The sequence below is a fragment of the Mauremys mutica genome, unplaced genomic scaffold, assembly GCF_020497125.1.
Source record: "Mauremys mutica isolate MM-2020 ecotype Southern unplaced genomic scaffold, ASM2049712v1 000598F_np12_subseq_112121:266766_obj, whole genome shotgun sequence".
NCBI classification, from domain to species: domain Eukaryota; kingdom Metazoa; phylum Chordata; order Testudines; family Geoemydidae; genus Mauremys; species Mauremys mutica.
The window spans coordinates 26,735-98,047 of NW_025423015.1; the positions used below are offsets into that span (position 1 = coordinate 26,735).

General features: G+C 52.1%; 1 non-coding gene across 1 annotated transcript; it reads left to right on the top strand.

The window, feature by feature from the left end:
• The first annotated feature begins 27,914 nt into the window (after positions 1 to 27,914).
• TRNAF-GAA lies at positions 27,915 to 27,987 on the top strand. The gene has a single exon. It is a non-coding gene; the product is annotated as a tRNA-Phe (tRNA).
• Positions 27,988 to 71,313: the final 43,326 nt, after the last annotated feature.

The following is a 71,313-nucleotide window of genomic DNA, read 5'->3' on the forward strand; positions in this document are numbered from 1 at the left end:
GGCTCTAGGTTTTTTGCCGCCCTAAGCAAAAAAAAATTTGACTGCCCCAATCCCAGCCCTGGGCTCCCCCTCACACCCTCCTGCTGCCCGAGCCCTGGGCTCCCCCCAACCTGCACCCGCTGCCGCTGCAGCTCTGGGCCTCCCCACACCTGCATCCCCCTGCCACCCCACCCCTGGGCTCTTCCCCCCCCCCCGCAACCCACACCCCCTGCCATTCCAGCCCTGGGCTCCCCCCCTACATCCTGTGCTGCCCCAGATCTGGGCTCTCCTCTTCCCCCCCACCAATGCTCCCCAACCCACACACCCCCTGCCGCCCCAGGCCTGGGTGCTCCCCCCGAACTGCACCCTCCTTCCACCCCAGCCCTGGGTCACTGGTAACTCGCTCCCAGGGTGGGTCATTCAGCAGGAATTTTGGATGTGCACAGAGCACAGACAGGATTGGTTCCCATATGGTTACAGAACTGCAGTAAAATGGAACAATTTTCAGCTTGTGTGATTGGAGGATACCTGGATGCATATTATAAGACTGTCCTCCATAAATGAGGAAAAGTTGAGGTGCCTTTATTATTCTTTGTTTCTATGGGGAATTTGCCAGTGCAATATCACTGTTTTCCTTTCAAACAAACAAAACTAGAATAAAATGGCAATGGCTGTTGAAAATAGCAATTCCAGTCCTAATAACCCCTGGGAAGCATTTCTTGCTCAATTTTATCCTACTTTTTCTACAGCAAATGACAGTGGATCAGTATTTTTGATTTGGGAGAAATGAAGTAACAGCTGCCCAAATTGAGCTCCAGCACTCCTGAATTTTGAGGTGTTCAAGTCTGGAAGGCAGGTGCTAGATTCTCTTTCTGAACATTAGCTAAATCTGGAAAGGAAAAGTCAATTTCTGCTTCCATGACTCAGAAGGGGAAATCCTCCTACGTGCCTGGTACTGTATCTAGATGTAAGTGGGGGAATGGTCCTGCTATTGTGGGGAACTTTCCTGGCTTCTGCACTACCCCGGTGAAGTGGACTGGCAAAAGGAACTGAGTCCTCGCTCCCACTTCCTTTACCCAGAGGCCTCCCTGCCCTTGAGGACTCCCCTTCCACTCTCCTGTCTGGCAGAGTCCTCGTAACCCCAACAAGGCTGGGCCCAGGATTCCTGGGGGACTCGACCCCCCCCAACCCTGCTGTGGTCACCCAGGACAGGGGCTAGGGTGTCCCCCTCTTTGCACTGCGCACCTCCCTGACCCACTGATCACATCATACAAAAAAAATGGGAAAGGTTAAAGGAAAACACATCACCCCGCTCTGTGGCAGGGACCATCACAAAAAGTGTCTCTGGACATCAGGGCACTTCACAGTCTGTTCCTTGTAGGTCCCAGGCCGCCTCCTCAGGCCCTGGCTGTGCTGCAGGGACGCTGCAAGTTGGACACTTGCTCTGGCGGTGGCCACACACTCTCAGGCTCTGGGTGGCAGGACCCTTCTCCCCAGCATCACCCCTGCCCTGTCAGGGTTACGATCCCCCTCCAAGTCTGGCCTGCAGGGCCTCTTAGCTGAGGCATCTCCCTGTGCTGGGCCCACTGCCCAGGGTCCCCCTTGCTCTCCCCAGCTGCTCACCGCACCCAGCTCTGGACTGCTCCAGCTCCGCTCTGCCTCAGCACGGCTGCTGCTGCTGCTCTGCCTTCAGCTCCCTGGGCTGCTTGTCTGGCCTCTCTGGCTCCAGTTGTTACAGCTCTGCTTCCAGGGCAGGGCTGCTCTCTCTGGGCTGTGCTCTGGCTTTGGGGCTGCCGCTCTGCTACCATCAGCTCAGCTTGGGTCCCCTGCTCTCTCCTTAGCTCGGCCCCACTCCATGTGACTCAGACAATTCCAGCTCACAGGGAGGACAGGACCCCCCTGGCCTCCTGACTCCTTGAATAGCATGCCCGCCCTGTCAATCAGGCTGATCTGGAGCACTGGCCTCTCCACATTGTTCCTGGGGACTGTCAGTCTCAGGCTCCTGATTTCCCATCGACCCCTCCCTTTTTAGTGCTGGGAGCTAGCAACCAAACCCCCCACTGAATGTTAGTAAGGGGGCAACAGTCCCCTTACATAAAGCATATAAATCCCCTGGGCACAGCTCGCCAGGGCACAGCTTGGGAGCTGCACTGGGAATAGATCCTGCAGGAAATCCCTTCCCCCACCTCTGCTAGCTTGTGTTTTGTTACAGCCCTGGAAATAATCCCGCTGCCTGCACATGTTCCGCAGAGAACAGAGGAGCAAATTCTCTCCCTGTTCCCCCTTCCACAGCCATTAAAGGATGGAATAAACCCCCAGCAGTGCCCTGCCCCACGGAGTACCCCCTGTAAGGAGAGAGATGTGCAGTGACTAGGGCTCCAGCTCAGCGTCACCAGGTTTATATAACTTTTGGTGATGCCCAGAACTGGTCCAAGTCCTGCCCGTCCTTCCTCGCCCCCCCCCAAAGCTGTGGGAGGGAGTTTGGGTACATGAGGTGCAGGCTCTGGGATGGGCAGGGTGTTGGGGTGCAGGGGAGGCGGGGGGTAGACTCTGGGAGGGAGTTTGGATGTGGGATCTGGGCTGGGTCAGGGAGTTGTGGGGCAGTGATGGGCTCTGGGAGGGAGTTTGGGTGTGGGCTCTGGGCTGGGGCAGGGAGTTGGGGGGCAGCAGGGCAGTGGTGGGCTCTGGGAGGGAGTTTGGGTGTGGGTGGGGTGTGGGATCTGGGCTGTGGCAGAGGGTTGGGGTGTGGCACCTATCTTGGGCAGCTCCCGAAAGTGCCCCACACCCCCATCTGGCAGCAACTCCTACATGGAGGAGGCGTGGGTCTCCTGGCATCACTGCCCGCTGGCACCACTCCTGCAGCTCCCATTGCCGCAGTTCCAATGGCAGAGTTGGCACTTGGGGTGGGGGCAGCATGCGAGAGACACACCCCACAGGGGCTGCAGGGATGTGCCAGATGCTTCTGGGAGTGGTGTGCCATGCGGAGCAAGGGTGGGCAGGAATCCACTTTAGTCCCGCTGTGCTGCCGGTAGTGGTGGCAGGAGCCCACAGGCCCTTTCAAATCGCCCGGGACCAGCTGCTCAGGCTTTCTGAATTCCTGATGGGGAAGCAAAGGGAAGGCACATGTGCCCCTCATGAACAGTTCTGGGGAGTCTTTTTGGGGCTCCTGAAGTAGGCAGCAGAGAGGTGCAGCCCCACCACCAAGTCTGTTTCACTGGAGGAGAGTGGGGGCTGCAGGGTGATCTCCCACCTCCATGCATCCAGCAGCCTGTGCTCCCCCCTGCAATGCTGGAGCCTCCACATTTATTTATTGACAAATAAAATTTGCAGAATTTTAAAATATTGTGCACAGAATTTTTTTGGTGCAGAATCTCCTCAGGAGTGAGACTGACTCAGGGAACCTCCTTGGATTGTCACTGCTTGGTGAACCACTCAGCCACCACACCAATGCACAGAGAGTGCCAAGCCCCACTCCTATGTGGGGCTGGGGGCTGGGGTCGGGTCATACACATTCAGACTGTGCGCTCCCCCCGCTACAAACCGCTGCTGATTTCCCAGTTAGGACATTAGCTGTTACCGATAAGGTTTGTCTGTGTTGTTGTTTTTTTTTAATCTCATTGTTAGGTGTAAGAAGTATAAATTGTATAATAGGTTCAATTAGTTGGTTAATAAGATGTTTATGAAGTAAATCACTGGCTTTAAAATAAGATCCAATATGGAGCATATGAACTATTGACCCCTGGACTCCATCTCTGAGAGGGGACTTGTTTACCATCAGGACACAGGCTCAAACTAGTCCAAACCGGTTTTTCCCGCCAAAACCAGCCCTCAGCGTTCCATCTCCGCAGCACTTTTCCCACCACAGAAGTGATATAAGGACGTGCTCAGCGCCTGCGCGGGGCCGTCCCCCCCCAGCGACGGCCCCTCCACGGTCGGGTCTTCCCAGTGCTCCCGAGCCGGAGAGTGACGAGCCCCCTCGGTCCCGCCGTGAGACTGAGGCACAGGAGGCCTGTCACCCCCATTCCTGCCGTCCTGCATCCCTGGTGTCCAGCCTCCCACGGAGCCCCCGGGGAGTGAGAGACCCCGGGGGGGGGGCACTGGGGCTGGTCAGGAAAGTGACTCTGCCCCGGGGAACCTGGGAGAAGCCTCAGAGCTGCCTCAGCCCCAGTGGGATTTGGGGGGCAGAGACTGGGGCCTGGTGGGGGGATCCCCTGTGGTGTGGGGGGAGATGGGGGGTGTCAGGCAGGGAGGGGAGAAGCTGGAGTTGTAGGGGGGGAAGGTCAGTGGGACGGGGGGGGGTTGAACTGTCTCTGTGCAGCCAGGAAATTCCCGGGGGGGGGCGGGCGGGCGAAGGGGGGAGGGGGGTTAATTGGATCCTGTCCCTGTTTGTGCCACTTGCCTCTCGCCCCTGATACAAATTCTCTCTAGTTCTGCCCCTTTTCTCTCTCAGTGTCTCACACGGGGCTATAAAATCTGGGGTGATTCCCCCCCATCCCCTCCAATGATCAGCTCTCCCGTCCCCCCCGATTTCCCCCATTCTCCCCATGAGTCTCAAACGTCAGTTTAAAATCTTCTCTAGTGAGGGGCATTTTCCCACCCGTTTGATCTGCAGCGATTTGTCCTTGTGCAGGTGGGAAATTGTTGCCCTGAGTCATTCCCCAGCCCATGGCTGCCCCTGGAGTGGGGGTGGGATGGCTCAGTGGTTTGAGCACTGGCCTGCTAACCCCAGGGCTGGGAGCTGACTCCTTGCGGGGGCCATTTGGGGATTTAGTTGGGGATTGGCCCTGCTTTGAGCAGGGGGTTGGACTAGACACCTCCTGAGGTCCCTTCCAGCCCTGATATTCTATGAGATGCCGGGTCTCTGCCAGGGCAGGGCAGGGGGCAGGGGAAGCTGGAGCCGGGTCGCTTGGATGGGCTCTGGCTGGGAAGGTGTAATTCCTCCTCCCGGTCACCGGGGGGCGCTGCGCTGCGGGAGCCACGTGAGCTGCCTCCTGGCCCTGTTGCTGCTCCTGCTCTTTGGAGCTCTGGCCCTGGGGCTCCTGCTGCTGCCTGGTGGGTGCCCGGCTGCCTCCTGCCGCTCCCAGCTCCCCCCATGTGAGTGTCTGCGCCCCTCCCCCGCCCAGAGCCCCCTGCCTGCACCCCCCGCCGCAGCCAGCCCCTGCCACCCTCCCCCAGCCCCTGTCTGCCCCCCCTGCCCCCCATTGCACCCCCTGCCCTGCCCCCAGCCCCTGTCTGCACCCCCTGCCCTGCCACCCCCCATTGCACCCCCTGCCATCCGTCCGGCCATAGCCCCTGCCACAGCCCCTGCCCCCTGCTATCCCCCGACCCCTGCCACAGCCCCTTTTCCCGCCACAGCCTGTCTGCACCACCTGACCACAGCCAGCTCCTGTTGCAGCCAGCCCGTGTCACACTCCCTGCCTCCAGCAAGCCCTGCCCCACGCCCCTGTCTGCAGCCAGCCCCATGTCCACTGGTGCCCTGCAGTTCCCAGGGCACTAACCCTGCACACCTGCTTCAATGGGGGGGCAGGGAGCAGCTGGGACCCACACCTGTGCCCACCCAAGGGTGACCAGACAGCGAGTGTGAAAAATCAGGGCAGGGGGTGAGGGGTAATAGGATCCTATATAAGAAAAAGACCCCAAAATTGAGACTGTCCCAATAAAATTGGGACATCTGCTCACCCTAGCACACCCCAGGGAATGGCGGGGACCCACATATGGGAAATGGAGCTCAGTTCTAGTTCAGGCCCAGCTTTGTAAAAAAGAACTTTAGGTTGGATTAACATACATCTGTATTTTCCCAGAGATGTCAGGCTTTTAGGTTCTTAAATCGCTGTCTGGGTGGTAAATTTTAAAAATTCCTCCCGGGAAAATACGGATGTATGGTAACCCTATTGGTACAAAAAATCCATACTGTGGCACATCTCTTAAATCAGAACTTTTTATAGGGAACCGGTTGTTAAGATTTTCGCACCTCATCACTGGAAGGGAGGCGCACGTGTCCCCCGTGGGGACTGCCCAGTCCCCCGTTTCCCCATCCCAGTTGTTGCGCCCTGACTACCAACACAGTTACCCCCAACCATCGGTTGCCAGTCACCCGCCCATCCCCCACTGCTGCCCCCTTCCTTTATCCAGGGACCTTTCAGCTCCCCCTCCCGCTCCCTTTTAATCAGCTCCTCACAGGGCTCCCTGCTGCCCATGGGAATGGTGGGGGTGGGGGAACCATCACTTTGTGTTTATGTATTGGACAGTCGTATAAAATCCAGTTCAACAGTCCCCCTTTGCCACTAGTTCGTTAACAGCAATATAAAATCCCCATAGGTCTTGGTGTTTTTCTCTCATGTTATCAAATACGCAGTTTGTGGCACATTTTCTGTGCAAATCTCAAAGATTCATATAAAATAACCTAAACATTTGCCTCACTTGTCTCTAGTTGTCTGTTTCTAATTGAATATGCCCTGAGATTTCCCCCGTCTCGCTAGTTATAAAATACCAAGAAAATCTCAGATTTACACCTTTTCTCAAATTCTTGAACCTGGATATAAAACGTTTGCAAATGTTGCCCATTTCCTCTTTATTCATTTATCAAATATCGATGTGAAACACTCAGATTTTACCTCCTATCAACAACTGATATAAAATCCCTCTGATTTTCCACTTTCCTCTCTATAATTTGCAAAATGGATCCAAAATCTCTCAGATTTCCACCCTTTCTCTTTCATTTCTGAACATTACTCTCAAAGCTCAGGTTTTGCCTCTTTCTATGTCATTATCAAATGTCAGTTAAAAATCCTCTCGGGTTTGGGGCTGTTCCCCGTGTTTCTAAATCCCAGCAACTTCTTCCTTCAAGGGAACCTGTTACCCTGAATTCTTCTCCATCCTGGAGGTCGCAGGGGGTTAAATTGCCCAGAGATCATCTTTCCCGTCTACTTTGCGAATCATTTGTTTCCTCCTTTATCTCTGTTAAAATGTTTGCCAATGAAAGAGACCAGACAGATATTTAATACACATCAAAGCCGGAGGCCTACCCTGTTTGGGGATCAGTGGTTCCCAGCTGGTAATGGGAGAGTTGGCTGGACCCTTTTCTTTTCTCCAGCTGTCACGGGATGAGGAGGTCACTGTGAGTGCAGTGTGAGTTGAGAAGTATCCCAAACCCCATGGCAAATGGCCTCGGTGAGGGGTTGCTTCCTGCAGTGCTAAGATGTAGCCACCTCTGGGGTGGATCCAGGGTGGCCATTATTTGCTAGTGACAGGCATGGACATTTCTTACCTATTTTGTCCCTCCAGGCCTTCCATATTCCAGTTCCAGAGACATCCCCCAGGGCTCCCTCTGCCTGTGTGACTGGCCAGCAGGGGGCGGTGATAACTCTCTATCCACTTCTCAGGCGCTGTGAGGTAACAGTGTTACTGGGTGGGGGTGGGGCTGTGTGGGGAGATAGCAGCTGAAGGGGGATTGTGGTGGGGGAGGCCTCTGGGTGGCTGGGCAGGGGGTACCCTAGTGAGGTTGGTGGGTTCTGGAGATTTGGGGTTTCAGGGGGTGGGTGTGATGTGCCCAGCCCTGAGGCTGTGGGTCCTGGAGGTGGGTATCGCTGGGGGCTGCAGAACAGCCGGGGTGGGCGTCTCTTGGGGAGGCGGGACAGGGGGTGAGAGGGAGCCTGGTGCTGTGCCAGGGGCTCTGTCTGGGCTTCCCCGGCTGGCTCCTGGGATCGCTGCCATGCCCAGTGCACAGAGCTGGGGGAGGGGATCCCTGGCACTAGGTCAGGGGATGCCAGGGAAGCAGAGTGAGGGGTCCTGCTGGGTGGAGGAGGAGGTCCCAGGCAAAGGGCAGGGCAGATCCTGCTGGTGGGGGGGGAGTCCTAGGCAGGCAGTGAGGGACTGAGTTCCCAGTGGGGGTCCCTTTTGGGGGGTCTCTGGCTGTTGGGGTCTCTTGGTGGGGGGAACCCTTTGGGATTCCCAACCTGGCAATGAAGGTCTGGTGGGGGTTCTCTGGCAGGTGAGGCTCTGAGGGGTATCTGAGGTCCCTGGCCAGGGACTCTGGGGGCTGGGTCCCAGGGAATATCTGGGGGTGGGGGCTGGCTGGGGCTCTGGGGGCAGCTCCTGACCTCGATTCTTCTCCCTGATTAGCTTATGCCAGAATCCTGGCTCCAAGCACTGCCCGACATTCCCCGGCCAGGCCCAGTCACTGTGATAACTTTCTAGCCACTTTTCAGACACTGTGAGGTGAAATCACAGATTTTTGCTCTTCTCCCCTCTTGAAAACTGCAGGAACTTCCAGTTCCATTGTCCTAGATTGTCCAGTCCATTGTCCAGTCCTTGTCCTGGATCTGGGGGATGAGGGAGGTGGGAAGGGGGTCAGCACTGCCACACAATGGTCCCTTCCACAGCGTTCTGGACTCATTCTTTCTGAACTCTGGTTTCACTGAGACAATTGTTAATCCAGAGTCACTGTATGGAAAGACAAGGAGTGACTCCGGATTGACAGTGGGGCTAATGAGATCAGCAATTCTCTCTGTGAGGAGGGGCTCTCATTAGCTGCTCTCCCCAGAGAGCTAAAGGAGGGAAGCTGCTCAAACGCTCTGTCCCTCTCTGCTCAGGATACTGGGGTTCAGCTTCCTGGGTCAGATGCTGCAGCCTCCATTGTGATCTGAGAGACCAGGCTTAGCAGCTGCTGCTCCCCCAGCAGGGTTCTGTGCTGGGAAGTGACCTGAATTAAAGCTGCTTCTCTGCCTGGCCCAGGGGATGACTTTCTCCAGCTGGTCCTAGCCCCCTAGGGCAGCCCTGGGCCCTGTTAATACAAAATTCTGAGCCAGAGTCTCCAGGTAACTGAAAGTCCTGGGGACTGGCAAGAAAGTGACTCTGCACAAACAGCCCCTCCTCATTTCTCCTCCCAGTAGCAATTGCCAGGAGAAAATCCAGCCCTGGGAGAGCAAAGCCCCCAGGAATGGGACTGTCCCAGCCAGAGGGGCAGGGAGAGAGGACAGGGGAAGGAGAGACTGAAAGGGGCAGTGGTAGAAATGAGGGGGGAGAGATTTCCAGCTCTCTAGTCCACCCAGACACATGTATTGCTGCATCCCTGTGCAGAACCACTTTCCAGTGAACAAAACAAGGATCAGAGAGAGGAAAAGCCAGTTCCTGACTCCATATTCCCCCTGCTGGGGTGTGGCTGCCGTGGGGTCAGTGTCTGAGGGAATCCCCCACAGTGACTCCTTTGGTTCTGCTCTTTTCTAGCCTTGTGTTCAGAGACTTTGTTAGGGGGTGAGGGGAGGGAGAAGGGAGGTTAAAAATGTGTCTGGGCTTAGCATGGCAGGAGGGGCCAGGTCTACATTGTAATAAACAGACTGAGCATTTCCCAGCATGGCAGGATCTAGGGTGTCTGTGTGCAGGGAAAGGGACTGGGGGAATTCTGATGTGAAATGAATTAAAACCAGTTCTGAAACACCCACAACTGCCCTTCTCCCCCAGACAGGCTGCAGAATGGCGTCCATGTTTTGCTCCAGCTCATCCCAGCCTGACGTGGGACAGGGAAGAGAAATGGCTGCAGTGGAGCCAACTCAGGTAGAGATTATCAGGGGGTTGCTGGTGGGTTCCTGCTGGAGGAGAGGGACAGCAAATACACCGGAGATGGGAAGGTTTGCACAGTCTGGTCTGGAGGTTGGAGCGGGGCAGGAAATTCACAGGGTGGGGAAAGGAGGAGGCCAGGGTGTAGCAAACCTGCTGGGAGTTATTTAATAAGTGGCCTAGATTCTAGGAACAGACCCAGGAGGTTGGGAGGTGGAAATGCCCTAATTTGTGAAGAAAGAAAATAGCCCACCTACATGGAGCTAGTCAAACTGACCAGACTCCCAGTGCTGGAGCCTGACCTCACTAACCAGCGGCTGCTGTGAGATATGAAGGGGGCACCCATGAGTCAGGCTTATTGGAGCTGCCTCTCCCTTCACATCCTGCTCCTCACAATGAGGAGGTTATTGGGCTTCCTACCAGAGAGCTCTCCCTGGACCCTGCTAGGGGCTCCATCTCCTGTATCAGTCGGTGGCCAGTAGGTGTGTGATGGATCTGCTGGGAGAGACAAGGGGCTCTTTCTTCGTCTCCTCACCCTGGGTATTTGCTGGATACGCTGAGCGGGGTCGGGGTGGGACTCTGTTGACTGTGATCCACCCAGAGCTTCCATTTGATTCGCTCCTCTCTGCCACAAATAGTGGGGCTGTGAGTGGGGAAAGAGGTCCTGAGTGTTGAACTCTTGCTCTTTCAGGGGCCGGTGACCTTCGAGGAGGTGGCTGTGCATTTCACCAGGGAAGAGTGGGCTCTGCTGGACTCCACTCAGAGAGCCCTCTACTGGGATGTCATGCAGCAGAACTATGAGACTGTGACCTCGCTGGGTAAGGGTTCCTGTCCCCTCTGTTCTTGGAAGGGGAAATTAAGAGATAAAGTTCACACCAGCCCCACAATGCCACCTCTACTCTCTCCTGTTTCAGCATCACCCCAATATGCCAGTGACACACACACACTGCCACAGACCCTCCCCTGCTGCAGAACACTTTGGGAACAGAGCACAGGAGCCGTATCGCACAGTGTCAAATAGCTCCTGTTTGCTCAAGTGAAACTGGGGGTTAGGTCTGGCATAACTGTTCCATACCCCTAATCATTTTTGTTGCCCTTTTCCGAACTTTTTCCAATTCCAATATATCTTTTTTTGAGATGGGGCGACAACATCTGCATGCAGTATTCAAGATCATGGATTCATTTGCTGTTTTTACAAATATGATATATGATATCTTCTGTCGTATCTATCCCTTTCTTAATTATTTCCAGCATTGTTCACTTTTTTTCACTGCTGCTGCACATTGAGTGGATGTTTTCAGAGAACTATCCACAGTGACTCCAAGATCCATCTCTTGAGTGGAAACAGCTAATTTAGACCCCATCATTCTGTATGTATAGTTGGGATTATTTTTTCCAATGGGCTGCACTATGTGCTATCCTGACATCTAGCACTGCTGATATCCTGCATTCAGTGTTATCCCTGCCCTTCCTGTTCCCTTTCTCCACTGAACCCCACCGGCCCATGCTTCCTGTTCCCAGCTTCCCCAGGACACTCTCTCTGTCTCTGAACCTCTCGGTGCGTCCTTGAATGCTGGCTGGGAGTATCCATACAGGGGATCTCCAGCAGCAGAACACTGAATCTCACCCAGGATTACAGATGACACAACTCCGCACTGCTCTGGTTTGCACCCCAGCATGTGAAAATGGCCTAGGTTGGTAGTGACATTTCTTGAGACATGCAGAGTCTTGTTCCCATATCACCAGGTGTGATAACGATAACAGGAAAGGCCGAATATGGGAAACTGATTGTTCAGCTCGCTTTTGACCTGCATCATATTTTGCAATATATTCCAAATAAGGAAATTAACGTGCAACGTGTGTGTCATTGTTTGGGGTTTTAAGCTTTAAAAGGCTTGTGTGATTTTTAGCTCAGAGGGACAGTATTCCAATAGCTGTCGCCCCTGCGCACTTTTAACCAAGAAAAGAGCCTCAGGCTGAGCTGATTCAAAATCAATCATGTGGTCATTTTCAAAAACAGCTTCAAGAGGTCCCTGTGATGGAATGTAAATGTCTTCTTCACACCTTCACCCTGCAGGAGAATGGCTCTTTGACCAGCTGTTTGCCTTGCTGTCTCTGAGGAACTGCTCTGTGGGTGTTTCCCAGAATTGTAACTTTTTCAGTAATATCATACAGTAAAATCTCATAACTTTACATACAGTGTTACTACACATTTTAACAGGAGGATAATATTCAGTAGATTATGCATTTTCAAATGATACCTCACAAGCCATACTGTGTACAAAATTGATCATAATTTTCTAGAAGAGTGAACATAGGGGTGTAGACTGACACAGTGTCTGAGTGTGTGTTCCCAGCAGATATGTGGGTATTTCAATCCCTCATAAGCACAGTGTTCGGCATCTTCAAGGACCTGGGGAACTAGTCCTGGAGATTCACTGGTTTACCAAGTGTGACACTGAATGGAATTGTGAGACACTTTGGTATTAATAATAAAATAATATTATAATCTGATAAAATTGCAATGAATCATGCTAGATATGCCATGCCAGGTGTCAGTGAAAATGTTATGATTTTCCACGTATGATAATTTTGTTTCTATGTTTGTATCACCTTTGTATTGTGAGTTATAGATATGCAGGGTATATCTGTATTTCCAGACTTGTGCAGTGTTTCTGGGTTACACCCCCAGACATATTAGCATCAACACTGCCTAGCCTGTTTGATGGCCCATTGAGGGTCATCAGCTGTACAATGAGCTCATGGAAAGGACCAAGAGGATACACCTATTGAGTCAGTAAGACATGCCCGGGTATGCCTGTGTAATGAGAACTTCAAGGCTTTTCCATGCCACGTGCTGTGAAGCTTGTGTTTGGGACTCAGGAAGTACAGGCCACATGGCAAAAGGAATATAAAGGGCAGCTGCATCATCTCCATTTTGTCTTCAATCCACCTTCCTACCTCTGGAGCACCTTCTCTACAAACTGAACCCTGGAACAAAGGACTGAATGACCCATCCAATCTGTGGATGTTTTCCAGACAGACTTTCAAGCCAGCAACTCACCAACACTGCTAAGAACCTGATATATCCATTTTGTAATGTATCTGACTGCTTTCCCATTTAACTTCTTTCTGTCTTTCTTTCCTTTAAACCTTTAGTTTAGATGCTAAAGGATTGTCTGGAAGGATGGAATTTTGGGTAATATCCAAACCTATACTGACCTGGTGATGTGGCTGACCCTTTGGGGTCAGAGGAACACTTTATTTATGTGAGCAGAGTTTTGAAATAACCTCTCACTGTACTGGACCTAGCTGCTGATTAGGAGCCAGAGAACTGGGATGCAATAAAGGGGGCTGCGTGATTTCTTTTTTCAGCTTCTCGATAACCCGTGTTTGTGACTGGTCGGTGAGTTTAACTGCAGTGTTAACCACCATTTTTGGGAGCATCTGCTCTCCCTTTTTCAGCCTGCCCTAACTTTGACATTTTCAGTGAGAACTGCCCCTGGCCCACCAGGTCACACTAAGCACTGAAGTTAAAGTAATAGAATGTTTTTTTATGCCCAAGTCTTATGAAATCAACTGAACTCCTTTGTTTTCTTTCATCTGAGCAGGGTTTCTAGTTTTCCAGCGTGATGTGATCTCCCAGCTGGAACAAGGGGAAGAGCCATGCGTCCCAGACCTCCAAGGTTCAGAGGAAAGAGAGATCCTGAGATATCCCTGCACAGGTGAGGAAACATTAAACCACCCAGAATCTGTAAGTGCCTGAAGGAAACATCTGGGATGCCTAACAAAGCCCTTGGGAGGTCTCTCAGTTCATTATTGTCCCTAGCAGGGGTCATATCCTCAGGGCAAATATAGATCTTCTTTGAGTGCTTGCTCATATCAATTCCAGTAAGTGTGCGCGCGCCGCGTGCACGCTTGTCAGAAGATTTTTACCCTAGCAACACTCGGTGGGTCAGCGCCGCTATAGCACTGGATATATACCCCTGCCGACCCATCCGCCCCTCAGTTCCTTCTTACCGCCCATGACGGTCGTAGGAACAGTGGAGAGTGGCTTTGCTGACCTCCACATCCCTAGCTTCTCGTAGTTATTTACTCTTTATTGTGTATATAGTTCAAGTTCTTGTAGTTATAGTTAATTTTAGTACGTATTTTCAGAGTTACTGTATATAGTTAAGCGGGGGATTGGGGGAGTAGCCCCCTTTCCTCCGACCCGGTGCGGGCTCATGCCCAAGGCACCGGGATTTAAACCCTGCTCGGCGTGCCAGAAGCCGATGCCGGTGGGGGATCCTCATGACTGCTGCCTAAAATGCTTAGGAGAATCCCACCTGACAGACAAGTGTCAAATTTGCAAGTCGTTCAAGCCAAGAACGAAGAAGGAGCGGGACTTCCGACTAAAGCAGCTCCTTATGGAATCGACCCTTAGTCCTGCGGTGCCGGCACCGTCCACCCAACCCGCATCGGTGAGGAGCGCACCTTCGGCACCGGATCGCTCCAGTACCAAAAAGGACTCCCGGCACCGGCATCTGCCGGCACCGGCTCCCCGGCACTGCTCCCTTTCCCCGACTGGGAAATGACGTACTGCTCTGACCCCATCCTCGCAGAAGGAGCACACATCAAAGTCCATCCGTCAGACCCCGGTAACTGCTGCGGCACCGCCAACACCGGCACTGCAGTTGGCAGCTCCTCCTAGCGCGGCACCATCAATTCTGGTACCACATTGAGTCTGGTGCCACATAGCTCCCCGGCTCATGCTGTGGTCGAGCTCACTCTCCCTTGTACGCCGGAGACCTTCTCAACGGCAAGAGAGCTCATTGCGCTGACGGAGTCGATGCAGCCTCAACCCCCGGCACCACCGGTGCGGGTTATCCAATCCATCGGCAAGCTGGCCCTGATAAGGCCTCCTTCCGTCGGTCCACCGGAGAGACGTCTTTCCAGGTCGCGGTCTCGGAGACATTCCCGCTCCTGCCATTCCCGATTCCGGCACCGCTCGCAGTCCCGGCACCGCTCTCCATCGCAGTACCGGTCGTACTTGCGGAGACTTTCAAGATCTCTGTCACCGGACAGATACTCCTGATACCGATCCGGCTCTCGGTACCGATCTTAGTACCGTGCGTCCCGCAGTCACTCCCGGCACAGGGACTCAAGATCCTGGTCGACCTCCCGTCACCGGCACGGTAGAAGGTCCCGGTCTCATTCATGGCACTGACAAGACCGGTACCGCTCACCGGGTACCGCTCACCGCTCACCGGGACCGAACGTCAGGAACAGCAGTACCCTACCAGGGTCTCTCGGCCCCGCCGTGGCCTTCGAGACACATGTCAATGTCGTCCCAGGCTGGGAGTGCTTCTTACCACCAGGACTGGGCATCTGATATTCCGTGCCACCATCCAGAGGCACAAAGCCAGGAGCAAGGTCCTCATCAATGGGCCTTTTGGACTCCGTGGGCATATCACGAGGCCCAAGGTGCCCCACTTGTGGCTCAATGCTCCGGCCCCTCAGAGCACAGGGTTCCTGAAGCGACTATAAGCCATCCTCCTCCCGCGGGCACGGACAAGGATCCACTTCAATCTGCAGACCCTGAGATTCCACCGGATGCAGATGGTGCTCCGCCGGTCCATGACCCACCTCAGGACCCGTTGGTACCGGGCCTCTCCTCCCCCTCCTCTCCTGATGAGGCAGTGGCAGGAACATCCTCCTCTGGTCCTCTGCCTATTGATCTCAGGGCCCATCAAGACCTCTTGCGGAGAGTAGCACAAAACATGAATTTGCCAGTGGAGGAGGTTGCTGAAATAGAGGACCCTGTTGTAGTCATATTATCGGCGGATGCGCCTCTTCGAGTGGCTCTCCCGTTCATCCGCACTATTCAAGCCAGTGCAGACACAATTTGCCAATCCCCAGCTTCTATTACACCTACAGCTAGGGGAGTAGAGAGAAAATATATGGTCCCCTCCAAGGGGTATGAATATCTCTACACCCACCCACCTCCCTGCTCCCTGGTTGTCCAATCCGTGAATGAACGTGGGTGTCTGTGGGGAAGTTTGCAGAACTCCTTCCCCAGGAGTCCTGCGCAGAGTTTACGGCCCTACTAGAGGAGGGTAAAAAAGTGGCGAGAACTTTTCTCCAGGCCTCTCTGGATGCAGCAGACTCGGCAGCCAGAACGCTTGCATCCGGGGTAACGATGAGACGCATCTCCTGGCTACAAGCTTCAGGCCTTCCCCCAGAATAGCAGCAGACAATTCAGGATTTGCCTTTTGAGGGCCAGGGCCTTTTCTCGGACAAAACCGACCCCAGGTTGCAGAGCCTGAAGGACAATCGAGTCATAATGCACTCGTTGGGTATGCACACGCCGGTGACCCAATGTAGGTCCTTCAGGCCCCAACCATACCGCCCTTATAACCAGCCTAGGCCGCGTCAGGATACGACCAGACGGCGCGGCAGGGGGAATCGGCGGAGACAGTCTGGCCCTCAGGGAAACCAAAGTCAAGCACCCCCTAAACCACCTACGGGGCCAAAACAAAACTTTTGATGGGATGTCCGAGGATGGCCCACCAGTTTCCCTGCTGGATCCTTCTCCCTCCTTCTTCAACCGCCTCTCCCATTTCCTCCCTGCCTGGTCCCAGCTGACCTCCAACCGTTGGGTCCTCCGCACAGTGGAAATGGGATACCACCTCCAATTTGTTTCTCCACCCCCATCCCACCCTCCCTACCCGTCCCTCTTCAGGGTCCCCTCTCACGAGCAATTTCTCTTACAAGAGGTCCATGCGCTCCTAAATCTGGGAGCCATAGAGGAGGTGCCAGAGGGCATGAGGGGTAAGGGGTTCTATTCCCGCTACTTTTTAATCCCCAAGGCAAAGGGGGGTCTCCGACTGATCCTGGACCTGTGAGAACTCAACAAATTCATGATAAAGCTCAAGTTCCGCATGGTATCCCTGGGGACCATCATCCCATCCCTGGATCCGGGAGACTGGTATGCTGCCCTCGATATGAAGGATGCATATTTCCACATTGCCATTTACTCACCTCACAGACGGTATCTCCGTTTTGTGGTCAACCAACAGCACTTCCAGTTCACGGTGCTTCCCTTCGGTCTTTCTACGGCCCCAAGAGTCTTCACCAAATGTATGGCCGTAGTAGCTGCCTCCCTCCGCCGTCATCGTATACACGTCTACCCGTACCTTGACAATTGGCTCATTCGAGGGACTTCCCAGTTGCAAGTATCACAGCACCTGTGTGTCGTCAAAGACCTCTTCGGGAGGCTCGGCCTCATGATCCATGTAGAAAAGTCTACCCTGACTCCAACGCAGAGAATAGACTTTATTGGAGCAGTTCTGGACTCCAATCTGGCCAGGGCCTGCCTTCCTCTGCCACGGTTTCAGGCAATGTCTTCGATCATTTGAAGTTTTCAATCCTTCCCGACAATGTTGGTGCGCACCTGCCTCGGTCTATTAGGTCACATGGCGTCCTGCACCTTTGTGACCAAGTACGCGAGGCTGCGACTTTGGTGCTTCCAAACCTGGCTTGCTTCTCTATACCGTCCACACAGAGACAATATAGACTCGGTGATCACTATCCCCAGGACGGTTCTCGACTCCCTCACCTGGTGGCTGGACCCCACTGTAGTTTGCGCAGGGATGCCGTTCCACCCTCCTCAACCCTCGGTGGCACTAACCACAGACGCATCATCTCTGGGTTGGGGTGCCCACCTCGGGAACCTTCACACTCAAGGCCTCTGGTTGCCCCAGGAGCTGGCCTTGCATATCAATGTCAGGGAGCTGAGGGCAGTCTGTCTAGCATGCCAGGTGTTTCGGGTCCATCTCCAAGGCCGCTGTGTATCTGTGTTCAGAGACAACACGACGACCATGTTTTACATAAACAAGCAGGGTGGGGCTCGCTCCTCCCTACTTTGCCAAGAAGCCACTCACTTTTGCATAGCCCACTCTATCGATTTGGTAGCGTCTTTTCTCCCAGGAGTCCAGAACACTCTGGCAGATCGCCTCAGCAAATCCTTCCTGTCTCACAAATGGTCGATTCGTCCTGACGTCATTCATTCCGTTTTCCGGAGGTGGGGCTTTCGAGAACAGGAAATGCCAGGTGTTCTGCTGCTACCAAGGATGCTCCCCGGGCTCCCTCTCAGATGCATTCCTCCTCCCGTGGACAAGGCACCTATTTTATGCCTTTTCCCCATTTCCCCTTGTTCACAGAGTCCTACTCATGCTCCGCAGGGACAGAGCCAACCTGATCCTCATTGCTCCAGCATGGCTGAGGCAGCACTGGTACACCCTGTTGTTCGACCTCTCAGTGGCGGATCCGATTCCCCTGCCACTGTGGCCGGACCTCATAACAGGACTTCGGCAGGCTTCACCACCCAGACCTGCAGTCCCTTCATCTCACTGCATGGCTCCTGCGTGGTTGAACCAATCGGAGTTGTGCTGCTCTGCTTCCGTACAACAGGTCCTCTTGGGAAGTAGGAAGCCTTCCACTAGGACGACTTATCTCGCCAAGTGGAAGCGTTTCTCGTTCCGGTGCGATCAGAATAACTTGGTCCCAGGACAGGTTTCCATCCCTACTATCCTGGATTACCTCTGGTCCCTCAAAGAGCAGGTCCTGGCGGTCTCTTCTATAAAGGTTCATCTGGCAGCTGTTTCCACCTTCCACCCAGGCAAAAGTGGCCGTTCAATTTTTTCTCACCCCATGGTTTCCAGGTTCCTTAAGGGACTGGAACGGTTGTACCCCCAAGTCCGTCACCCAGCCCCCACCTGGGATCTAAACCTGGTGTTGACCAAGCTTATGTGGGCCCCCTTCGAGCCTCTGGTCACCTGTTCCCTGCTGTACCTTTCCTGGAAGACGGCCTTCCTCGTCGCTATCACCTCGGCGAGGCGAGTCTCAGAGCTTCGTGCCTTGATGGCTGATCCCCCTTATACGGTCTTCCATAAGGACAAGGTACACCTGCGGCCACACCCCTCTTTCCTCCCTAAGGTGGTGTCTGCTTTTCATGTCAATCAAGACATTTTCCTCCCAGTTTTTTTCTTGAAGCCGCACTCATCGCGCTGGGAACAACAACTACATACTTTGGATGTCCGTAGGGCTCTCGCCTTTTATATAGAGAGAACAAAACCCTTCCGGCATTCACCTCAGCTCTTTGTAGCGGTGGCAGACCGCATGAAGGGCATGCCGGTCTCTTCCCAACGGATCTCATCTTGGGTGACATCCTGCATCCGAACATGCTACGAACTGGCTCACGTTCCCGCTAGCCATCTCACTGCCCATTCTACGCGGGCGCAGGCCTCTTCTGCCGCCTTCCTGGCTCATGTCCCCATCCAGGAAATATGTAGGGTGGCTACCTGGTCATCGATTCACACCTTTGCCTCACACTATGCATTGGTCCAACAATCCAGAGACGATGCAGCCTTTGGCTCAGCAGTTTTGCATTCTGCGATGTCTCACTCCGACCCCACCGCCTAGGTAAGGCTTGGGAATCACCTAACTGGAATGGATATGAGCAAGCACTCGAAGAAGAAAAGACGGTTACTCACCGTTGTAACTGTTGTTCTTCGAGATGTGTTGCTCATATCCATTCCACACCCGCCCTCCTTCCCCACTGTCGGAGTAGCTGGCAAGAAGGAACTCAGGAGCGGATGGGTCGGCAGGGGTATATATCCGGCGCTATAGCGGCGCCACTCCAGGGGGCGCCCAGCCGACCCACCGAGTGTTGCTAGGGTAAAAATCTTCCGACGAACGTGCACGCGGCACGCGCACACCTAACTGGAATGGATATGAGCAACACACCTCGAAGAACAACAGTTACAACGGTGAGTAACCGTCCTTTTTTGGGAGCAGGAAGAACTGGGCTCGCAGGCGCAGGGAGCTCTACTGGAGTGAGGGCTAATGGACAGGCACAGGGAAAGGAAACCAAAGCGTTTTCTACAGCAGCATGGCTCAAGGGCATTCGCCAGTATGGACTATATTGTCTTCTTCGCTTCCCTGTGCTAATCTAAGGACTTTCCAATGCTGCGTTTCAGTTGACTAATAAACCCTGCTATGTTTTAAAGTCTGCCCAGTGTCACAGCAAAAACTTGCTCTGTGCATTGACTGAGGAACCGTCACTGAACAGAATTCAGTTCTTAGACTGACGTAGATGCTTTCGTTCCCCACCCAGACGCACCGACACCTTGCAAACTCTGCTGGGTCTCGATCCAAGATCCGCAGGAAAAACCCCACCCCAGGCCACATCCGTTGACCAGAGCAAGCACTGCCCTGAAACTCCCCCCTTTGGTTCAGCTTTCATCTCCCCCTCCACTTCGGGTTCTGGGTCCCTCATCTGCCACTGCGGCACTTGCCACCTCGCTGACAGCACATTCCTATGCCACGTGACCAAGCTCACCGCCAAGTTAAGGACTCGGAAGCATTTTAATAGCGGTTTTGGACCGTCAGTATTGCAGCAGCATCCACAAGAATTTTCAAACTGAACAGGAGTGTCGTTCAGCTGGACCTGCTGGCAGAGCTCACAGGTTGAAGTAGGATTGTTGAAGCCAGAGGCTCAGTTTCAGGTGTTGAAGCTACATGGTCTGTCCTTGTGGAAGAGTGGGACCCCTTAGGGGTCTAGTGCACTCAAAGGGCACCTCCCAAGGACGGTTTAAAAGCCAGGGCATTGCAGAGATCCTATGGATCCATGACAGTGCCAGAGGTTCAGCCTTTTGGGGAAAAGATATCAAACAAGAAAAGGATCTAAATGCATATTTACCATTGCTTCCTGTCAGTCCTCAGGGGAATCCCTGATCAGTTCCAGTGTGTATTAAAACCATCCTCTAAGGCTCACCTCTTGGTTATCAGGTCATGTCAGTTTTGTTACAGGGCTTTCCCTTCACCCTCCCACTTCCCTGGTTCTTGTCACGCAGACAGGAAGCAGCAACAGACCAGAAGTCCGAAGCGCAGACAATGCCATGTTTATTGGGGTTAATTTCCAAGCAATCATATTCCGAAGCCCTTCACACCAGTCGGGCTTATCTCTTAGTCTGTTCCCCAGTGCTCTGTTCCCAGCTTTGATGGTGCAAAGCGTTTACCCCGTGTCCCCCTTACCCGCTCTGACACCGCAGAGTGTTTACCCCGTGTCCCCCTTACCCGCTCTGACACCGTAGAGCGTTTACCCCGTGTCCCCCTTACCCGCTCTGACACCGCAGAGCATTTTCCCCGTGTCCCCATTACCAGTTCTGACACCGCAGAGCCTTGCCTGTGTCCCTGTTCCCTGTTCCTGTTCACCCTCCTGTTTGACTCAGTTTATATAGTAATATGCTCAGCTACACCTTTGCTTAACCAATCATTGTACTGAAATGTAACTAACCAATCCTAACACACTGAAACATAATTCTCTAACCAATTGTATCCCACTACCCTAATTAACTTACATCTAGCAAAATTAATTATACAGCAGATAGAAACAATTAGAGAATCAGACTGATTAACAATGTAAAAGTGGTGGCCATAAAGTTGAATAATACGGAAATGAGGGTTTCACAACCACAAGCATAAGTAAGTGATTTCTTGCCAGACAGGCTGCTGTCAAACTAAGTTTTCTTTAACCATCTTAAGATCTGTATCTTTATCTGGTGGTGATGGGTGCTGTCCAAACAGGATCATCTTCCTAACAGCCCAATAGCACCTTATTTCAGTGTGACTGGTTTGGGATGTGAGGATGTGACCCTGCGCTTCCCAGCTTATGGCTGCCCCTGCTGCTTAGCCAAAGGCCTTAGCCTAAGAACAAGGCCTCAGACGGTCACAGTAAGAGAAGGCCCTTACAAATACACACAGTGATTTTGATTCTTTGTTTTCATACTCCTGTAAGTAGCTAAGAGATAAAAATATACCTAAGTTCTTAAACTATAGGCTTTACAGGCAGGCCTGAATATCTCTATTCTAACAGTGGGGTCTACCCCTTCCTCCATTCTGTGTCTGTCTTGTCTATTCAGATTGTAAATTCTTCAGGGCATGGGCCATCTACTGTTCTCTGTTTGTACTTTGCCTAGCACAATGGGGACCCACTGTTAGTTGGTCCTTAGGCACTAAGGTAATGAATATGATTTATTATAATAACTCTCCTGCCACTTTGAGCCAAGGAAGCTAGCCTTGGGATGTTACTTCTTTAAAATGAGCGGGGGGTTAAAACCATGGACTATTCTTTGTGACAAGTATCCCACAAATTCCACTGACCTCCCTCGTTTTCTTTGCCTGCAGTAGGGTTTCCAAATTCCAAACCTGATGTGATCTCCCAGCTGGAACGAGGGGAAGAGCCGTGGGTCCCAGACCTCCAGGGCTCTGAGAAAGAAGTGCTTCCAAGAGCTGCCTTCACAGGTGAGGACTTGGTTAAACCAACTCAACAACTGTGTGGGAATGCAGGAAACATTTGGGATGCCCTACAAAGACCCTGTGAGCTCTCCAAGTTCAGGATTGTTCCCTACAGATGTGGAATCATTATGGCTTCCCTCCTATTCTGACTGACAACTAGCAGCAGATCCCTCCCCGATCTCGCTTTCCCCCAAGTGTTCTCGTGAGATGCAGACCAAAACTGATCCCTTCCTCTCTCCTCTGGGGAAGGGTTTGGGGAAAATCAGCACCTGATAGGTTTGATCTCTCCCACACATATTTTGGATTGTTCATCCCTTTTACCATTCCTCTCTCTGAGATTTTCTTTCTTTCCAGCACAGGGAGTGACCTGTGTCTGGATTCTCTCTGTCTCCCATCAGGTGATGGGATGGTGAGTGAGAATGAGGAGGAGAAACCCCAGCAGGAAGATGCTGAGCAAGGAGAACCACATGGAACTTTATCAGGAAGATCCAAAGGGAATGTTTCTGGGAGTTGTGCAGTCCCAGAAAAAACAAAAGCCTGTGAGACCCAGCAGAGGCCAGAGGAAAACTTTAGTAGCCACTCAGACCTTATAACAAGCGACAGAATCAACTTGGAAGAGACACGCTACATGTGCCATGAGTGCGGGAAAAGCTTCAATTGGAGCTCTGCCCTTATCAGACATCAGAGAATCCACACAGGGGAGACGCCCTACACGTGCTCTGAGTGCGGGAGAAGCTTCAATTGGAGCTCAAACCTTATCACACATCAGAGAATCCACACAGGGGAGACGCCCTACACGTGCGCTGAGTGCGGGAAAAGCTTCAATCAGCGCTCAACCCTTATTAGACATCAGAAAATTCACACGAGAGAGAACTGTAATAAATCCCTTGACTAGGGCTGGGCAACATTTTAAAAAAAATCACATTTCCTAATTCCCACATAGTGATTTTTGCACCATCTTCACCGTGGTCTCTCAGCTCCCCCAGATCAGTTACCTGCTTCTGCCTTTTGCAGCTCACCCTTTTTTGGGGTCAGTCCTGTGATCTTTTCTATCAACTCCTTTCCTTTTGGGCCAGGAATGTTCATCAGCTCCTGGAGGTTTGATCTCAACAAGGTACACTGAGGCAAAAAGTATCTGTGCCTTCCATCCACTAGGGCTGTACATGGCGTCGGCTGCTCAAGTTAATGATCTTGATGTAAAAAGACAATTATAGTTGTAGAACAGATGCCCAGGTGCAGGGGTTGGCATTAGCTTTCCCCTTGACCTGACCTAAACTCCATCACTTTTCCTAGTCTAAACAAACCCTGAGCATCAGTTATACTGTTCCCCCATTTCAAAGCCATTGTTAGTCATCGAGTTCCCCTTTTGGAAATAAATTGTTTCATTCCCAGTTGCTCTGATGTTGCTTCAAGTTGTGCTGGAGAGCAGATATTTTTGCTACCATTTTTCTCACTTAAAATATATTGAACTATAACAAAGAGCAGGAACAGGGCAGGGATAGGAAAAATTGTCATTTCACCCTCTGTAAAAACGGTAAATCAGAGGGATTCCCAATGAGAGGTGTACAGCTTTCTGCCCCGGGGCTACAGTGCCATGGTACCAGTGTAGACACCCTAGTCGATGACAGTGCTGTGATTGGCCTCCGGGAGGTGTCCCACAATCCCTGTTCTCGCCTCTCTGGTCTTTGGTTTGAACTCTACTGCACTCCCTCAGGTGACCAACCGTGAACCCCACCCCTTAAATTCCTTGGGAATTTTGAAAGTCCCACTTCTACAGAGACTAATTATGGTTATAGACCCATCCTGAAATTAGAGCAGGATATTGTAAACCCTTATCTCACAGTAAAGTAACACAATTCAAACCTGTCGGCACAGAGGAGAAAGCACTCCTTCAGTTCACATTTATTGCTACTGATCTCACTGACAAACTTCCTTTTCTCAGTGCTGCTCCAGGTGTTTTCCCTCTGTTCCCTCCCAGCTGTGGTTACGGGACTGCAGCAGCTCCCCAGGGCCAGCTTTGCTCTTTCACTTACATCCTTCACTTGTTTGGACAGAGCTGTGTCTGCCCCCAGTTTAATTCACATCTGAGAGCTCAGGTACCAGCAGATCGTTACAAAGGCTAAATTCCCATCACCATCAGTGGGAGGTTATCCTGGGCTGCCAGGGCTGCAGGATTTAGCCCGTGGTCAGTCAAGGTGCTACAGCAGCTGCACTCTTACATTGTGAGTCCTGCAGCCTATTACCAAACTGCTCTGCCATAGCCTGCAGGGGGCCTGACTTGCTGAGAATCTGGCAGAAGAGAGACCCTGGAGTAGAGAAGGGAAATGTCCTCAGCAGTCACAGCCGGCAGGAGCAGGGAAGTTTCGGTTTGTTTTTAAACTTCTCTGCCTGCTCAAGCCTTTAATCATTCCTGTGGTTCTTCTGTGAACCCTCTGCAATTTATCAGGGAAAACAACCAACCAAACAAACCAGGCTGTTCTGCCCAATGTAACAGTCTATTGCCTTTCAAGGTTGACTATAAATCAGCTCATTCTATTCACCCAAGAGTTCCACTTTAAGGGCTTTTTGTTTTCTAATTCCAATCAAACCCTGTGCAACAGCATCATTGTTAACTCATCATCTGCTCACTTCACATTCACAGGGTCACAAAGTTGGCAGGTCTAAGTCTTTCCTCCCACACCAACATGAAAAAAATCAGTGACAGAAAATGCCCTAAAGCGCCTCTGCTGCCTTGCACAACAGCCTGGGGAAATACACGAGGGAAAGTGCTTTCCTCTCTCCTCCTGACACCGGGTACCATTTCTGTCTGTCCTTGAGATCCTGCCACAGGGACAAGGCTTGAGGATGCAAATGACATGTTAAGGCTGCATTGGTTTGCACGTTCCTTTACTCCTTCAATAGTGATAAGGGTGCGTGAGCGTGAAATAATCCCGCTCTGACTTTCACACCGGAGGCAATTTTCAGGCTCACAAAAAAAAAATCTTTCTTTCTAACCTGAGCAAGTTGAATCGAGTCGGTACGAGATGATAAATCCGGAGCCCCAGGCTGACTTTCCTTCATCACATGTGTTTAGAGTAGATCACATTCACGGGGTGGGGCTCCTGCTGGGAAGTGTCTGTCCAGTGGCAGCACCCAGTCCACATTCCCCACTTACAAACTCATCTTCAGTATATCGGCCACTGAACCTAGCGAGGGGGGAGGGTCCCAGTGGTCGGGCTCCAGCCCCTGGATCCCGAGCCTGGCAAGCCCGAGTCAGCCGGCCTGGGGTTTAATTGCGCTGCAGACATACACGGGTGTCACAATCCCAGCTTTCTCCTCAGGGAATCAAGCCCTCGCCCCCCCCCGTGACAGGCAGGGAGAGTCACCACTGTACTCGTGAGGTCGGAACTGACACTTCCCCTGCACAGGGACCCAGGGGAACGGCTCGGGCAGCTCCTTGGCCAGCTGTGGCTGGCAGGAGACCCAGCGAGGCAGGAGCTGCTCTGGGTTCTCTGCAGGGGAGAGTAACTGGGAGAAGGGGGGAGTTTGTCTCTGATTTACAGGGAGCTTTGCCAGAGTGGAGCCTGTAGGTCACATGCTGGGGGGCTGTGACGGGCACACAGGCTCCGTGCTCTGGAACAGCTCGGAGTCAAACCCAGGCAGGAGCCTCCTCAGTGTGACCCCCCCCCCAGGGGACGCCCTCACTGGGGGAAGCCTCCCTGGCTTCAGCCCCTCCTGGGACTGACCTTGGACCTTTCAGCCCCCCTGTTCCACACCGGGAGCTTCCTGCAGTGAGTCCACCTGAGTCGGACACCTCGGAAAGCCTCACCCCCCCCCCGAAGGGGAGTCCTGCACCCCAACTTCCACAGTCCCCAGTGACTCTCAGCCAGCGCTGTACAACAGAAGGTTTGTTAGGGGTCTGGGATCCAGCCTGGGAAAGTTCTGTGTTCGCACAGGAAGCAGGAAGATTCAGCAACGTCCATCTTGGGCAGACCCCGAACTCAGAGCCTGGGCTCTCCCATCGAATCCCAACCCAGCAGACTCCTTGCTCCCAACAGCCCGACTCAGCCAGGCCCTTTGCCCCTCTTCTGTCCTTTGTTCTGTTTCCCTGGCAACCTGCTCCCCCCGAGTCGTGGCTGGGAGTGGGGCCGCAGCTAAGGGGGAAGGGACACAGACAAGGGTAAGGGGGCTGAGGCAGGGGCCAGAGCTGGGGCTGGAGCCAAGAGTGGAGCTGGGTGGCTCCTCCTCCCCACCCCCATGGGGGCTGGCCCGGGCCCAGTTGCATCCCCCTGAATGTTACTCCATTCCCCCTGGCAGGGGGCACCCCACATTTTGGACCTTTAACCTAGATAATCGTGCAACAAATAGGGGAAACTGAGGTACACACAAGCTGCAAACAAAACATCCAGAAAATTCCCACTTCGTCACAGGGGTGTCAGTGGGGTCGGAGCTGGGCAGCAGCACAGGAAAGTGGGGAGGTTAAACTGCAAAACATCCCCCTGTGTTCCCGCAAAAGCCTCTCGTTTATCCCCTAACCCACTCCCCATGAAAATCTCCACCCCTGCCCTGGCCCACACAGACCCCCTCACTCCAACGCAGATTTTTAACTTTTCTTACTTGTCCTTGGCCTTCCACAAACATTGTTCCCATCAAAATCATCAAAGGCTTTTACAATGAGAATGAGAAAACAAACTAAACCAAACCCAAAGAAACCGCTATCGACCTCCCCACCACACACAGTTTGGGTCTGAATTTTTCTACTGAAATGTTGAGGCAATAAAACTCTCACTGCTCTTGTCCAGAAACAAACCTAAGCCCCCCATGCAGTACCTGGGGCAGCTATGTCTGACCCACCAAGGCTTCAGCTCCTTTGGGGAGATTTCCAGCTGCCCAGTCCTGCTGCTATTCCAGGGGAGCAATTCCTGGCTCCTGTCAGCATTTATCTCAGCCCCATTCTGGGCATCACAGGTTTCTCCGGGAAAGGGCAGCGAGTGGTTCTAGGGTCCAGTGATCCTCCTCCAAACCGAGCTAGAACCTGAGGCTCCTTCCCCTTCCCCAGGCTGTGGGCGGGGAGGCATTTCACAGAGCTCTCGGAGCTATAGCCCGTGGCTAAGAAGAGAGAAAAAGCCTCCTATCCCCCTCTGCTCTGGGGGCTGGGTTTCCTCCTGAAGCCTCTGCCCCCCACTTTGTGCCCATGGCTCATCCCTGACCCTTGCTGCTGCTCCTTGCTATAGACTATGAAAGGAGCGGAGGCAGCGCAGGAGCCTTCTGGGGACGCAGATCTGAGGCTTTGGGGAGACACATTGTCTGAGACATCAGAGCGCTGCAAACCCTGCAGCCACCCCCTCAATCCGGGGCCTGTTCCAGCCCTGAGTGTGGGCTACCGCGATCCCTCCTCCCAGAGCAGGGCGCCCACAGATTACAGCCTGGAAATAGGCGTGTGAGACTAACTCCTGCTTTCCCTGACAGGGCCTCCCCTAGACCAAGTGGCATCCCAGGCAAGACGTGTCTTCGGAATGCCCCCCAGCCCCGCTCCATATGTTAAACCATTGAATACCTTATTTTTATTGCATTTGTAGCTCATTTCATGATTTTGATGCACAGTTAGGATGCAGGATTTTCTCTATCATATAAGACAATAAATGTTCATGCTAGGATGTGTAAATCTGTATTTATTCATGCCATATATAAGCAAATTAAAAATCATTTTCTTTAAGCATATAGAAACTTAATTTTGACAGTAACTGAAATGTACTAACATCTAGAAATGGAGCACTCACCAGCACAGGGTGGGCCAGTATTAAATAGTGTTACAGTCGGAGACAGACAGCGTTAGGATGTTAACCCCAGGCCCTTTGTTCAAAGGTCGCTTCTCTCGCCTTTCCCCCATGAACTGAAGCGCAGCATTTGAGAGATCCAGAGACTAGTTGATGACGTTTCCAAGTGCTAAAATAGCAAGCGATGTCCGTCTTGCATTGGCCAGTGTTGACTAGAGAGATGGTTTATGGAGAATAAACTTCAAGGTGAGAAGCAGCAGCCCAAGAAGGCCCCCTGCAGGTGCTGAAGTAGCTCAGGTGGGAGAGCATTAGACTGAAAATCTAAAGGTCCCTAGTTCAATCCCAGGCTTCGGCAGGCTGTTTCATCCCTCTTTCTGGAGCAGTGGGCTCTTTCCTGGAAACACAGCACTGTCTTTACTCAATGCAAGTCCTTCATTTTGGGCTTCACTGCAGGAAAAGGCAGCACTGGCTTCTGCACCCAGTTGGCCCACAGGACCTTTCTTTCTTCTCTTGCTGCTTCTCAGCAAGGGGAAGAAAAAGAAGCTCCCCTTCAAGCTAGAGTCACAAGGGTGATGTAAGGACGACTTCCTGATCCCTGGCTCCAGTCCTCTGTTCTTCCAGCTGACCCATCAGAGAGCTGCTGCCAGTTTCTCCAGGTTCGCCCATCAGTGTGTGCCAGGGTGAGCACCACCAAAGTGCAGGGAATTTGAGGGCACGGCAGGGCAGGGCACTGTAATGGAGTTTCTGTAGTGTAGTGGTTCTCACATTTGCCTAACCTGCATCAAGCTGGCTAGGCAGAACTGACACCAACTTGTCTGGGGTGTTTCCTTTAAGCAGAGCAAAAGTTTGAAATATGGGCAGCATAGAACCAATATTCATAACTTCAACTACAAAAATGATACACATCTAGAGATAGCATCATTATAATCAGCCAATCAGAACCTCTCCATAGACCCCTTACACAACAACCTTTCTACAATATTGGCTGCAAATATAGAGCAGCGGTTGCAACAGTGATCTATACAGTTACAGATTATGACAATAACATCACAGGAGGTGACACGGCATCAGTGAGACTGATACTGGAATACTGCCTCCAGTTTCGGTGCCCTCGTTTGAAAAAGATGTTGTGAAATTAGAGTTTGGGGCAGCAAAGAGCCACCAAATGTTCTGAGGGCTGGAGAAAAATGCCTTCTAGTGAGCTATTGAAAGAGCTCAACCTGTTTAGCTAATCAAAAGAAGATTGAAAGGTGACTTCATTGAAGTGTTGAAGTGTCTTAATGGAGAGAAAAGATTGGGTACTAAAGGCCTCTTTAATCGAGCAGAGAAAGGCCTAACAAGACCCAGTGGCTGGAAGGTGAAAAGAGACAAATTCATATTACAATTAAGGGACAAATATTCAACAGCGAGGATGATTCACCACAGGAACAAGCTACCAAGGAAAGGGTGGATTCTCCATCTCTTGATGTCATTTAATGAAGACAAGATGCTTTTCTGGAATGTGTTTGCCCCAAAAGTAGCTCCTGTGTCCTACAGGAGGCCTGTAATATGCAGGGGGTCAGATTAGATGCTCTAATGGTTTCTTCTGGCCATAAAGTCGACTCATTTCTGAAAATCTGAGTGTAGCATTGGGAGCAGCGTCTGATGTTTCCCTGTCTAGCCGGCTTGCTGCCTAGAACGAACGCTCCTTGAGTGGGGTGATCCACAGGGACTAGCTGAAACCTGCAAAGTGCCTGGACAGGGGCAGGACATTAGCCCAGCAAGGGAGGGGTGTGGCAGTGACATCACAAAGGCCTTTTGCAGGACCTCAGCCTATTGGTCCAAGGTGGTGGGGAGGTGGTGACCTCACAGAGCGATGCTGACATCAGCCAGGCAGGACAGGGGCGAGGGGCCAGGGAAACCTCAGAGACCCCTGTGGCTTTGCTTCAGCGAGTCTCCTTCTCCAGGTCTGTCTTTGAGGAATGAGAGAGTATTCGGGTTCACGGATGTGAGCGCCAGGAGGAACCTCTTTTGAGTTTTCTCCTTCCCTTTCAGTGATTTTACTAGAAAACAGCCGTCCCTGTTTAGAAGGTAAGAGCCTCCTGGAGGTTTGAAACCTGTTCAGTCTGATTCATCTGGTGACAGTTGAATTCTAGGCATGGAAAACACGAGCTTAAGGAGGCAGAATTTTATTGCGCTCCTGGGATTTTGTCCCTTAGAATCACTGGGGACATTGGGGTTTGTCCTTTTTGTTTCACCTCTTGCTCCATCCATCCCTCCCTCCCTCCCTCCCTCCTTTCTCTTTGTCTCTTGCTTCTTTTGTCCTTTCTCCTGTTCCCCTCCCACTGCCACCTGTGTGTGTGTGTGTGTTGCGGGGGAGTGCTCTGCAGCTCCCACTGTGGGAGGTCCACTCAAAAACGTGGGGCTGAAATAGAGCTCGGGCAGTGATCCCCACCAGTGACCTGGGCCATCCTTTGGGCTCTCTGGTGAGAACCCTCAGCCTCCCGTCCTCAGTCTCTACCCTGATTGGCTAACCAGGGGATTATTGACAGGGAGGAGACTCAGGTCCTTGTTGTTCTCTTTCAAGACCAAGGAAATAAGTCAGAACCAGTTCTGTGTTTGATGAATTTTGCTGCTTCTCTCCATTAATGGTCTCTGAGTAGTTCATGATTCTCTCTGACATTGCAGTTCTCCTCAAATACTTGCTGAATAATTCCTGTGCACTGTTGTTGGTCTGGAGCTCATCTGAGAGCACTTTACTCAGGTCATTCAATGTCTGAAATTCAAGATCCGATGGTTAGTTTTAAAATCAGGGCTCTTAGGTCCTATTCCCAACTCTGCCCCTGACTGGCTGTGTGACCTCAGAGAAGTCAATTCTCCTTTCTCAGCCTTAGCTTCTCCCTCTTTCCAGTCAGGATAATAATGATCCGCTCCTACCTACCTCACGGTGCGTGGAGGCAGGGCCGGCTCTAGGTTTTTTACAGTCCCAAGCAAAAAAAATTTTTGGCTGCCCCCACCCCAGCCCTGGGCTCCCCCCTGCACCTCCCTGCCACCCCAGACCTGGGCTCTGCCCCCTCCAGCCACACCCCCTGCCATCCCAGCCTTGGTCTCTCCACTCCCAACCCGCACCCCCCTGCCATCCCAGCCCTGGGCTCTCCCCCCCACCTGCACCCCCTGCCACCCCAGCCCTGGGCTCTCCCCCCCACACACACCCCTGCACTCTTCTTCCACCCCAGCCCTGGGTCACTGGTAAATTGCTCCCAAGGTGGGTCATTCAGCAGGGATTTTGGATGTGCACAGAACAAAGACAGGATTGGTTCCCATATGGTTACAGAGCTGCAGTAAAGTGGAACAATTTTCAGTGTGTGATTGGAGTATATCTGGATGCATATTATAAAACTGTCCTCCATAAATGAGGAAAAGTTGAGGTGCCTTTATTATTCTTTTGTTCCACTCTTTCTTTCTCTGGGGAATTTGCCAATGCAATATCACTGTCTTCCTTTTAAACAAATAAAACAAAAACAAACAAAAGGCAATAGCTGTTGAAAATTGCAATTCCAGTCCTAATAACCCCTGGGAAGCATTTCTTGCTCAATTTTATCCTACTTTTTCTACAGCAAATGACAGTGGATCAGTATATTTGATTTGGGAGAAATGAAGTAACAGCTGCCCAAACTGAGCTGGAGCACTCCTGAATGTTGAGGTGTTCAAATCTGGAAGGCAGGCGCTAGATTCCCTTTCTGAACATTAGCTAAATCTGGAAAGGAAAAGTCAATTTCTGCTTCCACGGCTCAGGAGTGGAAATCCTCCTACGTGCCTGGTACTGTATCTAGAGCTGCCCAGGTCCAGCAGAGCCTCCCCTCCCTCACTTTTCATTTTAAATTCTGGTGGGATCCACGTACCTCCCTTGCCGGCTTCAGCTAGAGAGGGGCCCTGGCCATTTAGTCACCCCAATTCCTTCTTTGGGGGCTGCCAGGTGAGGCCACACCAGTATCCCTCAGCCCGTCTGGGGGTGTCTTCTGAAGGGGATGTCTGGGGCAAAGCTTTCTAGTCCAAAACGTTGGTGGCTGGAGGGGGGGCACCATTTTCAGTAGTTTAATGTTTGGTACTGCAGTGATTGACTGCTCGGTGCAGTAATATAGTGACCCCTGGGTCTCTGAATGAGGCTTTATACCGGGGGGGGGGGAGTGAGGAGGTCAGCAGCGAGTTGGTGGATGGAGAGGGGCAAATCTCTCAGATTCAAAATCTGGGACTGTGTCTGTTGGTCCTTTTTGCTGCGTTTCTCTGGGCTGGGGGTTGTCCCAGTGCTGCACAGAGGGGGTTCCCACAGGAAGGTGCTTGCTCCTAACCCCCGAGGCCGTCAGTGTGTCGGCTCTTCTCTAGCCAGCCCACTTGCCAAGTCTGATTGGCCTTGGTCGGGCTCCCAGCCCCTCTCCAAGGGGTGCAGCTGTCTGGAGGTGCTGCCTTCCTCAGTCCCACCTCATTCACTCCACAGGGCAACTGATTACCAAGGGGGGGGAAGATCTTATTCTACTTCTAGCAAAAAGACATTTTTCTGTTACCTTAATTACACTACCTTAGGGGCCCCCTATAACATATTACCAAGGTTCAATACAAAGTCATAGACAAGTTATACAAAAATGCGTAATGCAGAGATTTATCTACAACCGCATTGAGTGACTGCTGGGTGCAGTGATATAGTGACCCCTGGGTCTGTGAATGAGGCTTTATACTGGGGGGGTGATGGGGCAAGTGGGGAGCAGGTGGGCGAGCGGGTGGGCGAGTGGCAGCTGGGCACAGAGGTGAGCAGTGAGCCAGCAGGGGCTCTAGGGGCGGGCACGGGGGTTTCTGGCAGGGGAGGGAGGAGGTGAAAGGAGGCGAGTGGTGGGTGGGGGACTGACTAGCAGGAGATGCAGCAGGCCAGCGGGGGGCTAGGGGGTGAAGAGGGGTGTGACGGTGAGATCTGGTCACCCTACGGGGGCCGTTTCTTCTCCCTCCCCCAAACCTTCCTTTTCGGCCCACAGCTGTTTCGGAGGGGCGGCGCTGGGGAAGGAGGGTTTGTTTCTGTGGGGCGGGCGGTGCTGGGGGGGGGGGTTGTTTCCACAGGGATGGGTGGTGCTGGGGGGGGGTGTTTCAAGGGGGCTGGGTGGCACAGCGGGGGGGCAATTTTGTATTCTTGGATTGGGTGTAAAAATAGCTAGTTACGGCTCTGGGACCCCATATTGCGCTAGGTGCTGTACAATCCCTGGCCAACACTGGGACACTCAGGGGGTTCCCCTCAATCTCCCTGAGCCTCTGCTGCCCAACTGCTTCTGACTCCATCTGGATCACATCCCCCCCCCCCGCAAAAAACCACCTTTCCAAACAGTCCTTCTTTCCCTGCCCCCTAATTCTGCTTTCACACCCTGGGCCCATCTCCTCTCTTCGTCCCTCCCCCACCCCCAGGTGAGCAGAGATGGAGGCAACTTCAGCCACTGGAGCCAGCCCCAGCGAGCGCTGCAGCCCGCCCCGGGGGGTGTTTGCAGACACAGGAAGGGAGCAGCTGGGAGCGGTGGGTGCTGGGAAGAAGGAGGCAGGAGAACAAATCCCGTGGCGGGGGGCAGCTCCTGGGTGCGGGGCTCTGTCACAGCCCGGGGGCGGGGCAGCTCCTGGGGGCGGGGCTCTGGCACAGCCCGGGGGCAGGGCAGCTCCTGGGGGCGGGGCTCTGGCACAGCCCAGGGGCGGGGCAGCTCCTGGGGCCGGGGCTCTGGCCCAGCCTGGGGGCGGGGCAGCTCCTGGGGGCGGGGCTCTGGCCCAGCCCGGGGGCGGGGCAGCTCCTGGGGGCGGGGCTCTGGCCCAGCCCGGGGGCGGGGCAGCTCCTGGGGGCGGGGCTCTGGCCCAGCCCGGGGGCGGGGCAGCTCCTGGGGGCGGGGCTCTGGCACATTGTGCCGCAGGAGCCCGGGCCCAGCAGCTGCTCCCTGGTGGCCACGTGCTGCTGGCAGCGCTGGAGCCGCCCGGGCCGGAGCGGAGCCGCCTGTTCTCAGCTGCAGCAGGAGCTGCCCCCGGCCCCGCTGGGCTCCAGGTGGGGACAGAGCCTGGGGCCCGGGGTTCCCCTGGGTGCGGCTGGCGGGAGGGGAGGGGAGAGGCCGGAGCTGCAGGCGGGGAAGGGCGGTGGGGCAGGCGGGGGGTTGATCGGTCTCTGGGCACCAGGGGAGCCCCGGGGCAGTGTGTGTGTGTGAGTGTCCCGGGCCCAGGCGTGCGCATGGGGGGAGCCCCGGCACCCCAATGCCCTGAGCCCCGGCTGGGGAGGCTGCTCCCCCCCTCCCGTGGGGGCTCGGGGGGGGGAGGAGGCTGCGGCGGCTGCAGGCGGGTGCTCGGCCCCCCCGGGAATGACCCGCTGCCGGCAGCTTGTGGCGCCTCCTCCGCTGAGCTTTTCCCCGGGGGCGGCCTGGGCGCAGCTGCGATCAGCTGTTTGCTGGGCAGGCTCCGCTCCGCTGCTCCCCCCCCCGCTCCTGGGGGGGCTGAGTGAGCCCCCCCCAAACAGCCCCAGGGGTCGGTGGGGGGGGGCCAGCAGCAGCAGAGCCCCCCCCACTCCCCTGGGGCTGCCCCGCCCCGCTCGGGCTGGGGGCTCTGCCAGGGCCCCCGCGGGAATCGCTGCTCCCTGCCCGCCAGGCTCGGCTCCGGCCACAGCAGCAGCGGGTGCCCCGGGGAGCCCGGCTGGGGCTAGGGCAGGGGGAGGTTGGCGTGGGGAGGAGAAGCTCCAGATACCAGCAGAAGGGGCGGCGGGGGGGGAAGCCCCGGACCCTGGCAGAAGATGTGGGGCTGAAGTCCCCGGCTCGGGAGCCCCAGCCACCTTAGTGGCAGAAGTTGCCGGGCCGAAGCCCTGACCCCCCTCTGTGTGGAGCTGGTCTGAGCCCCTCTCGCTCCCATCCCCCCTGTGGAGCTGGCTCTCACTCTCCGGCTGTGGAGAAATTCAGCCTAAATCTCCCCATGTTGGTATCTCCATTCCACCCCCCCCATCACCCAGCCATGGATGGATTTAGCGCACGAGGCAGGGTCAGTGTTGGCCCCATTGGGCAGGTGGGATCTAGGGCACAACGAGGTGAAGTGACTTTCCCAAGGCTAAGCAGGGAGGCTGTGGCAGAGCAGAGACTCAAACCCAGAACACCTGGGTCCTGTGCCTCAACCACTAGGCAACCTTCCCACCGAAGGAGAGGGAACCTCCTCCGCCACTTTGAGTGTGTGGGTGGGAGCAGCCACTAGACAGAGCTGCCAGGAGGTGGGGAGGGGGGTTGGATAGTTGGGGGGGTGATGTGGGGGTGGGTCTCTGGATGGGGCGGTCAGGGAACAAGGAGCAGGGGGTTGGATGGGTTGAGGGTTCGGGGGGTACCTGTTGGGGGGTGGAGCGGGGTCGGGGCAGGCAGGGAGCAGAGGGAGTTGGATGGGTTGGGAGTTTTGGGGGTCCTGTCAGGGGGTGGGGAGCAGTTGGATGGGGTGTGGGAGTCCCAGGGGTCTGTCTGGGGTCAGGGGTGTGGATAAGGGTCAGGGGGACAGGTAGGGGGTAGGGTCCTAGGGAGGCAGCTACAGTGCGGGGGTCTCAGGAGGGGGAAGTCAGGGGACAAGGAGCAGGGAGGCTCAGAAAGGGTTCGGTAGGGGGTTGGGTCCTGGAGGGCAGTTAGGGGCAGGGTCCCAGGAGGGGGCAGTCAGGGGACAAGGAGCAGGGGGGGGTTGGGGGTTCTGAGGGGGGCAGCCAGGGGCAGGAAGGGGGAGGCAGTGGATGGGGTGGGGCTAGGGCGGGGCTCCCTGGGTGCACACCCTAATGAAATGTGCTGCACACGCCTATGGACACGGGGGTGAGCTACTTGCATCCTTTTCCTGTTTGTGCCATTTCTTTCCGTCTCAAAACCCGAGAACAATTCTCTCTGGTTCTTCCCCTTCTCTCTCCCCTCCCCACATGTGGGTAGAAAATCCAAGGAGATTCCCTCGTTTTCCCTAAAATTATTGACTCTCTAGTCTCTCATTTTCCCTATTTTCTCCATAATTCTTCTGTTCTCCTCAGCTTTGGGATGTGAACCCAGCCCGTTTATCTGCAGCAATTTGCCCTTGGGTAGGTGGGAATTTGCTGTCCTGTGTCACTCCCCCAGCGTGGGTGGGGGTCAGTAGGTGCTGGCTTGGGGAGCCCGCAGACACGGCTGCCTGTGGGGGGGGAGATGGGGGGGCCGATCTCTGCTAGCGACAGGACATGGCCGCACAGGAGGGGAAGGGAGGAGCCAGTGTCCCTATGGAGCCTGCCCAGCCCCTTTGGTTTTGCTCCTTTCTAGCATTTTGTTGAGAGACTTTATTACTGGGGAGGCTGAAAAATCTCCCTGTGGGCTTAGCCTGGCAGGAGGGGCCAGGTCTCCCCTGCAATAAAGAGCTGGAGCATGTTCCCAGCATGGCAGAGCCTAGGCTGTGTCTCTGCAGGGAAAGATCCTGGGGGAATCGTGATGTGACATGAACTAAAGCCTGTTCTGAAACCTCCGCAACTGCCCTTCTCACCCTGCCAGGCTGCAGGATGTCGTCCATGTTTCGCTCCAGCTCGTCCCATCCTCCCATGGGACAGGGAAGGGAAATGGCTGCAGTGGAGCCAGCTCAGGTAGGGGTTATGGGGGGGTTGCTGGTGGGTTCCTGCTGGAGGGGAGGGACAGCAAACGCACCGGAGGAGGGAGGCTTGGGCAGTCTGGTTTGGATGTTGGAGTTTGCCAAAAAATTCCCAGGGTGGAGAATGGGAGGAGGCCAGAGTGTAGCAAACCTGTTGGGACTTGTTCAATATGCGGCTTCCATTCTAGGAACTGACCCACGGGGTTAGAAGGTGGAAATGCTCTAATTTGTGGAACAGGAAACAACCCCCCTCGGTGGGGCTAGGAAAACGGACCAGACTCCCTGGGCTGGAGCCCGACCTGATTAACCAGCGGCTGCTGTGAGATGTGAGGGGGCACCCACCAGGGAGGCTTAGGGGGGTTCTTAACCTTTTTCTTTCTAAGGCCCCCAACGTGCTATAAAAACTCCACGGCCCTGCATGTGCCTGGTTCTCTGCATATAAAAGCCAGGGCTGGCGTTAGGGGGCGGCAACCAGGGCAGTTGCCTGGGGCCCCCTGTGACAGGCCCCCCCCCGCAAAGCTAATTGCTCAAGCTTTGGCTTTCAGCCCCTGGTGGCAGGGCTCATGGCCCCAGGCTTCGGCCCCAGGCAGGGAGGTTTGGGCTTTCTGCCCTGGGCCCAAGCGAGTCTGACACGGGCCCTGCTTGGAGGCCCCCCCTGAAACCTGCTTGCAGCCCCCCAGAGGCCCAGGGACCCCTAGCTGAGAACCACGGCCTTAGGGGATGTGCCCCTCCCCCATACCCAGCTCCAGGGCTGGCCTTAGAGAAAGTGGTGCCCTGGGTGAACTTGTAATTTGGTGCCCCCTCACGGGCTCCCCACCATCATGTCCAGACCCTGATACCTCCCTGTAGTGCTTGATTTGTATTGAAAGAGGCGCCAGAGCTCAGCCCCGGCACAAATTCAGCACTGGCAGGGTGGCCTCACAGCAGCGGCTGCTGGCCGAGCGCCCAGCTCTGAAGGCCATGCCACCGCCAGCAGCAGCGCAGAAGTGAGGGTGGCCTGATGTGTGGTGTATTGTGCAGCCTTTTATTTTATGTAAAGTGCAGTTTGTAATGTGGCATTTCACCACCGCGGGGTCGGCTCTGGTGGCGACAGTTTCAAGCTTAACAGAGTGAAAGTCACCTCTGCTGCTCGCTTCAAATGTACAGTCTCTAGGAACACACACAGACCAAGCGAAGTGACCACACAGACATTCACAAGCACAAGGTCTAGTCGGTTTTACAAGTTTTTATTAAAGTTACAGTTAAGGTTATGACGACCCAAGCACATAGAAATTCTATAAAGACCTGTGCAAAAGTAACACCTCTAGTTCTATTCACATCCTGACAATAGTATTAGGGTCTGATGAGTCTCTCATGGATTGATCATCAGTAGAGGGATGGTTCCTGCTGGAGTTTCCCACAAGGAGCTCAATTTTCCTGCTCTGGGCACCCCCTTTATATAATGTGATTCTGATTATACCTCATTAGCATTGACACACAACCTGTGTCCTGTGGTTAAGGCACATTTGGAAACAGAGGCGCCTTTCCAGAATTTTTTTATTTAAAATTAATCTTCCGGCTAATTGTTCACCCTGTTACCCCTTGGTACCTCTTTTCCCATAATCTTAGGGCATCGGGTTTTTCCTCAGCCATTTACTTCTGTCAGCATTTCCTAGCTCCAAGGGCTAAAATAGCAAAGCTAAAATCTTGCAGGTCTCAGCCTACAGACCTTGCGTTTCAACCCTATTTACGTAGATACCTAATACATGATTATTCTCGCTACAGACCGATCAATCGATTCTCTATTTAGCATACAGTGATTCCATGTGACATAACGTGTTAGTTATTTATAACACCACACAATAAATGAATAGTAAACTAAAATCACTGGCTGCCATTCCCACCCTTACTCCTACGCTGCTGCTGTGGCCTGTGGTGCCCGATGCTCTGCCTGCAGCTCAAGCCGGGCTTTGCGCTCTCACACGGGGGCAGCATCTTGCTAGAGCCCCAGATACCCTGCAGCCCTGTGGCTGCTCCTGGCTCACCAGGGGCCATTTCATATTTTGGGGAGGGGGGCAACTTTAACTGTGATCCCAGGGGCTACTGAGGCACCTGAAAACTGTAGGGTTTTTTGCAGAAAATAACTTAGAAATTCACTGACGAGCTCTGTAACTAATTGTTATATAAAGAAAGATAAATATATACTGACTCCAATTACAGCCACGTATTAAATTTAAAATTAAATTTAGAACAGTCAGGAGATAATACAGCAAGATATTCCCTCTCCCAAGCCTTGAGGTATCAGTTCTGGAGCTCCAAGTGGGGGGCGGGGGGCAGGGCTGCAGGAAGAGCTGCAGGGCAGACAGCTGAAGAGAAGTGGGGGGAGGAGAGACAGGACACCCCTGCTGGAGGAACCCCCTCAGCAAGGCCCCCCCTGGACTGTCATGTCGTCTGCCCCCCACTGAGTCTGGCCCCGTCCAGCTCTTCACAATGAGAACAGCGCTGGGCTCCCTGCCAGCGAGCTCTCCCTGCACCTGCCAGGGCCTCCATCTCCTGTGCCCGTCTGTGGCTAGTAGGGGGGTGATGGCTCTGTTGGGAGAGAGGAGGGGCTCTCGCTTCGTCCCCTCCCCCTGGCGTTTCCTGGCTGCTCTGAGTGGGGTGGGGGTGGGACTCTGCCTGTGAGCCACCCAGAGCTTCCATTTGATTGGCTCCTCTGCCCCATGAGTGTGGGGCTGTGAGTGGGGCAGCAGGTCCTGAGTGTTGGACTCTTGCTCTTTCAGGGGCCGGTGACCTTCGAGGAGGTGGCTGTGTATTTCACCAGGGGAGAGGGGGCTCTGCTGGACCCCACTCAGAGAGCCCTCTACAGGGATGTCATGCAGGAGAACTATGAGACTCTGACCTCCCTAGGTAAGGAGTCCTGTCTCCTGGGTTATTAGAAGCTGTGGGGTCTCTGAAGAACCTGAGTAGTAATAACTTTATACCTTTATTTGTCATACAAGTTTTGACAAGGCAAAAAAGTGGGGGCAAGGAAACTTATCTCCCACCCACTAGAATCATTCTTGGACATGTGCCTTTTTCGTGCCTTCAGTCATTTTAAAATTGCATTTAATGTATCCTTATTGGCTACATTAATAACTGTAGTTTTCCTGCATTTTCCTCTTTTTTTAAGAGGAAAATATGCCGCCTGTAGAATTCTAAATTGAGTAAATAGGTGTGTGACTCATGCATGGCTTGTGTGACAGTCAGATGAGCTCCTCTTTTGATAGGAGAGCACATAATGTTGCCATTCAGGAGCCCACGGGTGAAGGGAGAACAGAGCCATGGGAGGGGACGAGACCGTGGGCGGGGGAGTAGCTAATTCTGGGGTGCCTGGACATGGGGTGGGTGTGTGCAGGATTAGAGCTAAGAAGCAGCAGGGAGGGAGGAGGTTGTGAGAGACGAGGAGGAAACACAAGAAGTTCCCAAGGTGCTGGCTGAGAGTAATGGGAAGAAGGAGAGGGGAGTGTGGGGGAAGGGCACTCAGGAAGTGGGCTGGGTGGGTCGGTGGGAGGGAGGAGAGGTTTGGGGATCTAGAGCTGTGGGGGATCCCAGACCTTTAACCCCGAATCCCTACCCAAGCCTTGTTGGTTTAGAGCCCACACTCCAGTTTTCTTTCGGTTCAGTTTCACTTCATTATACATTTTCCCCACAAATATTATTATTTTAACTCTTGACCTCCCTCTCCCCCTCATTACCTCCCCCTCCCCATATAACCTCCCCATCTCTGTGCACAGAGACCCCGGCCACCGACCCTGAGTCCTTGCTGCATCCTCCCTCCCAGAGCAGGGACCCTTCCCAGGCACAAATGGGCACATTGTTGATTATGTCACAGGGTGGTGGTGTAGCCTGTGCAATTTTTACACCGATAAGATGACGTGTTGGGGCACAACTCGCCCTTGTACATGGCCACTCACAGTTAATGGAGGAGATGAAATTGGGTGAAACACACAGAAACTTGATTTAATACAGACAGTTATAGTTGAAATCACAGGCAAGGCTCAATACACGTAACGATTAGAGTAAGAGAAGTATAGTAAAGAGGGGCTTGCACTGTGCATACTTCCAAGTTATGAACACCAATGGAAACAAAGATCGAGGGGCAAGGGAGCCCATCAGAAGGGAGGGCCTGATAAAATGAAAAAATGGTCACTAGGAGAGGTAATTTATCCACTTCCTTATGGTAATAGGTTGGCTATATACCATGCCTGCTCCTTAACTGTAATTACAAGAATGTCAATAGCTGCCCAACCCGTATGTGGCCTTTGGAAAGTCCATAATTAAGCATCAAGCATTAATACTCATGATTTACATCACTTAGTTATTAATAATTCCAAGATATGAATGCGTCCAACTGCTGAGATCCTGCATAGCAACCTAATTGCTAAAGCCCACCCCAAACTTCCTTCTTTCAGAATCCTGTGGCGTGTTGCACCTGTTTGTAGTTACTTGTTAGTCTGTCAAAATGAGGGTGTGAAATATCTGACCTGGGATTCTCTCCTTAGGCCTGGTCAGGTAAATCCCAGACTTCAGCATAACTTCTCCCACAAATCCTCCACCTAATAGAAGGCCCTTAACTGTAGCAAGCTGAATAACCCATTTATCTATGTTCACCTCCTTGCCCCTCCACGCATGGTCCAAGCTAATAAGCAATTCTCTGATCATGACATCTTACCTCTAGCGAGTATGAAATTGCCCACAAGACGTGAGACTGGGTCATAGATCGTAAAATCAGGTCGGGGTCAACAAGAGTGAGAGTTTGGAGAGAGTCTTGTCCCCCCTCTCCCCATCTGCAGCAGCCACAAGCTGTCTTCCCTCCCGGCTCCTTGGATCTCTGAGCCTGTCCCTCCTGAAGCTGCGTGGCCCAGTTCTTGTTTCTTACATTCTCCTTTTTCCGGAAGAATTAGAGGCTGTTGCTCCTGAATGTTAGTGTGTAATTCCCCAGCCTTCTCCTCCCACTGGGGGAGTTTAATTCTCCCTCCCGTTACACCTGAGTCACTAGACTTCCTAATTCCCCAAAATGTGCTTTTGCGATGTTCTGGGGTAGCAAAGCCTTTCGCCTGCCTTCATGGTCTGCTCAAGGAATGGCCCCTCAGGTGTCAGGCCTCTAGCCAGCCCCTCTCTGTGGGTAGGGACCCACCTGCCTCTCCTTTTTGACCAGGATTTGAGGATTGCAGCTTGTCCTCCACTGTGTTCGCTGGAGTAACGTCCAGTTCCTGTGCTTTGCTTTCTCTCCAGAGGCTGTGAGCAGTGTGTGTGTGAGAGAGGTGGGACTTTTGGGTTTGGTCCTGCTTTGAGCAGGGGGTTGGACTAGATGACCTCCTGAGGTCCCTTCCAACCCTGAGATTCTATGATTCTGGTGATACTTGTATGATGCCAATACGCACCTCAGTTTCCATCTGTGGTTGGTATTGCTATGATTAGAACGAGCAGGAGACATGAGGTGTTTTGTCACACAGCTGTCATGGGGTGATGTGAATGGGTCATTAAGGATTGGCTGGGGCCAACTTAGATCAATGGAATACCCGACAGAGACAAGGGAATAATTGTCACCTGTCCATGGGAGGATCTCAGCTTGGCTGAGTGAAGAACACATGGACTCGTTATGTTTTTGAGAGCAGGAAGAACTGGGCTCGCAGACACAGGGAGCTTTGCCGGAGTGAAGACAAATGGACAGACACAGTGAAAAGAAACCAAACTGTTTTCTACAGCAGCCTGGCTCAAGGGCATTGGCCAGTGTGGACTATATTGTCTTCATTGCTTCTCTGTGCTAATGAAAACACTTTCCAGTGCTGTGTTTCGGTTGACTAATAAACCCTGCAATGTTTTAAAAGTCTGCCCAGTGTCACAGCAAAAACTTGCTGAGGTGCATTGAAGCATGAATGAGGAACAGTCTCTGAACAGGAGTGTCGTTCAGCTGGACCTGCTGGCAGAGCTCACAGGTTGAAATAGGAGCGTTGAAGCCAGAGGCTCAGTCTCAGGTGTTGAAGCTACATGGCCTGTCCTTGTGGAAGAGTGGGAGCCCTTGGGGGTCTAGTGCACTCAAGGGGCACCTCCCAAGGACTGTTTAAAAGCCAGGGCATTGCACAGATCCTGTGGATCCATGACAGTGCCAGAGGTTCAGCCTTCTGGGGAAAAGATACAAAACAAGAAAAGGATCTAAATGTGTGTTTACCATCGCTCCCTCTCAGTCCTCATGGGAATCCCTGATCCGTTCCAAAGTGTATTAAAACCTTCCTCTAAGGCTCACCTCTTGGTTATCAGGTCATGTCAGTTTTGTTAGAGGTTTTCCCTTCACCCTCCCACTTCCCTGGCTCTTATCACGCAGACAGGAAGCAGCAAAAGACCAGAAGTCCGAAGCGCAGACAATGCCATGTTTATTGGGGTTAGTTTCCAAGGAAGCATATTCCGAAGCCCTTCACACCAGTCGGGCTTATCTTGATCTACTGATACAGTCTGTTCCCCAGTGTCCCCCTTCCCAGCTCTGATGCCGCAGAGCGTTTATCCCGTGTCCCCCTTCCCAGCTCTGATGCAGCTGAGCCTGGCCTGTGTTCCCGTTTCCCCCCCCACCTTAACAAACATGATTCCAATTTCCCTTCCCCCTCCTATTTGACCCCGTTTATATAGTAATATTCTCAGCTATACCTTAACCAATCATTTTACTGAAATTTAACGAACCAATTCTAACATTGTAACATAATTCTCTAACCAATTATATCCCACCACCCTAATTAACTTACACCTAGCAAAATTAATTATACAGCAGACAGAAACAATTAGAGAACCAGACAGATTAACAATAGAAAAGTGGTGGCCATAAAGATAGAACAATACAGAAATGAGGGTTTCACAACCATTGATAAGTGATTTGTTGCCAGACAGGCTGCTGTCTAACTAAGTTTTCTTTAACCATCTTAAGATCTGTTTCTTTATCTGGTGGTGATGGGCACTATCAGGACAGGATCATCTTCCTAACAGCCCAGTAGCACCTTATTTCAGTGTGACTGGTTTGGGATGTGAGGATGTGACCCTTTGCTTCCCAGCTAATGGCTTCTCTTGCTGCTTAGCCAAACTCCTTAGCCTAGGAACAAGGCCTCAGACTATCCTAGTGAGAGAAGGCCCAGACACAGGTGGACTGAGATTTTGATTCTTTGTTTTATACCCCTGTAACTAGCTAAGTTGTAAAAATACCCCTAAGTTCTTAAACTATAGACTTTACAGGCCTGTTCTAACAGTGGGTTCTATCCCTTCCCCCATTCTGTGTCTGGCTTGTCTATTCAGATTGTAAATTCTTCAGGGCATGGCCCAGCTACTGTTCTCTGTTTGTACTTTGCCTAGCACAATGGAGACCCACTGTTAGTTGGTCCTTAGGCACTAAGGTAATTCATATGATTTATAATCATAATAACTCTCCTGCCACTTGGAGCCAAGGAAGTTGGCCTTGGGATGTTACTGCATAAAAATGAGCTGGGGGTTAAAACCATGGACTATTCCTTGTGACAAGTATCCCACAAATTCCACTGACCTCTCTTGTTTTCTTTGCCTGCAGTAGGGTTTCCAGTTTCCAAACCTGATGTGGTCTCCCAGCTGGAACGAGGGGAAGAGCCGTGGGTCCCAGACCTCCAGGGCTCTGAGAAAGAAGTGCTTCCAAGAGCTGCCTGCACAGGTGAGGACTTGGTTAAACCAACTCAACAACTGTGTGGGAATGCAGGAAACATTTGGGATGCCCTACAAAAACCCTGTGAGCTCTCCAAGTTCAGGATTGTTCCCTGCAGATGTGGAATCTTTATGGCAGATGTCACTCATGGCTTCCCTCCTATTCTGACTGACAACTGGCAGCAGGTCCCGCCCCATCTCACTTTCCCCTGAGTGTTCTGGTGAGATGTGGATCAAAACTGATCCCTTCCTCTCTCCTCTGGGGAAGGGTTTGGGGAAAATCAGCTCCTGATAGGATTGATCTTTCCTGCACATATTTTGGTTTGTTCCCTCCTTTTTCCATTCCTCTCACTGATATTTCCTTTCTCTCAGGTGCAGAGAGTGACCTATGTCTGGATTCTCTCTGTCTCCCATCAGGTGATGGGAAGGTGAGTGAGAATGAGGAGGAGAAACCCCAGCAGGAAGATGCTGAGAAAGTAGAACCACATAGGATGTTATCAGGAAGATCCAAAGGGAACGATTCCAGGAGTTGTGCACTCCCAGAAAAAGCAAAAGCCTGTGAGACTCTGCACAGGCCAGAGGAGAACTTCAGTAGCCACTCAAACCTTATTACACGTGAGAGAAACAACTTGGAAGAGACACGCTACACATGCCATGAGTGTGGGAAAAGCGTCAATCGAAGCTCAATCCTTATCACACATCAGAGAATCCACACTGGAGAGAAACCGTACACATGCTCTGACTGTGGGAAAAACTTCTATCTGAGCTCAACCCTTCGCGCACATGGTAGAATCCACACAGGAGAGAAACCCTACTCCTGCTCTGAGTGCGGGAAACGCTTCCATCGGAGCTCAAACCTTGTCGCACATCAGAGAATCCACACTGGTGAGAAACCTTATGGATGCTCTGAGTGCGGTAAAAGCTTCGGTTACAGCTCAGTCCTTATTAGACATCTGAAAATCCACAAACGCCTTGACTAGGACTGACCAAAGATTTTTTTTTTTTTAATCACATTTGTTAATTCCCACATAGTGATCTTTGCACCATCTTCACCATGGTGTCTCAGCTCCCCCAGATGAGTTGCCTGTTTCTGCCTTGTGTAGTTCACCCTTCTTTGGGGTCAGTCCTGTGATCTTCTCTATCAACTCCTTCCCCTTTGAATTGAAGGAGTGTGTGTCCCTCCAGCCAGGAATGTTCATCAGCTCCAGGTGACGTTATTGATATAATCTGGGACCATATAGAACATGGTTGTAACCAAGGTCCTGTAGTGGCACCAAATCTTATGTAAAGGGGATCATATAAGGTGTCTAAGACCAGGTTATGGGTTGCTGGTTATGATTATGCTGTCTGTATACATGTCATTTTTTAGTTGAAGTTATGAATATTGGCTCTATCCTGTCTGTATTTCAAACTTGTGCTGTGCTTCTGGGTGATACCCCAGACAAGTTGGTGTTAGCTCTGCTTAGCCTGCTTGATGTCCCATTAAGGACCATCAGCTACACAATTGACCCATGGAGAGAAGGCAGATACGCCTTGTAACTCAGCAGGGTGTGCAGGGACTTCCCCATGTGATTCCGGACTCCATTTTGCTGTAATTTTCCACAGTAAGGACAAAGAGGTTCTTACACCTGGAAAAGAGACTATAAAAGGCTGATGCCTCATCTCCATCTTGTCTTCAATCCTGCTTCTTACCTCTGGAGGGACTTTGCTACAAACTGAAGCTCTACACAAGGGACTGATGACCCATCCCAGAGGAGGATGTACTCCAGAGACTTGATTTGAACCTGCAGTTTACTCCATCACTGCTACAAGCCTGAACTAAGAACTTTGCCATTACTGCATGTCATTGATTCAATTTAACCAATTCTAGCTCTCATCTTTATCTTTTTCCTTTTATGAAAAAACCTTTAGATTTTAGATTCTAAAGGATTGGCAACAGCATGATTTGTGGGTAAGATCTGATGTGTATATTGACCTGGGTCTGGGGCTTGATTCTTTGGGATCGAGAGAACCGTTTTCTTTTATTGGGTTGTTGGTTTTCATAACCATTCATCCCCAGGATGAGTGGCACTGGTGGAGATACTGGGAGACTGGAGTGTCTAAGGAAATTGCTTGTGTGACTTGTGGTTAGCCAGTGGTGTGAAACCAAAGTCCTCTTTGGCTGGCTGGTTTGCTTTGCCTTACAGGTGGAAAAACCCCAGCCCAGGGCTATAACTGCCCTGTTTAAGCAATTGGTCCTGAACTGGCACTCTCAGTTGGGTCATAAGAACATAAGAAAGGCCGTACCAGGTCAGACCAAAGGTCCATCTAGCCCAGTATCTGTCTACCGACAGTGGCCAATGCCAGGTGCCCCTGAGGGAGTGAACCTAACAGGCAATGATCAAGTGATCTCTCTCCTGCCATCCATCTCCATCCTCTGACGAACAGAGGCTTGGGACACCATTCTTACCCATCCTGGCTAATAGCCATTTATGGACTTAGCCACCATGAATTTATCCAGTCCCCTTTTAAACATTGTTATAGTCCTAGCCTTCACAACCTCCTCAGGTAAGGAGTTCCACAAGTTGACTGTGCGCTGCGTGAAGAAGAACTTCCTTTTATTTGTTTTAAACCTGCTGCCTATTAATTTCATTTGGTGACCCCTAGTTCTTGTATTATGGGAATAAGTAAATAACTTTTCATTATCCACTTTCTCAACATCACTCATGAGTTTATATACCTCTATCATGTCCCCCCTTAGTCTCCTCTTTTCCAAACTGAAGAGTCCTAGCCTCTTTAATCTTTCCTCATATGGAACCCTCTCTAAACCCCTAATCATTTTAGTTGCTCTTTTCTGAACCTTTTCTAGTGCTAGAATATCTTTTTTGAGGTGAGGAGACCACATCTGTACACAGTATTCGAGATGTGGGCGTACCATGGATTTATATAAGGGCAATAATATATTCTCAGTCTTATTCTCTATCCCCTTTTTAATGATTCCTAACATCCTGTTTGCTTTTTTGACCGCCTCTGCACACTGCGTGGACATCTTCAGAGAACTATCCACGATAACTCCAAGATCTTTTTCCTGACTCGTTGTAGCTAAATTAGCCCCCATCATGTTGTATGTATAGTTGGGGTTATTTTTTCCAATGTGCATTACTTTACATTTATCCACATTAAATTTCATTTGCCATTTTGTTGCCCAATCACTTAGTTTTGTGAGATCTTTTTGAAGTTCTTCACAATCTGCTTTGGTCTTAACTATCTTGAGTAGTTTAGTATCATCTGCAAACTTTGCCACCTCACTGTTTACCCCTTTCTCCAGATCATTTATGAATAAATTGAATAGGATTGGTCCTAGGACTGACCCTTGGGGAACACCACTAGTTACCCCTCTACATTCTGAGAATTTACCATTAATTCCTACCCTTTGTTCCCTGTCCTTTAACCAGTTCTCAATCCATGAAAGGACCTTTCCTTTTATCCCATGACAGCTTAATTTACGTAAGAGCCTTTGGTGAGGGACCTTGTCAAAGGCTTTCTGGAAATCTAAGTACACTATGTCCACCGGATCCCCCTTGTCCACATGTTTTTTGACCCCTTCAAAGAACACTAATAGATTAGTAAGACACGATTTCCCTTTACAGAAACCATGTTGACTATTGCTCAACAGTTTGTTTTTCTATGTGTCTGACAATTTTATTCTTTACTATTGTTTCAACTAATTTGCCTGGTACCGACGTTAGACTTACCGGTCTGTAATTGCCAGGATCACCCCTAGAGCCCTTTTTAAATATTGGCGTTACATTAGCTAACTTCCAGTCGTTGGGTACCGAAGCAGATTTAAAGGACAGGTTACAAACCTTGGTTAATAGTTCCGCAACTTCACATTTGAGTTCTTTCAGAACTCTTGGGTGAATGCCATCTGGTCCCGGTGACTTGTTAATGTTGAGTTTATCAATTAATTCCAAAACCTCCTCTAGTGACACTTCAATCTGTGACAGTTCCTCAGATTTGTCACCTACAAAAGCCAGCTCAGGTTTGGGAATCTCCCTAACATCCTCAGCCGTGAAGACTGAAGCAAAGAATCCATTTAGTTTCTCCGCAATGACTTTATCATCTTTAAGCGCTCCTTTTGTATTTTCATCGTCAAGGGGCCCCACTGGTTGTTTAGCAGGCTTCCTGCTTCTGATGTACTTAAAAAACATTTAGTTATTACCTTTGGAGTTTTTGGCTAGCCGTTCTTCAAACTCCTCTTTGGCTTTTCTTATTACACTCTTGCACTTAAGTTGGCAGTGTTTGTGCTCCTTTCTATTTGCCTCACTGGGATTTGACTTCCACTTTTTAAAGGAAGTCTTTTTATCTCTCACTGCTTCTTTTACATGCTTGTTAAGCCACGGTGGCTCTTTTTTAGTTCTTTTACTGTTTTTCTTAATTTGGGGTATACATTGAAGTTGGGCCTCTATTATGGTGTCTTTAAAAAGGGCCCACGCAACTTGCAGGGATTTCACTTTAGTCACTGTACCTTTTAACTTTTGTCTAACTAACCCCCTCATTTTTGTATAGTTCCCCCTTTTGAAATTAAAGGCCACAGTGTTGGGCAGTTGAGATGTTCTTCCCACCACAGGGATGTTGAATGCTATTGTATTATGGTCACTATTTCCAAGCGGTCCTGCTATAGTTACCTCTTGGACCAGCTCCTGTGCTCCACTCAGGATTAAATCTAGAGTCGCCTCTCCCCTTGTGGGTTCCCGTACCAGCTGCTCCATGAAGCAGTCATTTAAAGTATCGAGAAATTTTATCTCTGCATTTCGTCCTGAAGTGAAATGTTCCCAGTCAATATGGGGATAATTGAAATCCCCCACTATTATTGGGTTCTTAATTTTGATAGCCTCTCTAATTTCCCTTAGCATTTCATTATCACTATTACTGTCCTGGTCAGGTGGTCGATAATAGATCCCTACTGTTATATTTTTACTAGAGCATGAAATTTCTATCCATAGAGACTCTATGGAACCTGTGGATTCGCTTAAGATTTTTACTTCATTTGAATCTACACTTTCTTTAACATATAGTGCCACTCCTCCCCGTGCACGACCTGTTCTGTCCTTCCGATATATTTTGTACCCCGGAATGATTGTGTCCCATTGATTGCTCTCAGTCCACCAGGTTTCTGTGATGCCTATTATATCTATATCCTCCTTTATCACAAGGCACTCTAGTTCACCCATCTTATTATTTAGACTTCTGGCATTTGTGTACAAGCACTTTAAAAACTTGTCCCTGTTTATTAGCCTGCCTTTTTCTGATGTGCCAGATTCTTTTTTATGTGACTGTTTATCATCTGATCCGGCCCTTACATTGTACTTCTCATTCCTCTGCTCCTGACTATAACCTGGAGATTCTCTATCATTAGACTCTCCCCTAAGAGAAGTCTGTGTCCGATCCACACGCTCCTCTGCAGCAGTCGGCTTTCCCCCATCTCCTAGTTTAAAAACTGCTCTACAACCTTTTTAATGTTTAGTGCCAGCAGTCTGGTTCCACTTTGGTTTAGGTGGAGCCCATCTCGCCTGTATAGGCTCCTCCCATCCCAGACGTTTCCCCAGTTCCTAATGAACGTGAACCCCTCCTCTCTACACCATCGTCTCATCCACGCATTGAGACTCTGAAGCTCTGCCTGCCTACCTGGCCCTGCGCGTGGAACTGGGAGCATTTCTGAAAATGCCACCATAGAGGTCCTGGATTTCAGTCTCTTCCCTAGCAGCCTAAATTTGGCTTCCGGGACATCTCTCCTACCCTTCCCTATGTCATTGGTACCTACATGTACCACAACCACCGGCTCCTCCCCAGCACTACACATAAGTCTATCTAGATGCCTCGAGAGATCCGCAACCTTCGCACCAGGCAGGCAAGTCACCATACGGTTCTCCCGGTCATCACAGACCCAGCTATCTACATTTCTAATAATCGAATCTCCCATTACTAACACCTGCCTTTTCCTAGAAACTGGAGTTCCCTCCCCCAGAGAGGCAACCTCAGTGCGAGAGGCAACCCCAGCACCATCTGGGAGGAGGGTCCCAACTACGGGAAGGTTTCCCTCTGCTCCCATTGACTGCTCTACTTCCCTGGGCCCTTCTTCCTCCTCAACAGCACAGGAGCTGTCTAAGCGGAGGTGGGATAATTCTACAGTGTCCCGGAAAGCCTCATCAACATACCTCTCTGCCTCTCTCAGCTCCTCTAGTTCTGCCACCCTGGCCTCCAAAGTCCGTACATGGTCTCTGAGGGCCAGGAGCTCCTTGCACCGGCTGCACACACACGCCAGCCGCCCACAGGGCAGGTAATCATACATGCTACACTCAGTGCAATAAACTGGATAGCCCCCACTCTGCTGCTGGGCTTCTGCCTGCATTGTCTCCTAGTTAGTGAAAGGGTGGTTTACGGAAAGTAGTTTTGGAATGTGGTTTGGTTTATAGTTTTTAGGGGGGGGCCACGGGGAAGGGGTTAGGGCTGGTGAGGGGCTCCTACTCCCTTCCCACTCCCCTTCTAAACTCCCTTGCGAAACTCCCTGTTAGCAGCCCCTGGTCGCTTGTGCGCGGCTTTATAAAGCCCTGGCCTGAGTGAATGCCCCGCCCACTGATTAAGGCTCAGCCAATTACCAGAGGCTTCGAGCTTTCAGACCTGCCTCCAACTGCCAGCCAGAGCACACGGTCTCTCAAACAACCTAACAAACAAACAGACTGACAAACACAAGCTCAGCACACAGCAAGTAACCCCCAAACACAAACAAACACACACTACAGACAGTCACTTACCCCACAGATGCTGTATTAGCTCCTCCTTCACCTGGAGAACTCCCTTGCGAAACTCCCTGTTAGCAGCCCCTGGTCGCTTGTGCGCGGCTTTATAAAGCCCTGGCCTGAGTGAATGCCCCGCCCACAGATTAAGGCTCAGCCAATTACCAGAGGCTTCGAGCTTTCAAGACCGCATCGTCACACCCAACAAGCTACACTGAGGCAAAAACTACCTGAGCCTTCTATCCACTAGGGCTGTACATGGCGTTGGCTGCTCAAGTTAGTGATCTTGGTGTAAAAAGACAATTAGAGTTGTAGAGCAGATGCAGCCCAGGTGCAGGGGTTGGCATTAGCTTCCCCTGTGACCTGACCTAAACTCCATCACTTTCCCTGGTCTAAACAAACCCTGAGCATCCCGGTTATACTGTTCCTCCATTTCACAGCAATTGTTAGTCATCGAGTTCCTCCTTTAGGAACCAATTGTTTCATTCCCAGTTGCTCTGATGTTGGTTCAGGTTGTGCTGGGGAGCAGATATTTTTACTACCATTTTTCTCACTAAAAATATATTGAACTATAACAAAGTGCAGGAACAAGGCAGGGATAGGGGAAAACGTCATTTCTCCTCTATCAGCAGAAGAACATAGGGAATCCCTCTGATTTACCCTGATTCCTCATCACCATCCCAATCTCCCTTTTGTTCAGCTTCTGAGGTCTATATTTTTTCTGAAGGGCTGGGAAGAGGATTCACTCATAAATAACTTATAACTAAGCAAAGTGCCCATGCATTTGGCTACCAAAGCCATTGTGGCCCAGGCCCTGCAGGAGGTCGCTCCTGAAGAGATCTCCTTCCTAATCAGCTGCATGTTGCCTATTATTTGGGAAATGCAATCCCTATCTAGGTAGAGATGGGAAAAATGGAAGTGACATTTCTCTTCAGCTCACCCCTGGGAGATGCTGCAAATGTGTAGAAAATGAAATCCATGTTGAATGTGATATAGCTGCAGAAAGATACCTATTTTTAATAGAGACCTGACATTTGTTGTCTTACAGGGATTCTAAGCCGCACCTGAATTTAGTCCCTAATTTAAATCTGTGCCAGCAGATTAAAGAAATAAAAAGGCATAGTAGGGGGAGTTATACCTCATTATCGCTACTGATCTGTTGTGCGGTTGGTGAAGAATTCTACGCCAGAGAAGTATAAAATTACTCCAAGGAAGGTCAAAGATTTCACAAGAGCTCGGGTAGAAATTGCAGGTACTAGTGGTTGATTGTCACCCCCGAGATGGAAGCTGTGGCCCAGGTAAACTATTTTTAGAACCCTGCTCCCTAGTTAAGTGGCATTGGTCACACTCCTGAAGGATCCCATGATTAAATTGGGCACAACTGTCTTTTACCATTTGGATCCAAAGTCTCATGAAGCACAGAGAGAAACAGCTGATTCCTTCAGAGCCATTCCGCGCCTACGGGTCCCAATCTGGCTGCCTTGTTGGACAAGAAGCACTTCCCTGCTGGGCAAACAATGGTAGCCAATGAGGGAATGTATCAGATGCGAAGCTCAGACTGCAGGATACTTGAATGCTGAGACCCGAGGCTGTGGTTTAGTCCAGGCCTGCACAACTCGTAAAGCGGCGAGGGCAATATTACTCCAAAGAAAACAGCTGAGGGCTGAAAATCCCACCGAACCCCCCGCCCCCAGCACTGCCCAGCCCCTCCGAAACACAACTCCCCCAGCACTGCCCACCCTGCAAAAACAACGCCCCCAGCACTGCCCAGGCCCCCCGAAACAATCCCCCCCCCAAGTGCCGCCTGCCCCGTGGAAACAAACCCTCCTTCCCCAGCACCGCCCTGCCAAAACAGCGGTAATGAACCTTGCTAATATGTTATAGGGGGCCCCTAAGGTAGTATAATTAAGGTAAAAGGAAAATGTCTTTTTGTTAGAGATAGAGTAAGATCTTCCCCCCACTTGGTAATGCGTCGCCCTGTGGAGTGAATGAGGTGGGACTGAGGAAGGCAGCACCTCCAGACAGCTGCAACCCTTGGAGAGGGGCTGGGAGCCAGACCAGATCAGTAGAACAGGTCAGCCACTGACTCCTCGCTCGCCTCCTCAGCCCCCCTTGCCCCCCGCTCACCTCCTCAACCCCCCTCCCCTGCTGCCGGCTCACTCGCCCACTCGCCTCAGCCCCCCACGGCTCACCTGCCTGCCCGCCCACTCGCCTCCTCACCTCTCCTCCCCCACCGCCAGCTCACCTGCCCCCCGCCAATGCCCGCCCGCTTGCCTCCTCAGACCCCCACTCCCCCCCGGCTCACCTCCATTCCCCCCTCCCCGGCTCGCATACTCACCCCCCACCACTGCTTGCCTCCTCAGCCTCCCACCTCCCTGGCCAGTGATGAGCTGCCAAAATCTTAACAACCAGTTCCCTCCTCACCCCACATGGGGGTTGTGGCCCACCCCTGCCCCCTGGGACTCCTGCCCCATCCAACCCCCCACATTCCTTGACACCCCCTCCGGGACCCCTACCCCATCTACCCTCCTTCCCTTTCCCCTGACTGCCCCCTGCCACCCCATCCAACCCCTCCTCTCATTCCTGATGGCCCCCCGGGACCCTTGCCCCATTGAACCACCCCTTCTCCCTGTCCCCTGACGGCCCCTGGACCCCCTGCCCCTGACGGTTCGCGCGGGAAGCCTGGGAGGGCTGAGAAGCAAATGGCGGCTTCGTGCTCAGGCCCAGGGAGGCAGAGGGGAGGTAGGTGAGCTGGGGTGGGGAGCGGTTCCCCAGTGCCCCCCCGGGTTACCTGCTGCGGTGCGGGCGGCCCCCCTGCCCCAGCTCACCTCGTCTCCGTCTCCACCTTGCTGGGCCTGAGCGCGAAGCCGCCACACGGCTTTTCTTCCCTCCAAGGCTTCCTGCGCGAACAGCTGATTAGCAGGGGGAGGGGGGAAAGCGAGGCGGGGCATTCAGGGGAGGAGGCGGAGCGGAGGTGAGCTGGGGCCAGCCACCGGCTCACCTGCCCCCCCGCCACTGTCTTCCTGCTCGCTTCCTCAGCCCCCGACCCTCACCTGTTATTGTGTTCTACAGGAGGCCTGTGATACGCAGGGGGTCAGATTAGATGCTCTAATGGTCTCTTCCGGCCATAAAGTCGACTCATTTCTGAAAAACCGAGTGTAGCATTGGGAGCAGCGTCTGATGTTTCCCTGTCTAGCCGGCTTGCTGCCTAGAACGAACGCTCCTTGAGTGGGGTGATCCACAGGGAGTAGCTCAAACCTCCAAAGTGCCTGGCCAGGGGCAGGACATTGGCACAGCAAGGGAGGGGTGTGGCAGTGACATCACAAAGGCCTTTTGCAGGACCTCAGACTATTGGTCCAAGGTGGTGGGGAGGTGGTGACCTCACAGAGAGATGCTGACATCAGCCAGGCAGGACGGGGCGAGGGGCCAGGGAAACCTCAGAGACCCCTGTGGTTTTGCTTCAGCAGGTCTCCTTCTCCAGGTCTCTCTCTGAGGACTGAGAGAGTATTCGGGTTCACGGACGTGAGCGCCAGGAGGAACCTCTTTCGAGTTTTCTCCTTCCCTTGTAGTGATTTTACTAGAAAACAGCCGTCCCTGTTTAGAAGGTAAGAGCCTCCTGGAGGGAAGGGGTGTCATGGAGTGTCACAGTTCGGATGCCTGTGGCCCCCCCCCCATGTATGGAAGTTCCCGCCCCCTGCTCTGTGTTCGCAGGGCCGGAGAGCAGCATTCCACGGCAGTGATTTGCTCCTGGCTGCTGGAGCAGAGCAGAGCAGAGCAGGCTCAGCTGTCAGAACTTCCTGGAGCTAGGGGAGGGGGCCCAGCCTCTGTAGCAGGAATGCAGGGCAGGGCAGGCGAGTTCACGGCGGGCATTGTGGGATACTGGCGGAGGCCAGTTATGGTGATTTAATGACCAGCAGCATTTACACTGGCACTCTGTCACTGTAAGTTTGCTGCAAAAAGCTCTAGGCCCCATCGAAGTGGTTTTATTTTGTCACCAAAACAGGGCAGGTTTGTCGCCAGACGTGGCATTGCAGTGTGTGCACCAGCCACATCAAGCTGCCGACCGAGGGAGCGTTGTGTGTTCTTCACACACCTGAGCAATATATTTCTGCTGAAACAACTTTGTAGTGCAGACCTGGCCAAAGATTCACTCACACACACAGCTTGCAAGGAAAACGTCACCTGCTCCTCTGCTTTGCAGAATCCAAACACAAGGAAAGCTTGTCAGGTCCTGGTGGAGATGGCAGGGAGTCAGGTGTGGGCAGACACTATATCTTACACCTAGGCAGGGACCATGGCTTAGCTGGCTAAAGCACCTGCCTTGTAAACAGGCGATCCTGGGTTCAACTCCCAGTGGTGGCTTTTGGGGCACCTGCTATTGGCTACTGTCAGAGGACAAGATTCAGAGCTAGATGGGCCTTCGGTCTAGCCTAGTGTGGTTTTTCTCATGGTTTAAGTTACACTCACAGGCACTGATAATAGAGTTACTGAAAGTTTGGGAGTTAGGCGCTGATAGATCAGTGGTCCAAGCCCCTTGTAGACACCCCCCTCCCTCTGGGACAGGGGCAGGTCTGAGCTCTCGCACCAAAGGCTCATTGTGGCTGCCAGAACCTGTGAGTGGCTCATTTCGTTTGCACCCTGGGTTAAGTCCTGCTTTGTGCACCATGTCTGAGAATGAAAATCCTAAACCACCCTTTGAAATGACAAATGCAGCAGGACATGTCATTGTCCCTGCCCCAAAGCAGACAGACCAATGGAGAAATGCCGTCGAGTCCAAGGTAATACTTCACTGCGGTTTTACCATTTCCACTTGCTAAACTCCCTCCTATCTGCCCAGCCCAGGTGTCCTCTGCCTCAGCTGCAGCTCCCGGCCTGCTCTAGAGTCAAACACGCGGGGCCCCCAGGGGAACAGAGGCTGGGACAGGGCAGCAGCCTGGGCTGGGCTGGGCAGATGCTGGGAGTTCTCGTTCCCTGAGAACTGGCCTGGCTCCCTTCTCAACAGCAAACAAATCAATTCCACGCCTCCTCCCCAGAAAAATCAGCCTGGAGCCAAGGGCAGCAGGGGACGATTCCCTCTAGTTCCCCACCGAGGCAGGAGAGAACCCAGGGCCTTTCTAGCAGAGCTTATGGAACTGAGGTGGGGAAACCAGCCTTTAACAACAGGCAGTTCCAGTTTAAGCTCAGTGTTTTTAACAATTTTTACAACCTTAAATCACCCTTCAATCGCAGTGTCACTATCCATAACATTGCTTCAGCCTTATAGGTTCCCAAGTGCAAAACTCAACATCTCTTCAAACACAAGAGAGTGCAGATCAGTCAGTGTTCAGAGTCATCCCACATAAAAGAATCATGTTGCGGTACATATTGGCCTCATCATGTGGCCGTTGCCTTTCCCTCCGCTCTGTTAAAAGTTTTGGTATTTTGCACAGAAACTTTCTTCCCTCAGAAGAGACCTGGGAACCAAGGCTGCCAGACAAACACCTTTAAGAGGAGGCGTAACCTGTCAAAAAATGATCTCCCTCCTTCGGTTCAGTGACAGCCTGAAATGTTACTTATCCCGGCAGAGCCGGAGGATTGAAAGCAGCTACATCAAATCCCTGTGTAGCTAGCAGGAATAAACACAAACACTCCCTGGTATCTGAAGAAATGTTTAGTTTTACCCTTGGTAAACTAGAAGTCTAAAGGGAAGGAAGGTGGTGCCATATATAAAGAGTGAAACACAAAACAATTATCATAGTTATGCCCATAGTGACTGCAAAATATTTCTATATTCTTATCATCATCAGTGTATTATTTTCTCTGGCGTCTATACATTGACTATACCTTGACCAAGAAATTTTAATCTTGATAAAATAATCGACTACCCCTGGTTAAGGCAATGGACTTGATACGCACTCGGGCGTCCCTACACAGGTTCAGGTACTAACAACAGTGGCTGCCTTTTAGCCATAGCTTTTAATCAGGGCAATACATTGATCCTGTGAAATCATTTCCCTGCCGGAGTCCATCGCCCACATTCCTTAGGGCATTGGGCCACCATGTGGACGTTTCATTTCCCTCCTCAATTTCACACAGAGACACAATTTCCTTTGCACAGATCCATGAACAGCAAAACCTCCCTGTGTCTCTTGTCTGAGCCAGGGCATTCGATTCCATTGACACCTTCTCTCCTGCAATGGCAATGGTCATGCAGACGGGACGAGGCCACCTTCACCTCTGACAGTGAGATATTGGATCAGCTCTTTCTTTACGCTGCTGCTGTTAGTCCATGAAACATCAGGGATGGATGCAAGGCTGAGTTCATGCACCAACCCCCTGAAACATTTCAGTGCCCCAGAGAAATCCTGACTCCGGCTATTGGCATGATCTGGTGGAGATTCGAATAGGAACGGGACGGTCTGAATTGTCAGTGTGGGGAATGAACAACAATCTATAGCAATGTCATTAACCACAAACACACTCTAATCATGCTCCAGCCAGAAGGGAAATGGGCAGGAACCCTTGTTGTTCAGCCATGGACACACCTACACTAATGCACAGCCAGGAGTGTGCTGGGGGAGCTGGTCTGAGCAATATGAAGTGACAATTCAGTGAGAACAGAATCATTGTGTAGTGAAGCACCTATACACCAAGTACTTGTGGCTGAGTGGTTAAGGCGATGGACTAGAAATCCATTGGGGTCTCCCCAGGCAAGTTTGAATCCTGCCAACTACGGAAGCATCAGTGTATTGTCACTGCTCTTGTTGTAGTGCCTGAGCATCCACAGAGCTAGACCTGGTCTCGCTCTGAGGCTGTCTACACTTAAAATGCTGCTGTGACACTGCTCTAGCACTGTGGAGTAGACAGTTGCTACAGTGAGTGGAGGGGTTTTCCATCCCTGTAATAGCTACATTGACAGAACAATCTTTCCTTTCATTTAGCACTATCTAACCATGGCTTAGGTCAGCTTAATTATACTGATTCCAGGGTTTTTCACATCCTGAAAGATGTACTTCTTAGAGGGTTTATCCCATCACGCTCCCATTCCCTGGTCCTTCTCGCATGACCTGAGAGCAGCAATACCCGCAGTTCAAGAGGTGCAAACAATTCAATGTTTATTGGGGTAAACTTCCAGCAAGCAATGATTCCAATTTCCTTCCTCGGTATCGCCCTTCCCAGCTCTGACACCACAGAGGCTTGTCTGTGTCCCTGTTCCCATTCCCTCTTCCTATTCCCCCCTTAGCAAAACATAACTCCAATTCCTCTACCCCCATTCCCCCACTTACTTCCTGATTGACTGCAGACTATATAGTAAAACTGGAGTTCTGCTTAGCTATACCTTAACCAATCATTTTACTGAAATGTAACTAACCAATCCCAACATATTGTAACATGATTATCTAACCAGTTATACCCCACCACCTGAATTGCTTTACACCCAACAAATTAATTATCCAGCAGACAGAAACAATCACAGAACCAGACAGAGATTATACAGACAAGCAATAGGAAAGTGGAGACTACAGTGATAGAACAACAAAGAAATGAGGATTTCAGACCCCAGCTATTGATAAGTGAGTTGTTGCCAGACAGGATGCTATCATGGTAGAGGTTGTGGATGCTGGTTGCTTAACTGTCTGGCCCCCAGGGCAGGATTTTGAGGGTCTCAGAATGCCAGCACCCATCTTTTGTTCGCTTAAAACGTGAGCAGGGAGATTCCAACACCGCAGAAAAAACGGTTACTTACCTTTGTAACTGTTGTTCTTCGAGATGTGTTGCTCATATCCATTCCAGTTAGGTGTGCGCGCGCCGCGTGCACGTTCGTCGGAAGATTTTACCCTAGCAACCCCAGTGGGTCGGCTGAGCGCCCCCTGGAGTGGCGCCATAACGGCACCGTATATATACCTCAGCCAACCCACCCGACCCTCAGTTCCTTCTTGCCGGCTACTCCGACAGTGGGGAAGGAGGGTGGGTGTGGAATGGATATGAGCAACACATCTCAAAGAACAACTGTTACAAAGGTAAGTAACCGTTTTTTCTTCTTCGAGTGATTGCTCATATCCATTCCAGTTAGGTGATTCCCAAGCCTTACCTAGGCGGAGGGGTCGGAGTGAGACATGGTGGAATGCAGGACCGCAGAGCCAAAGGCTGCGTCGTCTCTCAACTGTTGGACCAGAGCATAGTGAGAGGCGAAAGTATGAACCGACGACCAGGTCGCTGCTCGGCATATTTCTTGTATTGGTACGTGTGCCAGAAAGGCAGCGGAAGACGCCTGGGCCCTGGTAGAGTGGGTGGTGAGATGGCCCAAAGGGACATTCACCAAGTTATAACAGGTGCGTATGCACTCTGTGAGCCATGAGGAGATTCGCTGCGACGAGACAGGAAGACCTCGCATTCGGTCAGCAATTGCCACAAAGAGTTGAGAGGATTTGCAGAACGGTCTTGTCCGATCAACATAGAAAGCCAACGCCCTACGAACATCCAGGGAGTGAAGTCGTTGCTCTCGCGAGGATGCGTGAGGTTTTGGAAAGAAGACCGGAAGGAAGATGTCTTGGTTATTGTGGAACGCGGACACTATCTTCGGGAGGAACGCTGGATGCGGACGTAGCTGCACCTTGTCCTTATGAAAAACGGTGTACGGTGGGTCCACCGTGAGCGCTCTGAGCTCAGAGACCCGTCTGGCTGATGTGATAGCCACCAGAAAAACGGTCTTCCATGACAGGTACAGCAAGGAACAGGTGGCTAACGGCTCAAAGGGTGGGAACATGAGCCTGTTGAGGACCAGATTGAGGTCCCAGGTAGGAGTCGGATGGCGCACCTGGGGGTAGAGACGGTCAAGGCCCTTTCTGAAACGGGTAGTCAACGGATGAGAGAACAGCGTATATCCCCCCTCACCGGGGTGAAAAGCGGAGATGGCTGCTAAGTGCACCTTTATAGAGGACAGTGCAAGACCTTGCTGTTTTAGCGACCAGAGATAGTCAAGGACCATCGGAAGTGGAAGCTCTGAAGGAATAGTGTCACGCACTTGAGCCCAGCAAGCGAAGCGCTTCCACTTGGCCAGGTAGGTAGATCGAGTGGAAGGCTTTCTGCTGCTCAATAAAACATGCTGCACGGGGGCAGAGCAGCGCAATTCCGACTGGTCTAGCCACTCAGGAGCCACGCCGTGAGGTGGAGGGCCGTCAGGTCTGGGTGACGGAGAGTGCCGTGATCTTGGGTTATAAGATCCGGGTGAAGTGGCAGAGGAATTGGGCTGGCTACCGACAGACGGAGCAGCGTGGTGAACCAGTGTTGTCTGGGCCACGCTGGCGCAATTAAGATGAGACGTGCTTTGTCCCGTCGGAGCTTCAGCAGGACTCTGTGTATGAGGGGGAACGGGGGAAAGGCGTAGAACAGATGACGAGTCCATGGAAGGAGAAATGCGTCTGACAGAGAGCCCGGTGACAGGCCTTGAAAGGAGCAAAACTCTTGGCATTTGCGGTTTGATCGGGATGCAAACAGGTCTACATGGGGAAATCCCCACTGTTGGAAAATGGCATGAGCGATGTCCACTCTCAGCGACCACTCGTGGCAGAGAAAGGATCTGCTCAGGCGATCCGCGACGGTGTTCTTGACGCCGGGAAGGAACGACGCCACCAGATGTATCGAGTGGGCTATGCAGAATTCCCCCAGTAGCATCGCCTCGTGGCAGAGGTGGGGAGAGCGGGTCCCGCCTTGCTTGTTGATATAGTACATGGCCGTTGTGTTGTCCGTAAAGACTGAGACACAACGGCCGCGGAGGCGAGCTTGGAACGTCTGGCATGCCAGGCGCACTGCACGCAGCTCCCTCACGTTGATGTGCAGGTTCAACTCCTGCACCGACCAAAGGCCCTGAGTACGAAGATGGCCGAGATGAGCCCCCCATCCGAGGGATGAGGCGTCCGTCATCAGGGAAAGGGAAGGTTGAGGAGGATGGAATGGGACCCCTGCACATACGAGTGATGGGGCCAGCCACCAGTTCAGGGATTGAAGGACGCTCGTTGGAATGGTGAGCAGGGTATCCAGAGGGTCCCTGTGCGGACGGTATAGCGAGTTGAGCCACAGCTGGAGGGGGTGGAGGTGGAGCCTGGCAAATGGAATTACGTGCATGCAAGCCGCCATGTGACCGAGGAGGCGGAGACAAGCGCGGGCCGAGGACATACGAGAGGTCTGAAGGGCGCGAATTAGCTGTGTAAGGGCCTGGAATCGTAGCTGAGGAAGGTAGGCTCTGGCTAGTGATGAGTCCAGGGTCGCACCAATAAAGTCCAACCTCTGAGTGGGTACTAAGGTGGACTTTTCTACGTTGAGAACCAGGCCCAGACGTGTGAACAAGTCTTTGATCACTGTGACATGTTGCTGGACTGTGGTCTGCGAGTCCCCCCGATGAGCCAGTCGTCTAGGTAGGGAAAAACGCAGATGCCATGCCGACGGAGGTGGGCGGCGACAACGGCCATGCACTTCGTAAACACCCTTGGGGCCGTGGATAGGCCGAAGGGGAGGACCGCAAACTGGAAGTGAAGGTGAGTGATTGTAAATCGGAGGAAACGCCTGTGTGGTGGAAAGATGGCGATATGAAAATAAGCGTCCTTCATATCGAGGGCGGCATACCAGTCTCCCGGATCCAATGTAGGGATAATGGTCCCCAGAGATACCATGCGGAACTTCAACTTCAGCATGTATTTGTTGAGGTCTCGCAGGTCGAAGATGGGTTGGAGGCCCCCTTTGGACTTGGGGATCAAAAAATAACGGGAATAAAACCCCTTGCCCCTCTCCGGAACTCTCTCTACTGCTCCGATAGCGAGGAGCGAGTGCACCTCTTGTAAGAGGAGTTGCTCATGAGAGGGGTCCCTGAAGAGGGACCGGGAAGGAGGGTGGGAAGGTGGGGGTTAAACGAATTGGAGTTGGTAACCACATTCCACAGTGCTTAGGACCCAGGCATCGGTGGTCAGCTGGGCCCACGCCGGGAGGAAATGGGAAAAACGGTTAGAAAAAGGCAGGGAGGGATCTGGAGAAAGATCTGGTATGCCGTCCCCGGGCGCATCTTCAAAAGGACGGTTTAGGCCCCGCTGGTTTAGAAGGGGCCCGCCCTTGGGACGGTTAGTGGCCAGGTTGCCGTCTATGTCCTCCGCGACCCTGTTGCCGACCAGAGTCCTGTCTGTAGCGAGGCATATAGTAAGGCCGGTTAAGCTGAGGGCGGAACGGACGCCTCTGGGTTACAGGGGTATGCATCCCCAAAGTACGGATAATGACTCTATTGTCCTTTAGGTTCTGGAGCCTAGAGTCCGCCTTTTCAGAGAACAAGCCTTAGAGTCAAAAGGAAGGTCCTGAATGGTGTACTGTACTTCAGGGGGAAGCGTTGAACTCTGGAGCCAAGAGATCCGGCGCATGGTAACGCCCAAGGCTATAGTACGTGCCCCCGACAGCTGCGTCCAAGGAGGCTTGTAACGAAGTGCGCGCTACCTTTTTACCTTCCTCTACGAAGGCTGCGAACTCCTGTCTTGAGTCCTGAGGTAGGAGCTCTTTGTACTTCTCTACCTCAGCCCAAGTGTCATGCCCGTAACGGCTCAGCAAGGCCTGCTGGTTGGCCACTCGGATCTGCAGGGCACCAGCAGAGTAGACCTTGCGACCAAGCAAGTCCATTCTCCTGGCTTCCTTTGATTTAGGAGCCGGGCCTTGCTGGCCATGGCGCTCTTTATCGTTGACAGATTGGACCACCAACGACGAGGGGATAGGGTGCACATACAAATGCTCATATCCCTTGGAAGGGACCATGTACTTGCGTTCCACCCCCCTGGCTGTGGGCGCAATAGAGGACGGAGTCTGCCATAAGCTATCAGCAGTCGCCTGGATAGTCTTAATGAAAGGGAGGGCGATGCAGGTTGGGGCGTCCGCTGACAAAATGGTCACTATCGGGTCGTCCACTTCCGATACCTCCTCAGCCTGTAGGTCCATTCGCAAGGCCACCCTGCGAAGAAGCTCTTGGTGTGCCCGTAAGTCAATAGGCGGGGGACCTGCAGACGACGACCCCGCCACCGCCTCATCCGGGGAGGAGGAGGAAGAAGAAATCCCGGGCATGATGGTATCCCGCTCAGTGTCTGGGAAGGTTCCTGCTCCAGAGGTTCCTGGGCAGGCTGATTACCTTCCTCTACGAATGATGGTACCTCAGTGTCAACTGGGGGCGGCTTATCGTAGCCTCTGGGATGCGCGGCTCGTGTGGTACGGTGCGCGTGGTAGGCACAGGAGCACCTTGGGCTTGGTGGTAGGCCCAAGGGGTCCAATAACCCCAGTGATGAGGGTCCTGGTCCGCATAGTGGGACTGCTGGAAGACTCCCGAAGGGACCTGAGGGTCATGTTCGTCGATGTAGTAGCTGTCGGCATGTGAAGAGGCTGACGCGTGCCTGGAGGGCCAGGGAGGAGCGGATAACCCCTGTGCCGAAGTGCCTATGGATCGCGTTTCCCGCCTCTGCGTCGACCGGTGCCGGGAGGCATCCCAACAGCGAGAGCGGGAGCGAGAACGGGACCTCTGACCGGCGCGGTGCCGGGAGGTCAACCGGGATCTCCATGCTCGGTGCGGGGAGCGGCTTCGTGAGTAGCGGCGGCCGTAGCGGTACCGCGATCCGGAACGGTGCCGGGAGCGACGAGTCGGAGATCGGGAGAAAGACCTGTGCTGCGAGTCGGACCGGTGCCGCGTAGTCGAGCGGTGCCAGGACTGCGAGCGGCGCCCGGAGTGAGATCGGCGTCGGGACCGTGAGCGCTGGTGAGACCGGGAGCGGGATCGGTGCCGGTTGGACTCAGTGCCGGCAGGCGGCTTGAGCATTGACGGCTTGCCCATGGAACGGGGCGCCCGCACCGGCGGCGCCGGGGGCGGAGGCACAGCCGGGTCTGTCAACGCAATAAGGTCCCGCGCCGCTGCGAAGGTCTCCGGAGTCGACGGCAGTTGGATCTCAACCGCGGCCGGAGCCGGGGAGGTCACAGGTGCCGGACTCGACGGCCTCTGGGCGACCGGAGTCAACGGTGCCGGCAGAAGTGTCTGCGCCGGAGGAGCCGGTGCCGCGGCAGGTTTTGGTGCCGGGCGATCCGCGCTCTGGTGCTTGGGAGCAGGCGGTGCCGAAGAGGCAGCGGCCTTCCCTTTCTTTGCCTTTGGCGAGAGAGCACGTCCCTGGGCGCATTTCAGTGCCGATGGCACTCTTGGTTGCTGCACTGAAGAGTGGCCCGGCGCCGTGGCGGGACTGCGAGAGTCTAGAGGGGCGGCGGGCGGTGCTGGAGCCGGAGGGGTTAAGGCTGCCTCCATGAGGAGTTGTTTAAGCCTAATGTCTCTTTCCCTCTTTGTGCGAGGCTTGAAAGCCTTGCAAATCGGGCACTTAGAAGACAAGTGCGACTCTCCCAGGCACTTTAAGCAGGAGCTATGAGGATCCCCTGTAGGCATAGGCCTGCGGCAGGCCGAACACGGCTTGAAACCCGGGGAGCCGGGCATGTGCTCCGGTCCCGGGTGCGGGTGGGGGCTAATCCCTGAACCCGCTAACTATCTAACACTAAACTGACTAAAAACTACCAAAACCAAGAAAACCTAAGACTAAGATAACAACTATGTACAATTTTTAGAGAAAGAACTATGAGGAAGCTAGGGAAGCGGAGGTCAGGCAAGCTGCACTCCACTGTTCCAACGACCGACACGGGCGGTAAGAAGGAACTGAGGGTCGGGTAGGTCGGCTGAGGTAAATATGCGGTGCCGTTATGGCGCCACTCCAGGGGGCGCTCAGCCGACCCACTGGGGTTGCTAGGGTAAAATCTTCCGACAAACGTGCATGCGGCACACGCACACCTAACTGGAATGGATATGAGCAATCACTCGAAGAAGAACCAAGTGATTCACCCCATGTGCTTCCCACAGATTTTTCATGGTCTCTGCCAGGAAATTAGTTCCCGAATCTGTAAGGATGTCGGAGGGCCAACCTACCCTGGCAAAAATGTCTGCTAAGGCCCGGCACACAGTTTTAGCCTTGGTGTTGCTTAGAGCTACTGCTTCCAGCCATCAGGTAGCAAAATCCATGAAAGTCAGTATGTACTGCTTTCCTCTGGGGGTCTTTTTTGGGAAAGGACCCAGAATATCCACAGCTACTCGCTGAAATGGGACCTCAATTATGGGGAGTGGCTGGAGAGGGGCTTTGACCTGGTCTTGGGGCTTTCCCACTCTTTGGCACACCTCACAAGACCGGACATAATTAGCAACATCCTTGCCCATTCCCTCCCAGTGGAAGGACTTCCCCAACCTGTCTTTGGTTCTGTTCACCCCAGAATGGCCACTGGGATGATCATGGGCTAAGTTTAAGAGCTTTACCCGGTACTTAGTTGGAACTACCAACTGTTTTTGAGGATGTCAGTCTTCCTGGTGTCCACCAGAAAGAGTCTCCTTGTATAAAAGTCCTTGTTCTACGACAAAACGGGATCAGTTAGAAGACCTGAGAGGCGGTGGGGTGCTCTGTGCCACCGCCCAAGCTTTCTTGAGGCTGTCATCTGCTTCCTGCTCAGCTTGGAACTGTTCTCTTGAGGCTGGAGACACCAGTTCCTTCTTAGACTGTGGACTTGGGCTTGGTCCCTCTGGAAGCGATGTAGGTGATGGGGTTGTTTTCGTTGATTGTGAACCGCTTTCCGCAGGTGCACTTTGCGATATTTCAGGCTCTGGCTCAGCCTCTTAGGTAGGGTGGTCTGCTGTTTCTGTCAGTTCATGCCCACTGGTGCCCTCTGGCACTGGAGTTGTAGATGGGTTTGCAAGCGCTGGCGTCAGTGCTGGCAATGGTTCTGGTGCTGGTTGCTTTTCCAGTTCCGGTTCTGGGACTGGATGCACGATGGCTGTTGCAGTCGTTGGTAGGGGATCCAGTTCCACCGCCTCTGTCTGGGTCTCTGGTAACACAGACGGGGCCCTTGTGGACGGCTCAGGAACAGGGGTGGGAGTGGAAGCTTGCTTGGCCTGGCCGCGTATGACCATTCCACCTCTTGGCCAGCTTCACCTGGTTGGCCAAGACTTCCCCCAGTAGCATGGGGATGGGATAATTGTCATAGACTGCAAAAGTCCACATTCCTGACATCACTGGACAGGCAATTCAGCTGCAGGCAAGTTTAAAGATTTTGACATGAATGGGTGAATTGTCACTTGGGCCTCTAGGTTGATGAATTTGGGGTTCACTAAGGATTGGTGGATAGCTGACACTTGTGCCTCGGTGTCGCTCCACGCGATAACCTTCTTCCCGCCCACTCTCAAGGTTTCCCTTCGCTCCGAGGGTATTTGAGAGGCATCTGGGCCTGGGGATCTTTGGTGTGGTGGTGGTGTAACGAACTGTACTTGGTTGGGGTTCTTGGGGCAGTTGGCCTTTATATGTCCCAGTTCATTACATTTAAAACATCGCCCAGCTGACTGGTCATTAGGCTGAGATGAGTTGCTGGAGACTGGTGAGGTGGGACAATAGGGTGTCTGGGGCTTTCCTTGGGTTGTGGGTGGGGTCTTGGGTTGCCTCCGGTGATAGGGTTTATTTTCGGTTTGCCCCCACTGATATTCGCTCCCCTTGCTAGTAGTTTTTTTTCTTTTCTACCACTTCCACCCATCTGGCTCCAATCTCCCCCGCCTCGGTTACAGTTTTGGGCTTCCCATCTAGGATGTACCTTTCTGTTTCCTCAGGAACACCCTCTAAGAACTGCTCCATTTGCATTAGGAAGGCCAGCTCTTCCAGATTTTTAGCATTTGCTCCTGATATCCAGGCCTCCCAATTCTTTCCAATGCGGTAGGCGTGTTGGGTAAATGACACATCTGGTTTCCACCTTAGGGCTCTGAACCGCCGACGGGCATGCTCAGGTGTTAGCCCCATTCTGATTCTGGCCTTGGTTTGAAAAAGATTATAATCGTTCATGTGTTCCTTAGGCATTTCAGCTGCCATCTCTGCTAAGGGTCCACTGAGCTGTGGCCTCAGCCCTATCATGTACTGGTCTGCAGAGATGCTGTACCCAAGGCAGGCCCTTTCAAAATTTTCCAAGGCGGCCTCAGTATCATCACCTGCCTTGTAGGTGGGAAATTTTCTGGGATGGGAAACAGTACCTGGAGAAGGGTTGTTAGGGTTGGCTGGTCCATCCTGCTTAGCCTTTGCTAAGTCCAGTTCATGCTTTCTCTCTCTTCCATCTCTTTTTCTCCCATCTCCATCTCTTTTTGTTTCATCTCCATAGCTCTTTTGTGGTCAGCTTCTTTGGCTTTCTCTTCTGTGTCCAGTCTAGCCAGTTCCTGTTTAACTGCTTCCTTGGTACTCATTTTTCTGCTTTCTTGTGCTGGCCACACCCCTCTGCAGCTCACTGACTGGGATGCACTCAGCTCAGGGCTGCTTGGTTAACAGAGATTTTCTAACTAGTGTGGCAGAGCTCTGACCCTGCTCCGGTGGGTCCTGCGCTTCTAGGCGGTTTATGCTGCCTCAGTGGCTCACTGTGACCCTCCACGTAGCCCTTCTCTCTCTAGGGCCAGGGTTACAGTCTACTGAGCCCTTTTCATCATAGGCTGCAAGGAGGTTGGTGAGAGAACCCCCACAGTCTCTGTTCAGCCTCCTGTCCTGACAGGGACCTGACTTCCCCTTCCAGGAGCTGTTCCTGTAGTGGTGGGTTGGGGGGAACCCGGGCCCGCCCTCTACTCCGGGTTCCAGCCCAGGGACCCTAATGGTAGCAGTTGTTGGCAGCAAACCTTTCATTGCCAGAGTTGCTACATTTCCCTGGGCCAGTTCCCCACAGCTCTCCTGCTTCTCCCTTCTTCACCCTGACCTTAGGGCTCCCTTAACGATGGTTTGAGGGTGTCTTCATTAACCAGCCCTTCAGCCGCACTTCCTCTCCTCTGGCTCCCTGGATCCCCTGCCTGACTGGAGTGAGCCCTTTGTATAGTATCAGCAGGGCCTTAATCAGAGTAAGGTGGTCACATTAACTGAATGGCCTCACCTGACTCTTTACAGCTTAATTAGAGTCAGGTGTTCTCATTAGCCTGGTGCAGCCCCTGCTCTGGTCAGTCAGGGAACAGAAAATTGTTAATCCAGTGGCCAGTATATCTGCCTTCTGCTATACCCACCTGGCCTGGGTCTATCACACTAGCTATACCCAAGAAGTAGAAAGAAAAAACAATTCAGCTTGTAAATTCCTTTTGCTGTCTGCTTGCTTACAGCTTGAAGCCTCCTCTTAACAAAGACCCTTGTTAAAAAACTTAACACCTCTGCCCTCAGGCAGCTTTCTAAGCAGCTAGAAAGGAGAGAAAAAATAATTCACACTGCTGCTCACCATGTGAAGGTTTTTTCCCCCACTTTGAACTTTAGGGTACAAATGTGGGGGACCTGCATGGACACTTCTACGCCTAATTACTAGCTTAGATCTGGTATACTGCCACCACCCAGAATGTCAGTGTCTGGGGCACTCTGTTACCCCAAAACTTTCCCCTCCCTTGGCAGCCTTGAGAGGCTTCACCAATTCCCTGGTGAACACAGATCCAAACCCCTTGGATCCTAAAACAAGGAGAAATTAACCATTCCCCCCCCCTTTCCCCTCACCAATCCCTGGTGAGTCCAGACCCAATCCCCTTGGATCTTAAAACAAGGAAAAATCAATCAGGTTCTTAAAAAAGAAAGCTTTTAATTAAAGAAAGAAAGGCAAAAATCATCTCTGTAAAATCAGGATGGAAAATACTTTACAGGGTACTTAGATTCATATAGTCCAGAGGAAACCCCCTCTAGCCTTAGATTCAAAGTTACAGCAAGCAGAGGTAAACTCCTTTCAGCAAAAAAAAGGGACATTTACAAGTTGAGAAAACAAAGATAAGACTAACACGCCTTGCCTGGCTAATTACTTACAAGTTTGAAACATGAGAGACTGATTCAGAAAGATTTGGAGAGCCTGGATGGACGTCTGGTCCCTCTTAGTCCCAAGAGCGAACAACAACAAAACAAAGAGCACAAACAAAAGACTTCCCACCACCAAGATTTGAAAGTATCTGGTCTGGTCCTCTGGTCAGGTGTCAGCCAGGTTTAGTGAGCTTCTTAACCCTTTACAGGTAAAAGAGACATTAACCCTTAACTATCTGTTTATGACAGGCCCAAACTCTCCAGTGTTTGGATTCTTTACATGCTTTCACAGAGCGAAGAGCACATGTTCCATGATTTCATAGGGCAGAGTTTTAGGGCTATTTTGAGTCAGGGAGCTATGCTATAGGGAGCTTTCCCTGTGTGGATCTGACAGGTGGATCAACATAGATGCACATTGTGACCATTCTAAGGGTGCTGAGGGCTGTGAGTCTCCTTGTTGCCACCTGCCACTACTAAGAAGGACTTTTGGCAGCTGGATGTTAGCGACCAAGCTCACCAGCCTGTCAGGCACTCAAGCACCCTCCTCCACAGCAGCCCTGACAGTTGACAATAGAGACACCTTAACCCCTGAGTTCCTTCAATGTGTCCCCCTCCGGGGTCTAGCTCCGATCACCAGATACTCGGGGTATGTCTATACTACCTGCCGAATCGGCGGGCAGCGATCGATCCAGCGGGGGTCGATATATCGCATCTAGTGTAGATGCACTAAATCGATCCCCGAGTGCTCTCCCCTCGACTGTACTCCAGCTCAGTGAGAGGCGCAGGCAGAGTCTACGGGGGAGCTGCAGCAGTCGACTCACCGCGACGAAGACACCACAGTAAGTCGATCTAAGTATATCGACTTCAGCTACGTTATTCATGTAGCTGAAGTTGCATAACTTAGATCGATCCCCTCCCCTAGGTTAGACCAGGGCTCAGAAAAATCCCAGATCCTCTCTGCCCAAAGCAATGGTACATCCCAGGTTACCAGTTTTACTGGTATCACACACAGCACTTGAGCACAGTTATCGAACAAACAAAAATTTCTTTACCACGGGACAGAGTTTTAAAAAGAAACAAATGTGAGTGATGGAAACCAACCATTACCAACAAAACAAAATCACAAAATGCAACCTACACTTTAATAGCTCCCTTCCCTATCTAAATAGACTGACGTGTGAGGTGACAGTCTATTGCAGTGATTGCTAGTCCCTAGGAGCCAGGCCTCTGCCTTTCTTGAAGCACCACTGGTCATTAGTGATCTCCTTGGTGAATGGACCCAGAGTGTTTCTCTCCACCCTGTCATAAACTGAATCAGTCTTTTGTGTATATTCACAGGAAGGACCATTTCCTCATTGTCATATTGTCCTTTTCACTTCCACAGGGTTTCGATGTCTATAATTTGTCTTTGATAGTTTTCCATTGGCTTTTCTGGGCTGGTGCAAAGGCTGACAATGCAGCAATACATCGCATAACTGGCTAGCAAGGGACGGGTGACAATTCCCTCCCACTTGAATGGGCTGTCCCCAACAAGACCTGTGATTGGGGTGACTCACTTTCATGACAATACTATATGGGCATAATGTTCCATATACTTACATTACTCCTTCAATAGGACTCATACCCACCTCTTGAAGTGATCAGGAGTAACAATAATTTACAAGGTTTCAGTACAGATCTCACTGCTATGCTTCCTGGATAAATATCATAAAAATCAGTGCATTAGGTGGGATGAGTTTGTCGGGTCTGAGACAGGAGTTTCTTGTGAATTACTCTGACCTCTTTGCCAACTAGCACCAAAGAGCCTTTATCACACATACACTGAGCTATACAGCCACACTCTGATATAACAGAAAGGCCAGCACAAAAAACAGAGAGAGGAACAATAAAATACTAAAATGACAATGGTTGGAACTCTCCATTTCCCTCAGTCTTTGGACTGATGGGTACTAAGAGCTTTTCCCTCAGTTGAACCAGGTGATTGGATACCTGGCTCAGCCCTCCATACTAGCAGCTCTCTCACCTACAGGGAGATGGGTCAAAATTGGAATTGATGTCATGACTCGCTTCCCAGAGGGGATCAACCTGTCTAAAGCTGTGTCTACCCTTCAAACACTGGAAATATTCTTCTGACAACCTAACACTGTCTACACTGGGGCTCAGCTCACATGAACTACTTCTCTCAGAGGAGTGGATTTTTCACACCCCTTTCAACATAGCTTTTCAGTGTAGACCAGCCTTTAGATGGCTTTTTGATATGAAAGGCAGTGGACTTCAGCCTTTTCCTTGGTATTGATGGTTGACAACTGCAGTTTCCTACCTGCTGGACACATCCTATGACAGATGTCAGGCCTTTCCTTTGCAAATTAGAGAAGTGGGGAAGTCAGTGACCCTTACAGTGTAAGTGGGTATGTAGCAGGGTGGACCCCTGCTCCAGCCCTGAAGGGGTTAAAAATAGCCCTGGGAAGGGGCTGAGGCTCAAGAAAACAGCCTTTAGGCTGGGCTGATTGGGGAAGTGGCTGCAGCTGGGGCCACGCCCCAAACTGAGCCAAGGGCCTTATAAGAAGGCCAGGGAAGCCAGAAGCACAGACAGTCTCTCTCTGCCTTCAGAGGGAGATGGGCCTGGCTGCTTAGGAGCTGAGATAAGTACCTAGGGCGAAGCAGGGCCGGGGAAAGGCTGAGGAGCTGAGGAGCTCTAGCCAGGAAAGCCCCAGGCTGCGGCCTAGCACAAGGCCAACGGGTACTGGGGGTTGCAGAGGGCAGCCCAGGGGTAGGCCAAAGCAGCAGGTC